Source organism: Lolium perenne, chromosome 1 (genome assembly GCF_019359855.2).
Source record: "Lolium perenne isolate Kyuss_39 chromosome 1, Kyuss_2.0, whole genome shotgun sequence".
Taxonomy (NCBI): Eukaryota; Viridiplantae; Streptophyta; class Magnoliopsida; order Poales; family Poaceae; genus Lolium; species Lolium perenne.
Window position 1 is genome coordinate 224,782,715 of NC_067244.2, and position 71,160 is coordinate 224,853,874.

Genomic DNA, 71,160 nt, shown 5'->3' on the forward strand with positions numbered 1-71,160 from the left:
GGAAATATTCTCGGAATTGGACGAAATCAACGCACAGGTTCCTATTTTGCCCGGAAGCATCCAGAACACACGAGAACCGCCAGAGGAGGGGCACAGGCCCACCAAACCATAGGCCGGCGCGGCCTAGGGGTGGCCCGCGCCCCCCTATAGTGTCGTCGCCTCGTTGACCTCCCGACGCCGCCTCTTCGCCTATTTAAGCCCCCTCGACCTAAAACCTCGAGACGAAAAAGCCACGGTACGAGAAACCTTCCAGAGCCGCCGCCATCGCGAAGCCAAGATCTGGGGGACAGGAGTCTCTGTTCCGGCACGCCGCCGGGACGGGGAAGTGCCCCCGGAAGGCTCCTCCATCGACACCACCGCCATCTTCATCAACGCAGCTGTCTCCCATGAGGAGGGAGTAGTTCTCCATCGAGGCTCGGGGCTGTACCGGTAGCTATGTGGTTCATCTCTCTCCTATGTACTTCAATACAATAATCTCATGAGCTGCCTTACATGATTGAGATTCATATGATGATGCTTGTAATCTAGATGTCGTTATGCTAGTCAAGTGAATTTTACTTATGTGATCTCCGGAGACTCCTTGTCCCACGTGTGTAAAGGTGACAGTGTGTGCACCGTGTGGGTCTCTTAGGCTATATTTCACAGAATACTTATTCGCTGTTATGAATGGCATAGTGAAGTGCTTATTTATATCTCTTTATGATTGCAATGTGTTTTGTATCACAATTTATCTGTGTGCTACTCTAGTGATGTTATTAAAGTAGTTTATTCCTCCTGCACGGTGTAATGTTGACAGTGTGTGCATCATGTAGTACTTGGCGTAGGCTATGATTGTGATCTCTTGTAGATTATGAAGTTAACTATTGCTATGATAGTATTGATGTGATCTATTCCTCCTTTCGTAGTGTGAAGGTGACAGTGTGCATGCTATGTTAGTACTTGGTTTAGTTATGTTGATCTGTTATGCACTCTAAGGTTATTTAAATATGAACATTGAATATTGTGGAGCTTGTTAACTCCGGCATTGAGGGTTCGTGTAATCCTACACAGTTAGTGGTGTTCATCATCTAACAAGAGGGTGTAGAGTCTAGCATCTATCTATTTATTCTGTTATGTGATCAATGTTGAGAGTGTACACTAGTGAAAGTATGATCCCTAGGCCTTGTTCCTAAATACTGCTATCGCTGCTTGTTTACTGTTTTACTGCATCTTTACTTACTGCAATATTACTACCATCATCTCGCACGCCAAAAGCACTTTTCTCAAGCGTTACTACTGCTCATATTCATTCATACCACTTGTATTTCACTATCTCTTCGCCGAACTAGTGCACCTATTAGGTGTGTTGGGGACACAAGAGACTTCTTGCTTTGTGGTTGCAGGGTTGCATGAGAGGGATATCTTTGACCTCTTCCTCCCTGAGTTCGATAAACCTTGGGTGATCCACTTAAGGGAAACTTGTTGCTGTTCTACAAACCTCTGCTCTTGGAGGCCCAACACTGTCTACAAGAATAGAAGCTCCCGTAGACATCAAGCAATTTTCTGGCGCCGTTGCCGGGGAGGAAAGGTAAAAGGTACTCACACTCCGGATCTCGGCTACTAAGCTATTTTCGCCGTTGTAAGTACTCGAAGCTATTTCCTTTAGATTCTGCAATTGCATCTTTTTGTTTCTTGTTTTACACTAGTTAGGCATAATGGACAACAATGAGCTTCTTATTCTATTTCCTGATTTAAGACATGGATGGTTTGATGCGAAAATTAAAAAAAACCTATGGAACATATTAGTATGAACGCTTTGAACACCATTGTTGCTAATGATATGGAAAATTCTAAGCTTGGGGAAGCTGGCTTTGATGAGCATGATATTTTTAGTCCCCCAAGCATTGAGGAGAAAATTTACTTTGACGATACTTTGCCTCCTATTTATGATGATTATAATGATATTGGTCTTTTAGTGCCGCCTACTATGGAGAGTAATTTTTATGATGATAATACTATGCCTCCTACACTTGATGAGAATAATAATGATAGCTACTTTGTTGAATTTGCTCCCACTACAACTAATAAAATTGATTATGCCTATGTGGAGAGTAATAATTTTATGCATGAGACTCATGATAATAATGCTTTATGTGATAGTTATATTGTTGAGTTTGCTCATGTTGCTACTGAAAGTTATTATGAGAGAGGAAAATATGGTTGTAGAAATTTCCATGTTACTAAAACATCTCTCTATGTGCTGAAATTTTTGAAGCTACACTTGTTTTATCTTTCTATGCTTGTTGCATTATGCTTCTTGAACTTGTTTATTTACAAGATTCCTTTTCATAGGAAGCATGTTAGGCTTAAATTTGTTTTGAATTTGCCTCTTGATGCTCTATTTTGCTTCAACTACTATTTCTTGCGAGTGCATCATCAAAACTGCTGAGCCCATCTTAATGGCTATAAAGAAAGAACTTCTTGGGAGATAACCCATGTGTTATTTTGCTACAGTACTTTGTTTTATATTTGTATCTTGGAAGTTGTTTACTACTGTAGCAACCTATCCTTATCTTAGTTTTGTGTTTTAATGTGCCAAGTAAAGTCGTTGATAGAAAAGTTCATACTAGATTTGGATTACTGCGCAGAAACAGATTTCTTTGCTGTCACGAATCTGGGCAAAATTCTCTGTAGGTAACTCAGAAAATTATGCCAATTTACGTGAGTGATCCTCAGATACGTACGCAACTTTCATTCAATTTGAGCATTTTCATTTGAGCAAGTATGGTGCCTCAATAAAATTCGTCTTTATGGACTGTTCTGTTTTGACAGATTCTGCCTTTTATTTCGCATTGCTTCTTTTGCTATGTGGGATGGATTTCTTTGTTCCATTGACTTCCAGTAGCTTTGAGAAATGTCCAGAAGTGTTAAGAATGATTATGTCACCTCTGAACATGTGAGTTTTTGATTATGCACTAACCCTCTAATGAGTTGTTTTGAGTTTGGTGTGGAGGAAGTTTTCAAGGGTCAAGAGAGGAGGATGATATACTACGATCAAGAAGCGTGAAAAGTCTAAGCTTGGGGATGCCCCGGTGGTTCATCCCTGCATATTTCAAGAAGACTCAAGCGTCTAAGCTTGGGGATGCCCAAGGCATCCTCTTCTTCATCGACAAAATTATCAGGTTCCTTCTCTTGAAACTATATTTTTATTCGGTCACATCTTATGTACTTTACTTGGAGCGTCTGTATGCTCTTGTTTCTGTTTTTGTTTGAATAAATGCTTGTGTGGGAGAGAGATACGCTCCGCTGGTTCGTATGAACACATGTGTTCTTAGCTTTTAATTTTCATGGCGAAGGTTGAAACTGCTTCGTTAATTGTTATATGGTTGGAAACGGAAAATGCTACATGTAGTAATTGGTGTGATGTCTTGAATAACTTGATACTTGGCAATTATTGTGCTCTTGTTTAAGCTCTTGCATCATATACTTTGCACCTATTAGTGAAGAAATACATAGAGCTTGTTAAAATTTGGATTGCATGAGTGGTTTCTCTAGAGTCTAGATATTTTCTAGTGAGGAGTTTGAACAACAAGGAAGACGGTGTAGCATCTTATAATGTTTTCAATATGTCTTTTATGTGAGTTTTGCTGCACCGGTTCATCCTTGTGTTTGTTTCAAATAACCTTGCTAGCCTAAGCCTTGTATCGAGAGGGATTACTTCTCATGCATCCAAAATACTTGAGCCAACCACTATGCCATTTGTGTCCACCATACCTACCTACTACATGGTATTTCTCCGCCGTTCCAAAGTAAATTGCTTGAGTGCTACTTTTAAACAATTCAAAATTTATCACCTCTGATTTGTGTCAATGTTTTATAGCTCATGAGGAAGTATGTGGTGTTTATCTTTCAATCTTGTTGGGCAACTTTCACCAATGGGCTAGTGGCTTCATCCGCTTATCCAATAATTTTGCAAAAAAGAGCTGGCAATGGGATTCCCAGTCCCAAATTAATTAACAAAAATAGACACTCCTCCATGGTATGTGATTGTTGGACGGCACCCGAAGGATTCGGTTAGCCATGGCTTGTGTGAGCAAAGGTTGGGAGGAGTGTCATCATAATAAAACTAAAATAAAAAGGCACTCCTTCATGGTATGAGATTGTTGGCAGGCACCCGAGGATTCGGTTAGCCATGGTTTGTGAAAGAAAGGTTGGAAGGAGTGCCACCCAAAAATAAAATAAAATGGGAGCCGCTCTTTGAAGGTTTGTCTGGCAAGGGGGTTAGAGTACCCGCTACCATTCGTTGACAACAACATACACCTCTCAAAACTTTATTTTTATGCTCTCTTTATGTTTTCAAAACCAAAGCTCTAGCACAAATATAGCAATCGATGCTTTCCTCTTTGAAGGACCATTCTTTTACTTTCATTGTTGAGTCAGTTCACCTATTTCTCTCCATCTCAAGAAGCAAACACTTGTGTGAACTGTGCGTTGATTCCTACATATTTGCATATTGCATTTGTTATATTGCTTTGCATTGACAATTATCCATGAGATATACATGTTACAAGTTGAAAGCAACCGCTGAAACTTAATCTTCCTTTATGTTGCTTCAATACCTTTACTTTGATTTATCGCTTTATGAGTTAACTCTTATGCAAGACTTATTGATGCTTGTCTTGAAGTACTACTCATGAAAAGTCTTTGCTTTATGATTCAGTTGTTTACTCATGTCATTACCATTGTCTTGGATTGCTGCATTCATTACATGTGTTTACAATAGTATGCTCAAGGTTATGATGGCATGTCACTCCATAAATTATCTTTGTTTATCGTTTACCTGCTCGGGACGAGCAGAAACTAAGCTTCGGGATGCTGATACGTCTCCGACGTATCGATAATTTCTTATGTTCCATGCCACATTATTGATAATATCTACATGTTTTATATACATTTTATGTCATATTCGTGCATTTTCTGGAACTAACCTATTAACAAGATGCCGAAGTGCCAGTTGCTGTCAAGTCATTTTTTTAGTTTCAGAAATCCTAGTAAGGAAATATTCTCGGAATTGGACGAAATCAACGCACAGGTTCCTATTTTGCCCGGAAGCATCCAGAACACACGAGAACCGCCAGAGGAGGGGCACAGGCCCACCAAATCATAGGCCGGCGCGGCCTAGGGGTGGCCCGCGCCCCCCTATAGTGTCGTCGCCTCGTTGACCTCCCGACGCCGCCTCTTCGCCTATTTAAGCCCCCTCGACCTAAAACCTCGAGACGAAAAAGCCATGGTACGAGAAACCTTCCAGAGCCGCCGCCATCGCGAAGCCAAGATCTGGGGGACAGGAGTCTCTGTTCCGGCACGCCGCCGGGACGGGGAAGTGCCCCCGGAAGGCTCCTCCATCGACACCACCGCCATCTTCATCAACGCTGCTGTCTCCCATGAGGAGGGAGTAGTTCTCCATCGAGGCTCGGGGCTGTACCGGTAGCTATGTGGTTCATCTCTCTCCTATGTACTTCAATACAATAATCTCATGAGCTGCCTTACATGATTGAGATTCATATGATGATGCTTGTAATCTAGATGTCGTTATGCTAGTCAAGTGAAATTTACTTATGTGATCTCCGGAGACTCCTTGTCCCACGTGTGTAAAGGTGACAGTGTGTGCACCGTGTGGGTCTCTTAGGCTATATTTCACAGAATACTTATTCGCTGTTATGAATGGCATAGTGAAGTGCTTATTTATATCTCTTTATGATTGCAATGTGTTTTGTATCATAATTTATCTGTGTGCTACTCTAGTGATGTTATTAAAGTAGTTTATTCCTCCTGCACGGTGTAATGGTGACAGTGTGTGCATCATGTAGTACTTGGCGTAGGCTATGATTGTGATCTCTTGTAGATTATGAAGTTAACTATTGCTGTGATAGTATTGATGTGATCTATTCCTCCTTTCGTAGTGTGAAGGTGACAGTGTGCATGCTATGTTAGTACTTGGTTTGGTTATGTTGATCTGTTATGCACTCTAAGGTTATTTAAATATGAACATTGAATATTGTGGAGCTTGTTAACTCCGGCATTGAGGGTTCGTGTAATCCTACACAGTTAGTGGTGTTCATCATCCAACAAGAGGGTGTAGAGTCTAGCATCTATCTATTTATTCTGTTATGTGATCAATGTTGAGAGTGTCCACTAGTGAAAGTATGATCCCTAGGCCTTGTTCCTAAATACTGCTATCGCTGCTTGTTTACTGTTTTACTGCATCTTTACTTCCTGCAATATTACTACCATCATCTCGCACGCCAAAGAAGCACTTTTCTCAAGCGCTCGTTACTACTGCTCATATTCATTCATACCACTTGTATTTCACTATCTCTTCGCCGAACTAGTGCACCTATTAGGTGTGTTGGGGACACAAGAGACTTCTTGCTTTGTGGTTGCAGGGTTGCATGAGAGGGATATCTTTGACCTCTTCCTCCCTGAGTTCGATAAACCTTGGGTGATCCACTTAAGGGAAACTTGCTGCTGTTCTATAAACCTCTGCTCTTGGAGGCCCAACACTGTCTACAGGAAAAGGAGGGGGCGTAGACATCAGCGGTGAAGATGGCGGTGGAGACGGCGGTGGAGATGACTCCGGGGGCAATTCCCCGTCCCGGCAGGGCGCCGGAACAGAGACTTCTGTCCCCCGAATTGGAGTTTCGTGATGGCGGCGGCTCTGGAAGGTTTTCTCTGGTTTCGTCGAACGTGGGCGAGGTTTTAGGTCAGGGACGACTAAATAGGCGAAGAGGCGGAGTCGGAGGGGCCACGGGGTTCCCACACAGTAGGGGGGCGCGCCCCCCCTTGGGCCGCGCCGCCCTGTGGGGTGGGGCCCCCTTGGCTCCCCTCTGGCCTTTCTCCGGTGCTCTGGAAGCTTCCGGGAATTTTAAGATCTTCGGTGTTGATTTCGTCCGATTCCGAAAATATTTCCTTACTAGGATTTCTGAAACCAAAAACAGAAAACAAAGAACTGGCCTTTCGGCATCTCGTCAATAGGTTAGTTCCGGAAAACGCATAAATATGACATATAATGTGTATAAAACATGTAGATATCATCAATAATGTGGCATGGAACATAAAAAATTATCGATACGTCGGAGACGTATCAATAGGGAACTGCGAACGCTGCCGGAAAGGAGCTCCATGTAGTTCTAGTAAACCGGTGAAGGCTGACGGACATAGTTCTTCTGAATAAAAGCAACCATTTGAAGAAATGGTTATGAAAACTTGCATTGGTATTAACTTTCTGGTCTAATGCTGTAGCTAGTGCATTAAACACCTCTTTCCTATAATGAACTTGTTGAGTACGCTCGTACTCATCCCACTCTTAAATCCCCTGCTTAGATATGGAGGCATCGAAGAAGTATCTACAGTGCAACTCGAAGGCCAAGGAGTCAATATCTACTTCAAGGGACAGGACCCTGTCAGAGGAGTCAAACACTACATCCAATAAGGTGAAAACCTAGATTAGCAATAGAAGGGAACTAACTTCCTAAACTTAGTTCCTATTTAGCTAGAATCTATTCATAGCCTCTGTAGCTAGTTAAATACTCTACAAATAGAGTTCGTGTTAGGAATAGACTACGAGTCGTTCTCCTGGAGTTATTTGCAATATTACCTCATTGTAAAGTAGGAGGCTGTGATGATCTTATGTAACAGAGTCTGTGTGTAATTCTATAGACATGCCTTGGACCCGCATATGTTTCTGTTGTACCACTCTGAGCGATATAATACTAGTGGAACGGTGTTTCATTGGTGTTATATCAGACTTGCATACTACACCATGCAGTGGTATGCCGGGCACCACAAACTTCCTCCGCGCCCATAAACCTAAGTATCGGTAGTTCTTGTTGTTGCGGCCGTTGTGGCTAATGTTAGTTTGAAGGCTTACGGTCGCTGACTCGAGATCCATATCCACACTTTCCCCCCAAATTCATCGTACACATCTCTAGTAGCAGTGGAGCCATACAAGATAGAGAAGTGAAAATAAAGTTTAGTAATTGTATGACTATATCCTCTAATTAAGCATATCAAGCTTATGCCTCGAGAATTGCATTTTCTAATAAATTAAGACTTGGAAAGAAAGAGAGTAGAGTTTTCTCCATCGGCCATGATAACAACGGTGCAATAGACAAGAAACACTCTAGAGGAGGGGAGTCATGGAGTTTCATGAACATGACAAACGATTTGGGGTCACGTTGTCTCATATGTAAGGCCACTTGTTCTCCCATATGTTTTTTTTTGCGGACAATATTGATTTGAGAGAAGGAAAAAGGAAGGAACAATGAGTCATTAGAGGTTATCGTTGGTGAAAATAACATAAGATGTTGACACGGTAGAAGAAAAAAAGAAAGGAAATGAACACGGAGGGAATGTCATGGAATGAGGAGTTGCCCATGTTCTTTTTGAAAAGGAATGCAATAAGGTATGAAGGTGGTACACTAGGTCCTCCATCGCCTCGCCTCGTTCAGAAAGAAAGGAGGTGGAGTCAAAAAAAAAAAGGGTAACAAGTTCGCATGCGACCTCGAGTCTGCAAATCCATCTCTCGTTTATGGTCCATGCCTTTTCAAAAGGTACTCACCTTTCTTGATCAACAAGTGAAAACTCAAAGGCAAAAAAGAGTTCGTATTTTTTTCAGGAAAAGAAAATAAACAAAAGGGCATGCGCTCACCGTGAACATTTCCCATGGGTTCCCGATCTGGGGCGCGCACCGCCTGACCTCACCCGTCCGACCGACCACGCGCAGGTCCACAAAGCGAGAGCACGGAAAACCTCACCTCACCTCACCTCACCAGTCATCTCCAGCCGACTTCCCACAGTACCTTTTTCAGTTTATTTTCCTCGCCGTCCGACGCGCACAGCAGCCAGCAGGGGAAACCAGGAAAGGAGGAAAGGGCGATCAGACCGTGCCAAAGGTCACCACAACACACCTCATCACCCATCCGTCGCCCTCTCCTCCCCATCTCGACTCATTTTTTTCCCTTCTCCACCTCTTCCTCGCTCTTGTTACAAGTCGCAATTCCCCAATCCAGACCATATTCCCCTCCCTCTCCCTCTCTCGCGTCTCGCCCCGTCGCCGCCCCGCGCCCAGCACACTCCTCGCTCCGCCGCCGCACGACACCGGCGGCGGCTGCGCCAGGTAAACACCTCCCGCGCCTCTCGGTCCTGCTTTAGATCAGGAGCCCCCCCTCCCCGCGCGCGCGCCCGTGCTCCCCCACACGGCCGTCGGCGGCTGGGCGGCGACGGGTAGGGCTAGGGCCCGGGCGGTTGCGTGTTGACTTGGCCCGGTCCGGCAGCTGGCTGATCCGATGTTGAGCTGGTTGGTTTCCGGGTGCTGTCAGCTCGGGCCTGCCGCTGAGTCGACAATTCCAGAAAATGGGTCTCGGTAGATCCCCTTGTGCCGCCTCCGTTGAACCGACCGGACTAGGGCTCGAGAATACGGCGAACTACTATAGCTGTGGAGTTCACAGACGGAAGCCTGTCTTAAACCAAAAGCAAGTAGAGGAGTAGAGGTCATCGGATTCTACAACTATTGTCGACAGCGGCGATTATTGAGAATTGGAAGGTTCTGTGTAGGTTGGGACTGTGATAGGCTATTTTTTCTCGGTTTTGTGCGTGCTCCGTAACTGTTTTGTCGGGAGGTACAGGAACTGATTCTAATGCCTACTTCCCCGGATAAAAAGAGTACTGCCTTTGTTACCATTGCGGTGCGCTGGATTCAGCTCACAAGCGCGATAATTGTCGAATTCAGATGGTGGTTATTGAGAATTGGAAGGTTCTGTATAGGTTGTACCGTGATAAGCTAGTTTTTGTCGGTTTTATGTGTGCTCCGTAACTGTTTTGTTGGGAGGCAGTTCTACTGCTTACTTCCCCAGATAAGAGTACTGGATTTTGTTAGAACTGCGGTGCGCTGGATTCAGCTCAGAAGCGCGATAGTTGTCGAATTCAGACGGTGATTATGCGCGATAGCCGTGCATGCTTGATAACTGTTTTGTCGGGAGGCAGTTCTACTGCCCACTTCCCCGGATAAGAGTACTACTGGTTTTTGTTAGCATTGCGGTGCGCTGGATTCAGCTCAGAAGCGATAACCCCGTTGTCGTTTGTGCATGCAGCCGCGGATAAGGTCGTCCGAAGTAGCTGAGGGTTTCGCTGATGGCTGGTGCCTCGGCGACCGATGACTCTTCTGCGAGCACCACCGGGATGAGGGATGACGACCGCAGCCTGTCCGGCGAGTCCTTGTCGGAGTGGCGCTCCTGCGACCAGGGCGACAGCGGAAGCCCTTCGACGTCCCCGCCCTTCTGGGACACTGATTACGATTTTGATGATCGCGGTGAGTCAGCGCACTTTGCATATATATAGCATGGTTTTAATTAGCATGCTGTTTTGTTGCGACATGGTCTTATTTGGATTGATGCCATGTCTTTTAAATTTGACATCATTGGCATGTTCGAATAGTCCAACACCAGCTGCTCAGCTGATACACTATATAACTCTTTTGTGCACCAAAATATCTTGTTCAGCTGTAAGGGTGCTGCGTGTGATCCATTTATCAGTCCCTTGTTTCATTTGGCAGACCCACTGTATGCAAGGTTGATTTGTGCTGGCTTTACTACCATAAAAACTGTGCTAAAAAAATGCCGGTTGGCCACTCAGACATGTATCTGATTCGCATTGTAGAGAGGTTTAAATCGTTTCAATATATGTCCTTAATGAAAAAGGAAGAAATGGTGATATGGTTAGATCGTAGTGTCTGATGATTCAAGGCATTTATCATTCATGATTAAAATCAGACCAAATGTATATTAGAGCGGTGCGTAGTGTATAAAGATTGAACTACTTTCCCAGTATATCCCTTGTGAAGAAAATAAAATGTGACCATGCTGTTATTTGTTTTTCTTATGATCATGTACCTACTCAATTGCACTCCAAGTGTTCACTTTCTATACAAAACTTTAACTACTAAAGAAATACCTTGTGATTAGAACTGAGCTAAGTACAGCTTAGTGAATTTAATGATTTTGGAGATAAGTACCACTTTCTATACAATTAAATTATTCCTTTACCTTCTCCTTTTGCCACTTCACAATGCTATTGATCGATCTCTTTTGGAGATACCCTTTTGTATATTTGGAAGCTCTACTTTCTGTGTGTTTGATCTCATCTCTCTCAACTACAATAACAGGCCCCAAACCTTCAGAATTATATGGTCGACATACTTGGAAGATTGAGAATTTTTCTAAGGAAAAGAAGAGAGAAATGAAAAGCGAGCCATTTGATGCTGGTGGTTACAAATGGTAAAGTGATTGTTGATTATTGTTAGGAACGCTGTTCAATTACTTGGACAACGATCTTGGTAAATGACCTACATTCAAATGTGACTTGGGATCTGAGGGGAGGAAATCCGCCAATCGCTCTACATGTTTTGATGAACATATAGCTTAGACTGTTTGAAAGTGTTTCACGGTTTACCTTGTGCGTGTTCTTTTTGCCCTGCGTGGAGACATAGCATTCAAGAGTTTGCGTCCTGTACGTGAGTTATGATGTAGACATTATTTAGTTTTCCTGTAGCTTGTCATTTGTTTCTTTCTCATGCTGGTATTTAGAAAATGTAATATGCAGAACATGTGTCTTAGTTTGTTTATTACTTTCCTTTTTGTTACTTTCTGCACCCTAACCCCATCCATGTTTGATTATAAAGCTTGCATATGAATGTTTTTCTGACGTGTTAACCCTTGTCCAAGAAGTGCAAGTTCTGAATATGAAATTTTGTTCCTCAAGTTGGAGCTAGGAGAGTGCCACATGATCATTTTCCCATGTGCCATTTTCAATTTTGTTTTGACATGTTTTGGTTTATTTTGTATTACAGTTATTTATGTTATGTGGGTGGTTGTGGGATTGGGGAGGGAGTAAGGACTGGAATTTCACTATCCTGATATCTCTGTTTTGATTATGCTGTTAGACTGTTGACACAGCTTGGTATACAGATGTTACTATTATCTCTTTGTGGCTACCAAGTTTTCCATTTTTTATCTTCAGAAAGCTTTGTATGTTCGCTGGGGCTTTATGAATAAATCTGAAAGCTTCCTGACTAATATTTCTGGTGTACAATTGTTCTTTTCTGTGTGCACGATTGCACGTCCACTGATTATGTTGCTGTTTCACAGGTACATACTTGTATACCCTCAAGGATGTGATGTCTCCAATCACTTGTCATTGTTTCTTTGCGTTGCTAATCATGACAAACTCCTCCCAGGTTTGATGTTGCCATGTTTGCTGCTATCTTGCACACATTTGAAATTACTTCCCTGACTCTAGTATGACTATTTCAGGATGGAGCCATTTTGCACAGTTCACTATAGCTGTAGGCAACATGGATCCTAAGAAAGTCAAATACTCAGGTGAGCTAAACTTGGTTTGTTCTTTTCCTAGGAAGCTATATGTGTTTCCTTGCCTTGTTCAGGTGTTAATGAAGTAGTTTTTGTAGATACTTTGCATAGGTTCTGGAAGAAGGAGCATGACTGGGGATGGAAAAAGTTTATGGAGTTGTCAAAGATTCAGGATGGTTTTCTTGTGGACGATGTTCTTGAAATAATTGCTCAAGTTCAAGTCATCAGGTAGTTAATCTGTCTATGTTCATGATCTATAGCTAATATGTTCATCATGGTGCTTCTGATTCATGCCTCAGAAGAAAACTGTAGATCTGTTCATTATTTCATTTGAGCATGTCTTCGCAAGAACAATATTGTTGAAACTGCTATTTTTTCTAATATATCGTTTCTTCCTATGACTCGTACTACTATTTCCATGGTGGGCGTGCAATGCATTTGTTTCAGTTTCTCATCTTTACTACTTTTATATAGCAGATAATTTGCCGCTGTAATTTTCTTTCGGTATTTATAGGTCGAATGTAAACTATCATGTAACATCAGACTGTCTGTATTTTCATATTCAAGGGAGAAAGTGGACAGACCATTTCGTTGCCTTGAACGCCCTTATCGCAGAGAATTGCTCCGTGTCTATACAACAAATATAGAACAAATTTACCGCCGTTTTATCGAGGAACGAAGAAATAAACTTACCAAGCTCATTGAGGACAAAATTAGATGGTCCAGGTGACCACATTATCTTTTCTAGTATATATCACAATAATTTTAAGTTGCTTGTTTGTTCCTATTATGTTTACAGTTTGAAATCTTTGTGGCCTTTCAGTTTTCGTGCATTCTGGTCAGCAATTGATCCAAGAACCAGGCAGCGTATGTCCAGGGAGAAGACTAGTACCATACTTAAAGTATTGGTGAAACATTTTTTTGTAGAGAAAGAGGTTACTTCAACATTAGTGATGGACTCTTTGTATACGGGTCTGAAGGCACTTGAATACCAAAGTATGACCATGAAAGCCAAAACAAATATAGCAGAATTGGATGAACTACCTGCACCCATGGTCCATGTTGATATTGACATATTTGTTTTGGCTGGTGATTTTATAACTTTACTTGAGAGAGCAGCCTTAGAACCCTTGCCTTGTCAGCCAGTATCTCCAAAGGATGACAAATGTTCCCAGAGCCGCATGAAGGTAGGCATAATGAGGTTTGATGTGTTGCAACATTTTTTCCAGTTCAGTAAGAGATATTCTTGTTGCTACTTGCTACTGTCTTAGCCATACCCATGAGGCCGTGCATATTGTTTGCTAATTCATTTTATAAAATCTGTCTTCTGGGATGTGATGTTGTAATAATAAATTTGGGACTGTACTCTGTTACAGAGTGGTGAAATAACTGCTGCACCTAATCATTTTGTAACTATTCTCATCTTCATAGGATGGTAGTTCTGGCGAGGTTAACAAAATCTCCATGGAGCGCGAAGAAAGACGCCTAACTGAGCTTGGGCGAAAGATACTTGAAACGTTTGTGCTATCTCACATATTTAGGTAACAATGGTTTTTTTTTTATGATCTTATTGCTTAAAGCTATAGCTAGTTTGTGCTATTGGTGAATATCAGAAGTTACTTGTGGCTCAAACTTTGTGGGCTGATTTATTGAAAGTCTTGAGCAGTTGTACATTTGAATAAAGCTAGTTAACCCTTGAACTGTCAAGATTTTTCTAAGAGATGAAAAACCTGGACACAGTGAACTTTGTGGAAATTAAAGCCGAGGATTAGTTTGTCTATCCTGAATGTTCAAGGCTTAAATTGGATCCAATTCCTAAGTACTAGAAAGTTACTTGACCGGTTAATCCCATATTAGGCTGTATCTTATGTACTTAATCTTGTGTCATGCTCATTAGCAACAAAAAACTTGATCTGGTAAAACATAAGTGCTGTTCTTGATTGCATGCAGCCAAACTATATTTCTAGTGATCAATTATCAAAATGAATGATTAGGTTAGGCACATGAACATGATACAACCAGATTGTCTGAAAAACAAACGAAAAAGGCGTCAATTGTATTTTGGGTACCATTCAGTGTCCAGAAAGATACTTATCTGTGTCTGGTGGAAGTATAAGATTGTGGCACAAGTTACTTCATTTTTTTCTTTTGTGTGGTTGTGCTCTATCGTACGTATTTGATGGAAGGTACTTTGACCATTTTATAATGAAGCAGGGGTCTCTAACTCTCTATGCTTATCTAGCTCAAAATAGACTAAATATTGATCTTTTCTAAAGTTTACAAATGAAAATTAGGGCATTTCTTCTATTTAAGATTAAAAAGAAAGTTATGGTAGATGAATCTTCAATTGTGGTTAACTGTTCTATAGTGTGATGATCAACTCTCTGTTGGGTCTGATTGTTACATTTTTCTTGTGTCAGTGGGATTGAAGTTGCCTACCAAGAAGCTGTTGCTTTGAAGAGGCAGGAAGAGCTAATTCGTGAGGAGGAAGCAGCGGGACTTCTTGAAAATGAGACTAAGGGAAAGCGCAATGGTGGTGTGAATGACAAGGACAAGCGTGCAAAGAAAAAACAGGTTACTTTCTTACGTCTTTTCTGGTTAGTTTCGTAGGTTGAATTGTATTGCCCTCCGTATGTATAGAAACGCCACAGTAGTAACCAACCCTAGCTAATATCTATAGTTTCTGGAGCAAGTTTCCCATCCAAGAATTATCGAACAAGTTTCCCATTGTGAGTTAGGATTTATATTTCTTCTTTGCAGTTCTTGATGCATGCCAAAACATCGTCTTGAGTTTGAGTTAAGCCTATATTTTACATTTTCATCGGTCACAACTTTTTATATCCTTCGGTCCTTCCCTGCTACCGCCAAGTGGTCATGGGTGATTTCGGATAGCAACTACCTGGAACTCGCTGCTGGGTGTTAAACTAAAAAGGGAAGCATGTGGTTTGTACCAAGAACTGGTTGGAAGCTTGGAACTCTTCTAGTTTTAACCTATGTTTTTGTGAGTTTCAGTTATGTACTTATGTTATGAGAACACTTAAAAACTTGGCTTGATTTCTTGTGATGAATTTGGCCCATAGTCCAGCTAAACTTGCTAAAGTTTCCCAAGCTTGAAAGAGCTGCTTAACCTATAGATGTATATGAGCTCATCCCATTTTAGTGAGGAGCCGTTTTCTTTCTACTTTATTATTATTCCATGGTTTTATGTCATGCTAGCTACCTAGCACCTAGCATTATTTTGGTGCGAAGATATCCTAGAACTAATGACAACAGATATTTTACATGATATTGAAGATACATTAAGTTTGGTGCATGTTTTTTGGTTTTCATACGTGTGCAGTATTTCTAGTGTGCTGCCCTTGGCTCTTAATGTCTCATTGTTAGGTTAATGCTTTCCTTGCTCTTGTATTTTCTTGTTTTTGCTTGTGTGATCTTAACTTGTTTCTTTTTCAGGCCAAACAGAAGAAGAACAATCGTAAGGTTAAAGACAAGGAAAGAGAGGAGAAATCAGACGCGAAAATTCTCGAAAGACTGAATGATGAAATCACAATTGATGACAGTGACGGCTTACCATCTAATCAGGCAGAAGAAGTGACAGCGAAGGTTGGCGATACCTTGGAAGAAGGTGGTGCTTCAGATGGTCCAGATCATTTGGACAGTTCTAGACCTATGAATGGAAAGAGAGGCTCCTCTATAGAGGCTAACTCAGTAGCATTTTCGGCTGATTCAACTGCTATGAATGGTACTCACAGCAAAGTAAGCAATTTGCCAGACAGCAGAAATCACTTGTCACCAAATAGGTAGGTGAAGACAATATGTTAAAAGATTTGCATTGTGTTTGTAAGATCGACACCTGACCTAACTGGATTTTTGTGCAGAGGAAAAAATCAGCGCAACAAGGGCGTAAGCATTATCAACTTTGCTGAAGAAGATGACTGCTTGCCCTCCTCCAGTGTTGCTGCCAGTTCAGATCGCAATAGTTCTGGCTGTGGTACTGCACCAAAATTGGACCGAGATACTGTTCTGCTCACCTTGAAAGATAGACTTCGTGAGCTGGGGCAGCGTCTGCACGAGGTGAAATTACTCTTCCACCTTTGTGGCATTTGCCTTTATAGTTTCAGTTGGCTGCATTTTCGAGTGTCTACATATGCAAGAATGTTGAAGGTCCAAATTATGAGATTTTTTTTTAAATGTTCGATAAAATAAATGCTCACTGTCCGGAGTAGTTGTCCTTCGTTACTCTTATGTATTCTATAATCTCTAAAGTTGATGGTTCGAAATTAATTTCAAAATCGTCAGTTATGCATTTTTATGCATATGGGGGTCCTGGTACAGTCTGGATAAATTCATGTGTTCAAATCTCAAAATCAACATTGTAAAGTTACACTTGTTTGACGATGTCCATTTATATGTGCTATGGGCCTATGGCTAATTGTTGGAACAGCTTTTAATTGCAAAAATGATTCTGATTTAGTTTTCTATCCCATATCCCCACCCCAGATGTAGGATGAGTAGTGTTTGCTTTTGTTTTTTCAGGAAGGGAAGATCCATATGTCAAGTGCATAAAATACATATGTATATTTACCGTAGTCACTTGCAGCAGATGAGTTGCTGGGGTCTTGTTTTCCTGCTTCAAAACAAGCTTCAACCAATTCATTTGTGTAACCTGTTTTTCTCTATGAATATTTCAGAAAAACATTGAGGGGAGAAAACTTTTCAAAGCTCATTTTGAAGCAATGGAGTCTCAAACAAAGACAAATGGGTCATCCTCCTCATCCAGTTCTTCAGAGAAGCCACCTGATGCCCTGAAGAGCCCAGAACATTCCCAGGAAGTTGCAAACGATGTAAAAGCTAATGGAACAGCTAATAAGGATGTCCCTGTGGCCAAATGTGTGCCAGAGGAAGCTGTTTCAAGCATGCCAGCCACCACGATTACAGAAGCTGTGCCTGGTAAGGTCCCTCCCAGAACAAAAGTTGACCCAGTTTCAAGCAAAGATCATGGATCGAACTTGACACAGCAAACAAATAGAGCACATCCGAATAGCTCAAAATCAACTCCAATTGATACAGATAAAGATGTTCCTCTTGCTTCAAGATCGCCTAAAGTCAATAGAGCTGCTACAGTTCCCCCCAAATCACCACCAACTGGTAAGGCTGCCCAAGTTCGCCCAAAATCTCCACCAACTAATAAAGCTACTCCAGTTCCTCCAAAATCTCCGCCAGCTCATAAAGCTACTCCAGTTCCTCCGAAATCTCTGCCGACTGATAAAACCTCTCCAGTTCCCCCAAAATCTCCACAGACTGATAAAGCTACTTCAGCTCGTACAAAATCCCCACCAGCTGCTAAAGCTTCTATGGTTACTCTGAAAACTCCAGCGGCTGATAAAGCTGGCCCGGTACCTTTAAAATCACCGTCGGCTGGTAAATCTTCTGTAGTGCCCCCCATACCACCATGTGCTAAAGATGCGTCCCTTCCTTCAAAGTCTGATAAACCCGTGCCAGCACCCCCAAGACTACCACAAGTTGATAAGGCTGCTCTGCTTCCCTCAGAATTGTCACAAACTTCGCGCAACGTTTATTCAGAAGCTCGAGAAGAGACTACTCCCGTAAAGGTCATTTCCACCACAGTTTCTGAGGCTGCTGTCACAACATCAAGGCCTTCAAGTGCCCCTGTATTCCCTACACCAAGAACGACTGCACCAGCTACCCCACAAGTTCAAGTTTCTGCATTGCTTCCACGCTCAATGAGTGAAGCGGCTGGAAGATCAGGAAATGATCCTTCCCCTTCTGCCCCAGCGTATGTTCCACAGACCTACCGTAACGCTATCATCGGCAAGCCTGGTCTGGGTACGAGCTCTTCAAATCTCTCATACCAGTCAGCTGCTCTCGGACAAGGTACTTCCCTTTCACAGCCGCTGTCAACATATGCATCAACTACATCAGTGATGATACCTCCTGCTGGGAGGAACGATCACCTGTCAGCTAGGCATGGGTTCAAGTCTGGGTTGGGGAATTCAGATGGACTTGACAGTTGGCAACCATGGAAAGGTGATAGCAATAGCAACAATCATCTCTGGAGAGATGAGTCCCCTTACCAGCGAACAACAAACGGTCATGCATATCAACAAACTTGGAAAGATGATGGGTATCAGCAAGCACGGAGTACTGAAACAGAAAAATTCAGCAGGTTTGGAGGATTGCAACCGTCAAGACAGACTCCTGTCAGTTTTGGAATGCAGCAGCCGCCAGTCGCTGATGAATATCAGCACCTGGACATCATTAATGATTTGCTCGACGAGGAACAGAGCAACAATGGCGGTATGCCGGAGCCTCTACGGCATGATTACCATGCCTTCGGCCTGCCATATACGCTAAGAGGCAACATGGCAGATTCAGGAATGACTTCCGTTAGCAGTCCTGGACGGTTAAACAGAGGCAACATGGCTGACTTGGATATGGCTTCTGTTGGCAGCCCCAGGCGGTTTAGTAGAGGAAACCTCGCAGATTCAGCAATGGCTTCTCTTAGTAGCCCTGGGCGGTATAGCAGAGGCAACCTGGCAGATTCCGAAATGGCTTCTGCTAGTAGTCCCGGTCGGTTTAACTCAACCGAGCGTTACTACGATGATGGATATACAAGGGGCTATGACATGAGCCCTCTCCAGGGGATGGCCAGGGATATGCAGTTCTCTTCGTTGGATACATACGCCACCAATGGTGGCCTATCCGACATGGGCACGTCGAAGCCATGGCTGTATGGGCACAGCCCTTCTTCCAGCCCATCGATGACTCTGGGATCAGTCAACACAAACGGCAATGGGTTTGCGCAACAACAACACCAGATAGGGGACTACAGTAACCTGGCAGGCGGGGTGAACGGAGGCTCCGCGTATCGCCGCCAGGCCAACGGACGCTGGTGATAGCGTGCCTGTATACAGTCTTACAGTCAAAAAGAATAATGCTTGTTGTAACAGATGCTGGTGCCGGGCCCTGAGCTTCTGCAATGGCATGTAATTTTAAAAATATTTAGCTTTTAAAAGGGGAAAGAAAGGGATACAGTTTACATTCTGTAAAGTGCTTGCCGCGTCTAGGTTTGCTTTCAGAGAGTTTCGAGTCAGAGTGGTCGTCTGACTGAATGAATCACTAGACGCTGTTCTAACGTTCGTCGTCTGTGTGTGTGTGGTCGCTGTCTTTCAGAGAGTTTCGAGTCAGAGTGGTCGTCTGAATGAATTCATCACTAGACGCTGTTCTAACGTTCGTCGTCTGTATTCTAAAAAAAAAACGTTCGTTGTCTGTATGCGTGTGGTCGCCGGCTACGCTGGCAGTGCCACGGTTGACATGCCGTTGATTTCGCCTCAGAGTCATCTGAAATATTAGGGCATATATAACAAGGGCGACACAAACGGATGTCAGGAACCAGGTAGTGACCGGGTTTACGCCTTGGATGCGTCGCGGCGGACGAGCCAAGTGAGCGTCTGCTTTTAAACAGGCCTGACTGGCAGCGAGCCATATGGCTGTATCGATCACATCGCTTTCGTGGCCGTCGCTTTGGTGGTCTTCACTTCTGCGTTGCAGCCGTCGTCATCAATGGCGTCGCTTCCTCTTCCACCCTAGGACTGGCAGCTAGGTTTCTGCGCCGCTATCAATGATATCGTGTCCCACGCGCACCTGGTCTTTAAAAATGGACCGACATCGTCCCTGTCATTGCCCACACCACCGACACCGCCTGCTTTTTCAACGGGCCTGCCTGACAGCGAGCCATAGGGTTGTACCGATCGCATCGCTTCCGCGGTCGTCGCTCCAGCAGTCTTCGCTTCTGCGTCTGCGCCACAACCTTTGCCATCAATGGCGTCGCTTCCTCTTCCACACCAGGACTAGCAGGCGGCAGCTAGGTTTCTGCGCCGCCATCAATGACATCGTTTCTCGCGCGTGCCTGGCCTTTAAAAGTCGACCGACATCGTCCCTACCATCGCCCACACCATCGACACCTTCGCTCCCACCCGCACCACCGCATCACCATTGGGAAGAAGAAGAAGGACTTCAAGGCGTCTGATAGCGGCATTAAGAAGGAGGCATGATCGAACAGGTTACCGCTTCCCGTCAACGTGGCACGGCTCATGCACGCCAACTGCACGCCGTGCCACCGCTGGCGGGACGTGCACCTGCCTGGTGGCGGCTGGCGGCTCAGCCACCTCCGGGTGCCTGTCCCGCCCGTGCCTCTGCGCGAGCTAGAGAGGAGCGCCGAGGTCCGCGCGGACGGTGGTACATGCTGCCGGACCTCCGCGCTGATCCCGCCTTTACCGTCAACTCCAATAGCTTGCACAGCTGTCGCGGGTCCAAGGAGGATCCGAGGAGGGCGGCGGGATTCCTCGGCGACCGGGACTTCCCATTTGAGCGTCCACCGCCGCCTCATCGTCGAACACGGCAACTGTCGACGAACGCCTCCACGGAAGGACGACGAGGACGAGGACTACGACGCGCTGGCCTACCACAACTAGGAGGCCAAGGACAACTCAGACGACTTTGTCGCCTGCACCTTTCACGAATGGCAGGCGGCCAAGGCGGAGGGCCGCGAGTTCAACCTCCCGCCGACGATGACCGACGATGAGATAGCGAAGCTCGGCGTCCTCGTGTCGCAGGTGGACCGACCGGTGCAGCCTCCGCTACCCCGGTACTCCACCGACATCATGCCGCCGGCATCACGGAGGAAGAGGCCCTTCAACGGGCACTCCAGAACTCAGCCCCGCAACTGCCGCCTCCACCTCCACCACCGGCGTTCAATCCGTGGGCTACTCCACCTCCACCACCATTGCCGTGGGCTGCTCCACCTCCACCTCCATCGCCGGCTGCACCGGCGTATGTTCCGCCCGTTGCCAACTGGCCGTGGCCGATACTAGATTTCGTCGTGCTCGACGGCGACGAGGAGTAGGTGAATGCGTCGTGTTAGTTTATATTTTTTATTTTCCTTTCTCCACTATGTAAATTATGTTTTATGTTGAAAACGGCAAAACAAAAAAAATGCGTCGTGTCGGTGGGACACCCGGCGCAAACGAACGCGTGGTCGATTTTGACCATTTAAACCGATCCAAATGGACAAACGTGAACATTTTGGACGTCCCTAAATTCCCTTAGGCTGGTGCCAACGCGGGCGCTAGGAGGGGCGCTACCGCCCGCGACGGGGCGAGAGGGAGGCGAGAGCGGGGCGAGACGGTAGCGTCGGGCGGTGGCGCGGGCGCCCGGCGTTAGGGCCCGCCTATAGCCCGCGTTGGAGGCGAGAGCGGAGCGAGAGGGAGGCGATAGCGGTGCTAGTGGGGGCGGTAGGGAGGCGGTAGGGAGGCGGTAGGGAGGAGAGAGAAGTGAGAGCTGACACTATAGCCCGTGCACTGGCATCGTGGGGTGAGAGTGAGGTGAGAGTGGGGTGAGAGTGAGGAAAAAGCTGACGTGGCAAGGCTATAGTGAGATGATGCATTGGCACCAGCCTTAGGAGTAAGGGCGCACGGGTGGCCGCCTAGTCTGACCAATTTAGTCCAACCTGTGCAAAGTCGTTGGCATTGTGCGTCATCCCCTGCCAACAAAAGCTGGCCCTGGCCGGCATGAGAGCATCTCCACCGGTACTTGGAGCCGTCGTAGCATTGGGAGTGGCTGCCCACATCGGCTCCAAAAAAATATATTCAATGTCACATACGAATAGCAATTCAAAGTTCCGTACGTAGGAAAAATCAAAGTCCCAAATAAAAAGGGCAGCGCTCAGCGTCGGTCGGCTGACGTGGCCTGCTGAAATCGGTCGTTCTCCGCGCCGTTGGATCAAGATCCGACGTCCGAAATTTACCGCGGTGCGAGATTTGCATTTTACCCCCTGTTTTTCTGAAACTTAACCCGCGGTCCTTATACTAAGTATTACAACAAAATATCTCACTTCGCTTACAAAAAATATGTACTATTACAACAAAAAAATTACAAAAAATATAAATAAAATAGTATTATAAAAAAATGGTTAAACAACAATAGTTTTGCTATAGGTTGATTTACAACAAAAATTGACAACAATTACAATAAAAAATCAAAAGCTATAACAACAAAAAACATGTGTTCGTGGCTGTGAAAAATTGATTAAAAATAACACATTTTATATATATTAAATTACAACAAAAATCACCAGCTATTTTTACCAAAAATTATTAGCGATTACAACAAAATAATTTATAGCAAACGTCCAGGTGAACATTACAACATCTCTGACATGCTTTCTCTATAACTTTTATATGCATTTGTTACAAAACTAACGAACATATACAACATCTCTACGAAAAAAGTGTCCATGACTAAAACAATTACACCAAAAATCACAAATAATTACAATAAAAAAGTCATCCGTTTACAACGTATCAAGAAACACACATTTTCGTAACATATCACTTAGAAAAATCTTACAAAATATGTCGTGTGAGTTTACAACAAATTTTTTATCTAATTGTTACAAATCTGGAAACAATACTGTACATTTCTTAAAAAAAGAGCAACACTCCAGTTTGGGCCGAAACCAGGCCCATAAAGGGCCGCGCGGAGCGAGGGACGACGACCGATCGCTGGCGAGCGATCGGTCGCCGGATCTGAAGCGTTTTCCAAATAAAAAGCAAGTTGGTGGCCACCACTTCCGGACACTACATCGCCATTAAAATCCGGCTACCAAAACAACATGAGACACGCATAGAGTCATAGAGATCAAATGGATGGTGGTGGCATCTCAATTACCTCTGGTTCCCTGTCTCTGTCGGCTTCTCCATCACCGGGTGGTGTTTGTGTTGGCGTCACCGAGGCCGCCGATGCTTGGGCAACAATAATCTCCTTGCCGATGCGATCACGATATATCGTGTACCACGCCTTTGCCAACTCATCCATGCCAGACAAGTTCACCGTCAAGATCATTGCTTCTCCTTCATGTTTGCCTATTCAACGTTCGAAGCCTCATTCTTTGCCTTGATAATGGTGGCATGGGCTTCCAATTTGATGGCTTCAACCTTTTATTTATCAAGTTTCAACTTTATATCTTGCTTTTGCAACATCACCTTCCACCTTGCATCGCTCCTTTCGTCTCCCTCTTTTGTGTTGGATGTGACCTCGACCATCATCTTGTTGATGTATGCTTCAACCATGGCCAATGATGACACAAAATTTCTCTCGGCCTTCGCCTTTTTGTTGCCGGTTGGGGCCCAACCGAAGCCGCAGAGGAGTGGACCGGTCCATGTCCATCAACGACGGTTTTACCATCGTTGAGAGATAGCTGGATGTCATCCCATATCTTGCAACCTGGACCAATGAAGACGAAGTCCTTATCCTTGTATTCTTGCTTGTACATCTCGAGCACATCAAACTACTAAAGCAAACAACACATACATCAATACACAAAATCAGTATAATGAATTGGCCAAACTTCAGGAACCTACATATAGTCTCTTGCAAATTCTTGCCACTCGGATGCCTCAACGTACTTGATGGTCTCAAGATGACCATGGAATTCGCTGCAAGCCTCTTTTATGGCACCCCACCTATGCGATATGGCCGACTCGTTACAAATCATGTCTATCATTGCATACTCTCCGAAGCGCTTCCATTTATTGATTTGGTCGAAGATCCTCTTATAGTATTTCTCGAAAGTTCAGTTGCCACCGTGGGGTCATGGCTCACCGTCTTCCATGCTTCGGACACTTGTCCTCCATCGACTTTCAATTTATACCTTGACTTCCATTCCTCTTCTTCTTGTTAGTGGCAGCACCGGTCTCAACATCAACCACATCGAGGTTCTCCACCTCTTTGTCCTCCTCCTCATCTTCGGGGACGTTCTTTGCGTGGCCATGGCCACGACCATTGACGACGTTGCTTAATATTTTGGCGCCCATGGTCTATGCACATAAATGCAAATGATCAATGTTTGATGAATTATGCACATTCAAAATGACATACTAGTAGTGAACTCACACCTCGTCGGTGTCGTAGCGCACACGCGACACATGCTCCAACATGTGGCATGCGTCCACGTCGTTACCATTGAACATGCTGCGGGTAAGGCCAATGTTGTCTTTCACGTAGCGGGCGTCCACACATGCACCGCCTAACGGAAGTGGTCCCTGTCGCAAGTTAGGCAAGCTGGAGTACGAGTGGTTGAGGTCGAGGCCGATGCCCTTGCCTCGCGGCACTTTGACCGATGAGAGGACGGTGTTGGGATTGGTGGGCGCCTCGCTGTCACCAATCTCGGGGGAGGAGAACCGAGTTTGCTCACGTGGTCAATTGTGACGTACCTGCATCGAGCTAGCTCTTCCTCCCAAGTGGTGTCCGTTGCCTCCTCCGGCTTCTCCGTCACCCTCTTTCTTGCGTGGCTAGTCCCTCTCCCTCTCCTTCGAAGGCATCCCAGTGATGGCGTGCGCAAGTGGAGGAATGGAATGGATGGGGGAAAGTGGTGGGAAAGAAGGAAATAAAGGTAGGGTTTTGATTGTGTGGCTCCCATGGGCGTAATCCAACGTGGCCGCAGGTGACGGCACCCCCACCCAGTCCTCGTGGGTCGAGACCGGCGTGCGAGTGAGGAGTATTTCATCAGGGCTCCGAAAACACCGGCATAGATAGGGTTGCCGATGTACCATCATTTTATAGCCGATACCCTAGTAGATCTATTGAAGACGCTATTGATGCCGCCGGTGGAGATGGTGGCATGCTGAGTTGCTGCCGTCATCCACGCCGCACCAGGTTCCAAAGCCGAGCCGGCTGCGAGAGCGACCATCCGCGCGAGTCATCAATCAGGGCGTGCGTGCATCGTTGACGGGAACGCCGCTTGTGCCGAGAAGATCGGAAGACGTCGCCGCGTACGTATACATACCATACCAGCACGCACGCACGCACATGGCCCTTCTACAAAAGAATCTGGCCTGGCCGGTGGGGCGCAAAGTCAAAACTGCGCGCGATCGCTCATTACGGCCACCGGCCGTTGGCACGCCACCACCAACCACCACCACCGAGGTCGCTCGCCGTACGCACGCCGTCGCGAGGCCGCGACCGGAACCCACATCCATATACAGCCAGGCCAGGCCCCCTTCCTCCGCCGCGGGGTGGAACTGGGGGAATGCCTCTCTTCCTCGCCTGATTTATCGTCTTGCTTGCCCCCACGCGAATCCCGCGGCGCCGTCCGTCCCCATCGCCGCCGCCGGCCCCGCCCCGCCCGCCAATTCCGTTGGGAGCCACGGCACGCCACTGCCCCGGCCCCGTCCCCCCGGGGCTCCCAAATTTCCAACCCGCCCCGACGACTCGGCTGAGACGTGTCCGCATATACAAATCCACGCCGCATCGCGCCCTCCTCCTCATCCTCATTGCCTGGGTGGAGTGGAGGACCTGTGCACTGTGCAGGCGCAGCGTCGCCTTGACCGCGGGGGCCGTCCGACAGACGCGAGCTGCCGGGGTCCGACGGAGCGGCATGAGGGACGACGGGCCCGCGGCGGCGCTGGTGCCGCGGCTGCTGGTGTCCAGCGCCAGCCGCGTCCAGGAGCTCGAGAGGTTCTCCCATTACGTCGGTACGTGCGCTCTTCTCCTCCCAATCCCCTCGCCGCCCCCTGCCCTTGCTTACTTCCCGCCGGGTGCTGCTGCTCTTCGTTACTTCGCCGCGAGCATCAATCAACCGTTGGGAGCGGCTCAGCCATTCCCGGTTCGTGGATAAATCGGGCAGACACTCTTCGTGCTCTGCCGTGCTGCTTGCGTGCTTGCTCATAGTCCTAGCCACTGAATCGCGTGATCCAATCCATCAGGATAACCTGCGCCACATTTTCTTCAGTTCCTATACACTGTTTGCGCGCTCGCCCCGATCCCCATCCAAGAAATACGGACGCAGCTCGGGAACCCCAGCGCCACAAGCATCACCATTTCTTAATTATCCCGACCCCTGGCGGAGATTTAAGACTAGCCCCAATGGGAGTATCATAAGTAGTATCATGCATGCCATGTTGGCAAAAATCTGATGTGTCACATCAATTAATGAGGTGAGAGATGATAGTAGTATCATGATATGATACCGTATCATGACACATAAACCTAGAAAACTTCATGACAAATACATCATGTACACACATTTGCATTGAGATTCTACAAAACATTAAATATGACATAAGTATGATACCATATTATGATACTATGCATTGTAGATGTGGTATCATAAACTAGTATCATGTGCATGATACTAGTGTATGATACTTCCCATTGTGACTAGTCTAACTAGACCCAACTTGCGCATCCAACAGACTTCTTTTTTACTTCAATAGATAACGTTCCTGCTGCATGCGCATCACTATCATTCCCCCCTGTCTTACAATTTAATAGAAACACACATCGCTATCAGGATCCAATACCATGCCATGCTCCTTCGTTTTGGACCCAAGCTGTTTCCCCTCCACCTTCCTTCGTTCCTGCATTTGCCCGTGTATGCACTCCCATGACCAAATTATTGGTCTTTTCTCCAGCGAGGCAAATCGGGTTCGACCACGCCAGCGAGTGCCCCCACCTCTGCACGCTGGCGTATGACTACCTGCGCAAGAACAAGGGCTACGAGGAGAACATATTCGCCTTCTTCCAGAACACCGCCGACCCTGAATCACTCATCGTCAAGTTCATCGAGGAGCTCGACAAGTGTATTCTGGGTTACTTTTCGTTCCACTGGAAATGTTCCACCTACATGATTACCCAGGTAAAAAAACGGAGTTTGAATGAAATCCACCACCTTCTGTTTTTTCCTCCTTGCCAATCTTCTTCCACTGATATCTTGTATATTTATTGATACAGTGTCATCTCCACAGGTTCTCACAGTGGAAGGTGCACCTAAAAGAAAGCTCAGGAACATGGTGCTGGAGGCCACTAGGTATGTATATTTACTATCCACTCTTAAGCTACGTCACGCCTCTTAGTCAATGCCATTGGCTATTCTTTGCTCTGTTTTGCACCGGTTGGTTCTAGGTCTGGCTTACATCATCTCCTCAGTATACTCTAGTGGATCTACTTACGTACTTGGTATGTCAATCTGGTTTAACTAGTTTAACCTTTAAGTATTTATCATTGCCTTATTCACCACATTCTTTCTATTTTCTCCTATCTGACCAAGCGGTAGATTAGTTAACCTGAATCTAGATCAACTTCAGACTTTCCTCAGCATGGGTATGTAGCAGAAACCGAGTCACCAGCGATGAGATGCAGATGATACCCATGTGCGAAAGGCTTTAATTTACTCCTGGAACCACATGTTGATTCGTCATGGGACTTTCCTGGAAATGTTCTCCATGACTGAGCCCATTCCTTTTGTGGTTGGATTTATTATTTTAAATCATGTAAGCAATTCATTTGCAGCCAGTGGGATTCAATAATTTCAGTGTGAACCTATCATTTCTAAAGCGATATCCGTTCTGGTCGGCAAAACATAGTTGAATTCATACATTAAAATCGTAAAAAAAAAAAGTAAAAGTACAAGAACTATATGCTTAAGATTGCTCTTGGATGTAGCAGATATCTCCCTATCTTCCTAAACAGAGGAGTTTAGATTGAGAATATGCTTACAACTTCGATCCGAGACATTGTTTTCTATTTTAACAGAACATAAAACTGTAACCTGCTTCAATCACAGAGGATATATGAAAGTAATAATCTATGTTTCTGTGACACCAAAACTGAAGTCTATTATCTTATTCTCCCATAAACACAGGAATCAGAGATTTGAGAGGGTCACAAAAAACTTAAAGGTTACCAGGCTATTCTCCACACTGGTGGAGGAGCTCAAGGCCATAGGACTATCTTCACATGATCAGGCGCAATGCAGTGACGTGATGGTCCCTGCAGCACATTGTGATCGCAGCCCAGTCCTACTCCTGATGGGTGGTGGAATGGGAGCTGGCAAGAGTACTGTACTTAAAGATATACTCAAGGAGTAAGTTTTTCAATTTTTTGGTTATTGCTCATTGCAATTCTTCTATTGCAATATGTACACGTTGTGACACACAAAATGCAGAATAAATATGAGAACAGTTACATATACGATGCCTCTGGCTATAAGCTGATCCTGTGCTATACATCTATTATTTGCAGATCATTTTGGTCTGGAGCAGCAGCTAATGCAGTGGTGGTGGAGGCAGATGCATTCAAGGAAACTGATGTTATATATCGAGCCATTAGCTCAAGAGGCCACCACAACGACATGCTGCAGACGGCAGAGCTGGTACTTGTTACTGTGTTCTCTATGTACACATATTATTTAGAAAACAGCCTAAGCAAGTGAGACGGTGTATACCTGTTAGTTGACTGATAAAAAGGAAGTAATGAAAAACTGAATTAGCAGATGAATCAGTATACACTTTCTTATATTATGATTCACAACCTTGATACAGGTGCACCAGTCATCGATGGATGCGGCTTCTTCGCTCCTGGTGACTGCCCTCAACGAAGGGAGGGATGTGATCATGGATGGCACACTATCTTGGGAGCCATTCTTTGAGCAAACAGTAGCCATGGCAAGGACTGTGCACCGGCAGCGGTACCGCATGGGCGTCGGCTACAAGGTTACTGAAGACGGGACAATCACCGAGGATTACTGGGAGCCAGTTCAGAATTGCAGTACTGACGAAGAGAGCGAGATGAGATCAAGGAAGCCTTACCGCATCGAGCTCGTCGGTGTAGTCTGTGATGCCTATCTGGCAGTTGTCAGGGGAATCAGGTGAATCTCATAACTTAACGCATGCCAAAACTAGCGTCTACGTCACTAAATTTCCACTCATTTACTCCTATTTCTGTTTCATACAAATGTCCTCACAATTTGGCACTAGCTGAACTATATACTAGTTAGTTTCCTGTACTGAACATCTCACCCAAAAAAGCATTAATCTGCAAGATATCTGCTCATACTTGAATGCAAACACAACACTATCTGAAAAGTTGGCATTGGCAGGAGAGCGGTGATCACCGGGAGAGCAGTGAGGGTGAAGTCCCAGCTGCAGTCGCACAAGAGATTCGCCACGGCGTTCCACGGGTACTGCGGCGTGGTTGACAACGCGAGGCTCTACAGCACCAACTCCATGGGTGCTCCGAAGGTGAGCAGCCTGAACTCTGAAGTCGATAATGGACTCCTCGTCGCCCTATCAGACTTGTTAAGAAACATATGGTGTTGTTGAAACGCAGTTGATAGGGTGGAAGGACGGCGAGAGCAACCTGCTGGTGGACCCGGACGAGATCGGCACCTTGGAGAGGGCGATCGGCCTGAACGACGAGGCCAACTCAGTCGATGAGCTCTACCTTGACGGAGAGCCATCACCCTCGGCGTGGCAGGACCTCGTGGCGTCACCGTCCAGGGCGTCCATGCAGCGTGAGCTCAAGGCCGCGGTGCAGGCGAGCGAGGCACGCTTCCATGCCGCGTCATAGTAGCCGTTGGCTGGCCGTCTGTGCCTGCCGCTGTGACGCACCGGTACAAACTTTTGAGCCGTACTGGTGCCTGTGGCGTTTTTCTTTCTTTTCTTCTTTCTTTTTCCACGATCTTTGGTTGATGTGGCTTATTAACGCTGGTGGGTGGTGCTAGATGGCTCATGGAAAAGGCCGTTGTTGTCGATCGATCATTGTGTTTCTGTATCAACTGAATCTGGCGTCCTTTTGCACCCACCCGTCCGTGCAATTTTGTTTAACGGCGTGCTTCGATAATCTTCGATTAGAGCACAAGCTCGGTGCACGATGTTCTTTAGCAGGAACACTACAGAAACACAATGATATGCCTTAATCGTGAGGTCTGGTTTTTAATGTTGTGCTATAATTAATCACTCTGTAGTTTTGTGAAATTGGTCATTAAGTCTTCGTGTGATAGTGTATGCATTACATGATGTAAGATTTTCACTTCGGCCTAAGAGAACGAGGCAACAAAATGACAAGATGAGGTGCCCTGGGCAGTGGGCACCCTCATCTATATTGTACATAGTATGTAGGTCTAGTTGAATTGGAGAACTTGTGTGGTGCCCATCCTGTATGAATGGAAATCAAAAGCGAAGTATCTAATCTAAAATGTTCATTCCGTTTTATCTTTCTGCATCATTTGGTTACTGTTGTGCCAAATCTGCAGCATTTCCTCTTGTGTATCGTGCGAACCTCTGATACTTATGGCCATGTCGTCCGTTGGTTTTCCTTTGGGAGATACAAGATGCAAGTGTTGTACCTGATGCCTCACCTTCATAGTTGCTTCTTCCAAGAGTCGAGTTGCTTGGAGTCGTTTGACTCTGCAGGATTTCCTAACATGAATCTGTGATGTTCAAGGTGGCAATGCTAGAATATATAAGGTGTCTGGAATTTTGCATCCGGAAAGTCCATGAAACTTTTAAAAACCCAGGGGTTTCTATTATGTAACATTACAACCAAATGAAAGAAAACTTCATGGAAAATCCCCAAAATCAATGTAAAACATGTAGGGAACCTCACATATCATGTAAATATCATGGAATAAACACCAAAATTCATGAATACATTTTACATGTATCACCAAGGCAGGACGACTAACCTTGGTTAGGTCGGTTCTAACGATCATCCCTGTCCATCAACTGGTGGTGTTGGGATTCTCCAAGAAATACCGAAAAATGTGGAGAAGATCTTGCGGGGTTTCCTCTGGGCTAGCAGGAAGGAAGCCTACCACGGTCACTTCCTTGCCAACTGGCGGAAGGTGTGTCACACCCTCGAACTCTGAGGGCTGGGAATCCCTGATCTTTCGAGGGCGACAATTAGCCTCTGCGCCCAATGATTGTGGTGGATGCGCACATATCACAACAAGTCATGGAACAGTTTGGACATGCAGTTCTCTTGGGATGAGCAGACCGTGTTTGTCGCATCTGCAAAGATGGTACTTTGCAACGAAACCTCTGTGTTGTGCTCTTCTGGGAAGACATGTGGTTGGACGGAAAGTTCATTTCCGAGATAGCGCTTGAGATCTCTAATCTGGTCTCGGGAATTCAGAAGAGGTGAACGGTTTGGGAGGCTATCCTTGAGATGTGTTGGATTTCAAACATGCGCGGAGCTCTTGGCAACCTCGCCTTCTGGTAGTACATACAAGCTGGTTTGTTCGTGGTGTTCAGCTCAAGGCTATTTCACACATGTTAGTTTGGCGATGGATGGCAAATGACGTCTACTCATCTTCTTCGTCGATGATACACACTTCGTTGCGATTTGTTACATATGTGCATCATTTTGGTTGTGTAAGTATGATCAAACTGTTATGTGTATATGATACAGAGAAATTGTACCGATGTTACATGCATGTTTCTATAATGTTGGATGACTTAGGCGAAATTGTTGGATATAGAGGAATGTTACAAAACAATTTTTTTTTCAAAAATGTTACATACGCATAGTAGAATGTTACATTCGGGATTATTTTTGTACTATTGACGGGTTTTTTGCACCATAATTTCGCGACTTGACAGACTATACTAAAAAATTGTTGGGTACAAATATTACATACGACGCGTGGAAATCATTCACTTAAGTGCATCCGACGGTTCAGAAGGGGGCTGATGATTTGCCCAGCTACAGCCGGCTGTAGCCTTTATATTGCTATATATAGGCAATCTTTTTTTTGAACATTATATATTAGACAAGCAAGCCGCCTCATTAAAAACCTTTGATACGTCTCCAACGTATCTATAATTTCTGATGTTCCATGCTTGTTTTATGACAATACCTACATGTTTTGTTCACACTTTATGATGATTTTATGCGTTTTCCGGAACTAACCTATTGACGAGATGCCGAAGTGCCGCCTCGTTTTCTGCTGTTTTTGGTTTCAGAAATCCTAGTAAGGAAATATTCTCGGAATTGGACGAAATCAACGCCCATCATCTTATAATTCCACGAAGCTTCCAGAACACCGGAGAGGCACCAGAGGAGAGCCACAGGCCCACCACACAGGTGGCCGGCGCGGCCCGGGGGGGCGCGCCCCCTGTTGTCTGGTGGCCCCAGACCCCCTCCGACTCCGATTCTCCGCCTATTTAAGCCGTCCTGATCTAAAAACTTCGGAGGAATAAGCCACGGTACGAGAAACCTTCCAGAGCCGCCGCCATCGCGAAGCCAAGATCTGGGGGACAGGAGTCTCTGTTCCGGCACGCTGCCGGGACGGGGAAGTGCCCCCGGAAGGCATCTCCATCGACACCACCGCCATCTTCATCACCGCTGCTGTCTCCCATGAGGAGGGAGTAGTTCTCCATCGAGGCTAAGGGCTGTACCTGTAGCTATGTGGTTAATCTCTCTCCCATGTACTTCAATACAATGATCTCATGAGCTGCCTTACATGATTGAGATTCATATGAGCTTTGTATCACTATTAATCTATGTGCTACTCTAGTGATGTTATTAAAGTACTCTATTCCTACTCCATGATGTAATGGTGACAATGCGTGCATCATGTAGTACTTGGAGTAGTTTATGATTGTGATCTCTTGTAGATTATGAAGTTAACTATTACTATGATGGTATTGATGTGATCTATTCCTCCGTTCATAGCTTGAACGTGACAGTGTGCATGCTATGTTAGTACTTGGTATAATTGCGTTGGTCTATCATGCACTCTAAGGTTATTTAAATATGAACATCGAATGTTGTGGAGCTTGTTAACTCCGGCATTGAGGTGCTCTTGTAGCCCTACACAATTAGTGGTGTTCATCATCCAACAATAGAGTGTAGAGTGGTTTTATTATGTGATCAATGTTGAGAGTGTCCACTAGTGAAAGTATGATCCCTGGGCCTTGTTTCTGAATAGAAAAGCTACACCACAAAGATTCCTATCTCCCACATCAACTGCACGCCAGCAAGTATTTTCTGGCGCCGTTGTCACTGTTTGTTTACTGTTCCACTGCATATTTGCTTGCTGCCATATTTTATTCAGATTGCTATTACCACTCATATTCATCCATATTACTTGTATTTCACTATCGATCTCTTCACCGAACTAGTGCACCTATACATCTGACAAGTGTATTGGGTGTGTTGGGGACACAAGAGACTTCTTGTATTGTGATCGCAGGGTTGCTTGAGAGGGATACCTTTGACCTCTTCCTCCCTGAGTTCGATAAACCTTGGGTGATCCACTTAAGGGAAAACTTGCTGCTGTTCTACAAACCTCTGCTCTTGGAGGCCCAACACTGTCTACAGGAAAAGAAGCGTGAGTAGACATCAAGCTATTTTCTGGCGCCGTTGCCGGGGAGGAAAGGTAAAAGGCATTCACACTCCGGTACCAGGTAACTAAGTTATTTTCTGACGCCGTTGTGAGTGCTCGAAGCTATTTCCTTTAGATCCTGCAATTGCATCTTTTTGTTTCTTGTTCACTAGTTAGGCATAATGGAAAATAACAGTGAGCTTTTTAATCTATTTCCTGAGTTAAGACATGGATTGTTTGATGCGAAAATTAAAAAACCTATGGAATCTTATTTGCATGCTGGTAGCAATGATATTAGTATGAACGCTTTAAACACCATTGTTGCTAATGATATAGAAAGTTCTAAGCTTGGGGAAGCTGGTTTTGATGAGCATGATATTTTTAGTCCCCCAAGCATGGAGGAGAAAATTTTCTTTGATGATACTTTGCCTCCCATTTATGATGATTATAATGATAGTGGTCTTTTGGTGCCACCTACTATGGAGAGTAAATTTTATTATGATTATACTATGCCTCCTACACTTGATGAGAATAATAATGATAGCTACTTTGTTGAATTTGCTCCCACTATTACTAATAAAATTGATTATGTTTATGTGGAGAGTAATAATTTTATGCATGAGACTCATGATAAGAATGCTTTATGTGATAGTTATATTGTTGAGTTTGTTCATGATGCTACTGAAAATCTTTATGAGAGAGGAAAATATGGCTGTAAAAATTTTCATGTTACTAAAACACCTCTCTATATGCTGAAAATTTTGAAGTTGCGCTTGTCTAGTCTTTCTATGCTTGTTCCATTATGCTTCATGAATTTGTTTATCTACAAGATTCCTATGCATAGGAAGTGGGTTAGACTTAAATGTGTTTTGAATTTACTTTTTGATGCTCTCTTTTGCTTCAATTCTTATTTCTTGGGAGGGCATCATTGAAATTACTGAGCCCATTTTAATGGCTATAAAGAAAGCACTTCTTGGGAGATAATCCATGTTTTTATTTTGCTACAGCAATTTTGTTTTATATTTGAGTCTTGGAAGTTGTTACTACTGTAGCAACCTCTCCTTATCTTTATTTTATTGCATTGTTGTGCCAAGTGAAGTCTCTAATAGAAGGTTGATACTAGATTTGGATTTCTGCGCAGAAACAGATTTCTTGCTGTCACGAATTTGGGCGGGGTTCTCTGTAGGTAACTCAGAAAAATCTGCCAATTTACGTGCGTGATCCTCAGATATGTACGCAACTTTCATTCAATTTGAGCATTTTCATCTGAGCAAGTCTGTTGCCTCTAAAAAAATCGTCTTTACGGATTGTTCTGTTTTGACAGATTCTGCCTTTTATTTCGCATTGCCGGTTTTGCTATGTTTGATGGATTTCTTTATTCCATTAACTTTCAGTAGCTTTGGAAAATGTTCAGAAGTGTTAAGAATGATTGTGTCACCTCTGAACATGTGAATTTTTGATTATGCACTAACCCTCTAATGAGTTTGTTTTGAGTTTGGTGTGGAGGAAGTTTTCAAGGGTCAAGAGAGGAGGATGATATATGATTAAGAAGAGTGAAAAGTCTAAGCTTGGGGATGCCCCCGTGGTTCATCCTGGCATATTTCAAGAAGACTCAAGCGTCTAAGCTTGGGGATGCCCAAGGCATCCCCTTCTTCATCAACAATTTATCAGGTTTCTTCTATTGAAACTATATTTTTATTCCGGCACATCTTATGTACTTTACTTGGAGCGTCTGTGTGCTTTTATTTTCGTTTTGTTATTTTCATTCTCTGAATAAATTCATGCTTGTGTGGGAGAGAGACACGCTCCGCTGGTTCATATGAATACATGTGTTCTTAGCTTTACTTTTAATGTTCATGGCGAAGGTTGAAACTGCTTCGTTAATTGTTATATGGTTGGAAACAGAAAATGCTACATGTGGTAATTGGTGTAATGTCTTGAATAACTTGATACTTGGCAATTGTTGTGCTCATATAGATCATGTTTAAGCTCTTGCATCATATACTTTGCACCTATTAGTGAAGAAATACATAGAGCTTGCTAAAATTTGGTCTGCATGATTGGTCTCTCTAGAGTCTAGATATTTTCTGGTAAGGTGTTTGAACAACAAGGAAGACAATGTAGAGTCTTATAATGCTTGCAATATGTTCTTATGTAAGTTTTGCTGTACTAGTTCATACTTGTGTTTGCTTCAAACAACCTTGCTAGCCTAAGCCTTGTATTGAGAGGGATTACTTCTCATGCATCCAAAATCCTTGAGCCAAAAACTATGCCATTTGTGTCCACCATACCTACCTACTACATGGTATTTCTCTACCATTCCAAAGTAAATTGCTTGAGTGCTACCTTTAAAATTCCATTCTTTGTCTTTGCAATATATAGCTCATGGGAAAAATAGCCTAAAAACTATTGTGGTATTGAATATGTACTTATGTATCTTATTTCTTATTAAGTTGCTTGTTGTGCGATAACCATGTTCCTGGGGACGCCATCAACTATCTTTGTTGAATATCATGTGAGTTGCTATGCATGTTCGTCTTGTGTGAAGTAAGGGTGATTTATCATGAGTTGAATGGTTTGAGCATGCATATTGTTAGAGAAGAACATTGGGCCGCTAACTAAAGCCATGATCCATGGTGGAAGTTTCAGTTTTGGACAACAATCCTCAATCTCTTATGAGAATATTATTTGTTGTTGAATGCTTACGCATTAAAGAGGAGTCCATTATCTGTTGTCTATGTTGTCCCGGTATGGATGTCTAAGTTGAGAATAATCAAAAGCGAGAAATCCAATGCGAGCTTTCTCCTTAGACCTTTGTACAGGCGGCATAGAGGTACCCCTTTGTGATACTTGGTTAAAACATATGTATTGCAGTGATAATCCAGGTAATCCGAGCTAATTAGGACAAGGTGCGGGCACTATTGGTATACTATGCATGAGGCTTGCAACTTGTAGGATATCTTATACATAATACATATACTTTATTACTACCGTTGACAAAATTGTTTCTTGTTTTCAAAATAAAAGCTCTAGCACAAATATAGCAATCAATGCTTCCCTCTTCGAAGGGCCTTTCTTCTACTTTTATGTTGAGTCACTTCACCTACTTTTTCTATCTTAGAAGCAAACACTTGTGTTAACTGTGCATTGATTCTTACATACTTGCTTATTGCACTTATTATATTACTTTATGTTGACATTATCCATGAGATAAACATGTTACAAGTTGAAAGCAACCGCTGAAACTTAAATCTTCCTTTGTGTTGCTTCAATACCTTTACTTTGAATTTATTGCTTTATGAGTTAACTCTTATGCAAGACTTATTGATGCTTGTCTTGAAAGTACTATTCATGAAAAGTCTTTGCTATATGATTCAGTTGTTTAATCATTATCTTTATCATTGCTTTGAATCACTTCATTCATCTCATATGCTTTACAATAGTATGATTAAGGTCATGTTGGTAGCATGTCACTTCAGAAATTATCTTTGTTATCGTTTACCTACTCGAGGACGAGTAGGAACTAAGCTTGGGGATGCTGATATGTCTCCAACGTATCTATAATTTCTGATGTTCCATGCTTGTTTTATGATAATACCTACATGTTTTGTTCACACTTTATGATGATTTTATGCGTTTTCTGGAACTAACCTATTGACGAGATGCCGAAGTGCCAGTTCCTGTTTTCTGCTGTTTTTGGTTTCAGAAATCCTAGTAAGGAAATATTCTCGGAATTGGACGAAATCAACGCCCATCATCTTATAATTCCACGAAGCTTCCAGAACACCGGAGAGGCACCAGAGGAGAGCCACAGGCCCACCACACAGGTGGCCGGCGCGGCCCACGGGGGGCGCCCCCTGTTGTCTGGTGGCCCCAGACCCCCTCCGACTCCGATTCTCCGCCTATTTAAGCCGTCCTGACCTAAAAACTTCGGAGGAATAAGCCACGGTACGAGAAACCTTCCAGAGCCGCCGCCATCGCGAAGCCAAGATCTGGGGGACAGGAGTCTCTGTTCCGGCACGCTGCCGGGATGGGGAAGTGCCCCCGGAAGGCATCTCCATCGACAGCACCGCCATCTTCATCACCGCTGCTGTCTCCCATGAGGAGGGAGTAATTCTCCATCGAGGCTAAGGGCTGTACCGGTAGCTATGTGGTTAATCTCTCTCCCATGTACTTCAATACAATGATCTCATGAGCTGCATTACATGATTGAGATTCATATGAGCTTTGTATCACTATTAATCTATGTGCTACTCTAGTGATGTTATTAAAGTACACTAGTCCTCCTCCATGATGTAATGGTGACAGTGCGTGCATCATGTAGTACTTGGCGTAGTTTATGATTGTGATCTCTTGTAGATTATGAAGTTAACTATTACTATGATGGTATTGATGTGATCTATTCCTCCTTTCATAGCTTGAAGGTGACAGTGTGCATGCTATGTTAGTACTTGGTATAATTGCGTTGGTCTATCATGCACTCTAAGGTTATTTAAATATGAACATCGAATGTTGTGGAGCTTGTTAACTCCGGCATTGAGGTGCTCTTGTAGCCCTACACAATTAGTGGTGTTCATCATCCAACAATAGAGTGTAGAGTGGTTTTATTATGTGATCAATGTTGAGAGTGTCCACTAGTGAAAGTATGATCCCTGGGCCTTGTTTCCAAATAGAAAAGCTACACCACAAAGATTCCTATCTCCCACATCAACTGCACGCTGATACGTCTCCGACGTATCGATAATTTCTTATGTTCCATGCCACATTATTGATGTTATCTACATGTTTTATGCACACTTTATGTCATATTCGTGCATTTTCTGGAACTAACCTATTAACAAGGTGCCGAAGTGCCAGTTCCTGTTTTCTGCTGTTTTTGGTTTCAGAAATCCTAGTAACGAAATATTCTCGGAATTGGACGAAATCAACGCCCAGGTTCCTATTTTGCCCGGAAGCATCCAGAACACCCGAGAGCCGCCAGAGGGAAGCCCTGGAGGCCCCACACTACACCCTGGCGCGGCCAGAGGGGGGGCCGCGCCGCCCTATGGTGTGGTGGCCCCAGGCCCCCTCCGAGGCTGCCCTTCCGCCTATTTAAAGCCTCCGTCGCGAAAACCCTATCACGTTCGACGAAACCCACAGAAACCTTCCAGAGCCGCCGCCATCGCGAAGCCAAGATCTGGGGGACAGAAGTCTCTGTTCCGGCACGCCGCCGGAACGGGGAAGTGCCCCCGGAAGGCTTCTCCATCGACACCGCTGCCATCTCCACCGCCATCTTCATCACCGCTGCTGCTCCCATGAGGAGGGAGTAGTTCTCCATCGAGGCTCGGGGCTGTACCGGTAGCTATGTGGTTCATCTCTCTCCTATGTACTTCAATACAATAATCTCATGAGCTGCCTTACATGATTGAGATTCATATGATGATGCTTGTAATCTAGATGTCATTATGCTAGTCAAGTGAATTTTACTTATGTGATCTCCGGAGACTCCTTGTCCCACGTGTGTAAAGGTGACAGTGTGTGCACCGTGTGGGTCTCTTAGGCTATATTTCACAGAATACTTATTCACTGTTATGAATGGCATAGTGAAGTGCTTATTTATATCTCTTTATGATTGCAATGTGTTTTGTATCACAATTTATCTATGTGCTACTCTAGTGATGTTATTAAAGTAGTTTTATTCCTCCTGCACGGTGTAATGGTGACAGTGTGTGCATCCGTGTTAGTACTTGGCGTAGGCTATGATTATGATCTCTTGTAGATTACAAAGTTAACTATTGCTATGATAGTATTGAGATGATCTATTCCTCCTTTCTTAGCATGAAGGTGACAGTGTGCATGCTATGTTAGTACTTGGTTTAGTCGAATTGATCTTTCATGCACTCTAAGGTTATTTAAATATGAACATTGAATTGTGGAGCTTGTTAACTCTGGCATTGAGGATTCGTGTAATCCTACGCAATGTGTTCATCATCCAACAAGAGTGTAGAGTATGCATTTATCTATTCTGTTATGTGATCAAAGTTGAGAGTGTCCACTAGTGAAAGTCTAATCCCTAGGCCTTGTTCCTAAATACTGCTATCGCTGCTTGTTTACTGTTTTACTGTGTTACTACTGCTGCGTTACTACTGCTTGTTTACTGTCCTGGGCAAAGCACTTTTCTGGTGCCATTGCCATTGCTCATATATATTCATACCACCTGTATTTCACTATCTCTTCGCCGAACTAGTACACCTGTTAGGTGTGTTGGAGACACAAGAGACTTCTTGCTTTGTGGTTACAGGGTTGCATGAGAGGGATATCTTTGACCTCTTCCTCCCTGAGTTCGATAAACCTTGGGTGATCCACTTAAGGGAAAACTTGCTGCTGTCCTACAAACCTCTGCTCTTGGAGGCCCAACACTGTCTACAGGAAAAGGAGGGGGCGTAGACATCAAGCTATTTTCTGGAGCCATTGCCGGGGACGAATCAAGACACTTCATCAAGCCCGTCAACCGCCATTAAACCTCCCACGTCAACTACGCGCCAGTTGTGGACAGCACACGCCAGCAAGTATTTTCTGGCGCCGTTGTCACTGTTTGTTTACTGTTCCACTGCATGTTTGCTTGCTGCCATATTTTATTCAGATTGCTATTACCATTCATATTCATCCATATTAATTGTATTTCACTGTCTCTTCGCTATTTCACTGCATGTTGTAAGTACTCGAAGCTATTTCCTTTAGATCCTGCAATTGCATCTTTTTGTTTCTTGTTTACACTAGTTTGGCATAATGGACAAGAATGAGCTTCTTATTCTATTTCCTGATTTAAAACATGGATTGTTTGATGCGAAAATTAAAAAACCTATGGAATCTTATTTGCATGCTGGTAGTAATATTAGTATGAACGCTTTGAACACCATTGTTGATAATAATATAGAAAGTTCTAAGCTTGGGGAAGCTGGTTTTCATGATCTTTTTAGTCCCCCAAGCATTGAGGAGAAAATTTTCTTTGATGATACTTTGCCTCCTATTTATGATGATTATAATGATAGTGGTATTTTGGTACAACCTACTATGGAGAGTAAATTTTGTTGTGATTATACTATGCCTCCTACACTTGATGAGAATAATAATGATAGCTACTTTGTTGAATTTGCTCCCGCTATTACTAATAAAATTGATTATGCTTATGTGGAGAGTAATTATTTTATGCATGAGACTCATGATAAGAATGCTTTATGTGATAGTTATATTGTTGAGTTTGCTCATGATGCTACTGAAATTTATTATGAGAGAGGAAAATATGGTTGTAGAAATTTTCATGTTACTAAAACACCTCTCTATGTGCTGAAATTTTTGAAGCTACACTTGTTTTATCTTCTTATGCTTGTTACTTTGCTCTTCATGAACTTGTTTATTTACAAGATTCCTCTGCATAGGAAGCATGTTAGGCTTAAATGTGTTTTGAATTTGCCTCTTGATGCTCTCTTTTGCTTCAAATACTATTTCTTGCGAGTGCATCATCAAAACCGCTGAGCCCATCTTAATGGCTATAAAGAAAAGAACTTCTTGGGAGATAACCCATGTGTTATTTCGCTACAGTACTTTGTTTTATATTTGTGTCTTGGAAGTTATTTACTACTGTAGCAACCTCTCCTTATCTTAGTTTTGTGTTTTGTTGTGCCAAGTAAAGTCATTGATAGTAAGGTTCATACTAGATTTGGATTACTGCGCAGAAACTGTTTTCTTGCTGTCACGAATCTGGGCCTAATTCTCTGTAGGTAGCTCAGAAAATTAAGCCAATTTACGTGCGTGATCCTCAGATATGTACGCAACTTTCATTCAATTTGGGCATTTTCATTTGAGCAAGTCTGGTGCCATTTTAAAATTCGTCTTTACGAACTGTTCTGTTTTGACAGATTCTGCCTTTTATTTCGCATTGCCTCTTTTGCTATGTTGGATGAATTTCTTTGATCCATTAATGTCCAGTAGCTTTATGCAATGTCCAGAAGTGTTAAGAATGAGTGTGTTACCTCTGAACATGTTAATTTTTATTGTGCACTAACCCTCTTATGAGTTGTTTCGAGTTTGGTGTGGAGGAAGTTTTCAAGGATCAAGAGAGGAGTATGATGCAATATGATCAAGGAGAGTGAAAGCTCTAAGCTTGGGGATGCCCCGGTGGTTCACCCCTGCATATATCAAGAAGACTCAAGCGTCTAAGCTTGGGGATGCCCAAGGCATCCCCTTCTTCATCGACAACATTATCAGGTTCCTCCCCTGAAACTATATTTTTATTCCGTCACATCTTATGTGCTTTTCTTGGAGCGTCGGTTTGTTTTTGTTTTTGTTTTGTTTGAATAAAATGGATCCTAGCATTCACTTTGTTGGAGAGAGACACGCTCCGCTGTAGCATATGGACAAGTATATCCTTAGGCTTTACTCATAGTATTCATGACGAAGTTTCTTCTTCGTTGATTGTTATATGGTTGGAATTGGAAAATGATACATGTAGTAATTGCTATAATGTCTTGGATAATGTGATACTTGGCAATTGTTGTGCTCATGTTTAAGCTCTTGCATCATATGCTTTGCACCCATTAATGAAGAAATACATAGAGCATGCTTAAATTTGGTTTGCATATTTGGTCTCTCTAAGGTCTAGATAATTTCTAGTATTGAGTTTTGAACAATAATGACGACGGTGTAGATTCTTATAATGTTTACAATATGTCTTTTATGTGAGTTTTGCTGCACCGGTTCATCCTTGTGTTTGTTTCAAATAACCTTGCTAGCCTAAACCTTGTATCGAGAGGGAATACTTCTCATGCATCCAAAATACTTGAGCCAACCACTATGCCATTTGTGTCCACCATACCTACCTACTACATGGTATTTCTCCGCCATTCCAAAGTAAATTGCTTGAGTGCTACCTTTAAAATTCCATCATTCACCTTTACAATATATAGCTCATGGGACAAATAGCTTAAAAACTATTGTGGTATTGAATATGTACTTATGCACTTTATCTCTTATTAAGTTGCTTGTTGTGCGATAACCATGTTCCTGGGGACGCCATCAACTATTCTTTGTTGAATATCATGTGAGTTGCTATGCATGTTCGTCTTGTCTGAAGTAAGAGAGATCTACCACCTTATGGTTAAGCATGCATATTGTTAGAGAAGAACATTGGGCCGCTAACTAAAGCCATGATCCATGGTGGAAGTTTCAGTTTTGGACAATATCCTCAATCTCATATGAGAAAATTAATTGTTGTTACATGCTTATGCATAAAAGAGGAGTCCATTATCTGTTGTCTATGTTGTCCCGGTATGGATGTCTAAGTTGAGAATAATCAATAGCGAGAAATCCAATGCGAGCTTTCTCCTTAGACCTTTGTACAAAGGCATAGAGGTACCCCTTTGTGACACTTGGTTAAAACATGTGCATTGCGATGATCCGGTAGTCCAAGCTAATTAGGACAAGGTGCGGGCACTATTAGTATACTATGCATGAGGCTTGCAACTTGTAAGATATAATTTACATGATACATATGCTTTATTACTACCGTTGACAAAATTGTTTCATGTTTTCAAAATCAAAGCTCTAGCACAAATATAGCAATCGATGCTTTTCCTCTATGGAGGACCATTCTTTTACTTTCATTGTTGAGTCAGTTCACCTATTTCTCTCCACCTCAAGAAGCAAACACTTGTGTGAACTGTGCATTGATTCCTACATACTTGCATATTGCACTTATTATATTACTCTATGTTGACAATATCCATGAGATATACATGTTATAAGTTGAAAGCAACCGCTGAAACTTAATCTTCCTTTGTGTTGCTTCAATACCTTTACTTTGAATTATTGCTTTATGAGTTAACTCTTATGCAAGACTTATTGATGTTTGTCTTGAAGTACTATTCATGAAAAGTCTTTGCTATATGATTCATTTGTTTACTCATGTCATTACCATTGTCTTGGATTGCTGCATTCATTACATGTGTTTACAATAGTATGATCAAGGTTATGATGGCATGTCACTCCAGAAATTATCTTTGTTATTGTTTTACCTGCTCGGGACGAGCAGAACTAAGCTTGGGGATACTGATACGTCTCCGACGTATCGATAATTTCTTATGTTCCATGCCACATTATTGATGTTATCTACATGTTTTATGCACACTTTATGTCATATTCGTGCATTTTCTGGAACTAACCTATTAACAAGGTGCCGAAGTGCCAGTTCCTGTTTTCTGCTGTTTTTGGTTTCAGAAATCCTAGTAACGAAATATTCTCGAAATTGGACGAAATCAACGCCCAGGTTCCTATTTTGCCCGGAAGCATCCAGAACACCCGAGAGCCGCCAGAGGGAATCCCTGGAGGCCCCACACTACACCCTGGCGCGGCTAGAGGGGGGCCGCGCCGCCCTATGGTGTGGTGGTCCCAGGCCCCCTCCGAGGCTGCCCTTCCGCCTATTTAAAGCCTCCGTCGCGAAAACCCTATCACGTTCGACGAAACCCACAGAAACCTTCCAGAGCCGCCGCCATCGCGAAGCCAAGATCTGGGGGACAGGAGTCTCTGTTCTGGCACGCCGCCGAAACGGGGAAGTGCCCCCGGAAAGCTTCTCCATCGACACCGCTGCCATCTCCACCGCCATCTTCATCACCGCTGCTGCTCCCATGAGGAGGGAGTAGTTCTCCATCGAGGCTCGGGGCTGTACCGGTAGCTATGTGGTTCATCTCTCTCCTATGTACTTCAATACAATAATCTCATGAGCTGCCTTACATGATTGAGATTCATATGATGATGCTTGTAATCTAGATGTCATTATGCTAGTCAAGTGAATTTTACTTATGTGATCTCCGGAGACTCCTTGTCCCACGTGTGTAAAGGTGACAGTGTGTGCACCGTGTGGGTCTCTTAGGCTATATTTCACAGAATACTTATTCACTGTTATGAATGGCATAGTGAAGTGCTTATTTATATCTCTTTATGATTGCAATGTGTTTTGTATCACAATTTATCTATGTGCTACTCTAGTGATGTTATTAAAGTAGTTTTATTCCTCCTGCACGGTGTAATGGTGACAGTGTGTGCATCCGTGTTAGTACTTGGCGTAGGCTATGATTATGATCTCTTGTAGATTACAAAGTTAACTATTGCTATGATAGTATTGAGATGATCTATTCCTCCTTTCTTAGCATGAAGGTGACAGTGTGCATGCTATGTTAGTACTTGGTTTAGTCGAATTGATCTTTCATGCACTCTAAGGTTATTTAAATATGAACATTGAATTGTGGAGCTTGTTAACTCTGGCATTGAGGATTCGTGTAATCCTACGCAATGTGTTCATCATCCAACAAGAGTGTAGAGTATGCATTTATCTATTCTGTTATGTGATCAAAGTTGAGAGTGTCCACTAGTGAAAGTCTAATCCCTAGGCCTTGTTCCTAAATACTGCTATCGCTGCTTGTTTACTGTTTTACTGTGTTACTACTGCTGCGTTACTACTGCTTGTTTACTGTCCTGGGCAAAGCACTTTTCTGGTGCCATTGCCATTGCTCATATATATTCATACCACCTGTATTTCACTATCTCTTCGCCGAACTAGTACACCTATTAGGTGTGTTGGAGACACAAGAGACTTCTTGCTTTGTGGTTGCAGGGTTGCATGAGAGGGATATCTTTGACCTCTTCCTCCCTGAGTTCGATAAACCTTGGGTGATCCACTTAAGGGAAAACTTGCTGCTGTCCTACAAACCTCTGCTCTTGGAGGCCCAACACTGTCTTCAGGAAAAGGAGGGGGCGTAGACATCAAGCTATTTTCTGGCGCCGTTGCCGGGGACGAATCAAGACACTTCATCAAGCCCGTCAACCGCCATTAAACCTCCCACGTCAACTACGCGCCAGTTGTGGACAGCACACGCCAGCAAGTATTTTCTGGCGCCGTTGTCACTGTTTGTTTACTGTTCCACTGCATGTTTGCTTGCTGCCATATTTTATTCAGATTGCTATTACCACTCATATTCATCCATATTAATTGTATTTCACTGTCTCTTCGCCGAACTAGTGCACCTATACATCTGACAAGTGTATTGGGTGTGTTGGGGACACAAGAGACTTCTTGTATTGTGATCGCAGGGTTGCTTGAGAGGGATACCTTTGACCTCTTCCTCCCCGAGTTCGATAAACCTTGGGTGATCCACTTAAGGGAAAACTTGCTGCTGTTCTACAAACCTCTGCTCTTGGAGGCCCAACACTGTCTACAGGAAAAGAAGCGTGAGTAGACATCAAGCTTTCAGTCCCCTTCGGTACCCTGGAAGGAAAAGAGTGCGTCAAGAACTTGCTGTCCCCAATCAAAGTATGGTTACATCATCCACCAGCTGTGGATACAAGAAAAAAGGCGGGATCTCAAGCCAAAAGTTACAATTTGGATCATCTGTCAACCTAGCTAATTGATGTGCCGCTTTATTTTCTTCCCTTGAGCAGTGAGATATAGATGCTTCATTGAAGCCAACCATCATGGTCTTGCACTCATCCAAGTAAGCCACGCCAACAATCCTATTCTCCATAGGGAAATTATAATAATTGACCACCTCTAGACAATTTGTCTCAACAATCATAATGCGTTCAGCGAGTCGTAATCCATCCCTTACCGCTTGAGCCTCTGCAGTAGGAACGTCAATGACCCCTTCAATTTCTACTCTGCATGCCGCCAGGAACTGACCTTGAGAGTCTCTGATAATACACCCCGTTGAGGCCCTTCTCGTTGCCAGATCCACTGCCGCATCTGTGTTCAATTTAAGTTTACCTCCCGGGGTTTTAGTCCAGCCTTTTTTAATCATCCCATTCTTATTTGTTCTTGCTTGGTTACAGTTTGCCACCATTGCCTTTATAGATAGCGCCATTCAGCTGGGAGATGGCGCTGCTCCTTTGTGCTTTAGTTCTCTGCGACGCCACCAGATGAACCAGGCCGCTATGGCGATCACTTCTTTCCTCTGTAATCCTCCAAATTGATTAGTATCTGGTTGCTTGGATCGAAGTAGCATCTCCAGGATGAGACTACCACATCGGTCCTCCTCAACTGTTTCTTGAATACTATTCCACATACCCAAAGCCTCCCAAATTTCCTTTGCTCGATCACACTTGAACAGTAAATGAGCAATATCTTCCGCTCCCCAGTCACATACAGGGCATTGTCACCTAGGTGTCTATTTGCTAAAACGCACATACACGGTATAATTCCATGTAGAGCTCTCCAAGTAAATATTTTCACCTTTGCAGGTACTGCTAACTTCCAACAGATATCCCAGACTGGATTTATCTCAGAATTTCCGGATTCATCTCTTCTCCTCACTCTACTTCCATATTGGTGCAGCCATTCCATATGTTATGCTGATTTTACCGAAAACATGCCATTCTTTGTACCTTGCCATGCTATAGAATCCTCATCCGCCAGTGGCGACAGAGGAATAGACTGAATTCTCATCACATCAATTGGATAGAAGATGTCATGCAACAGTTGCTCGTCCCAGGATCCCGTACCTGGGTCTATAAGATCTTCCACTTTGTCAAGGATAACACCGTTTTGCCTAGATAGCACTCTTCCATTTGGGCTGTTTGGCAACCATGGATTTTGCCATATGTTAATATTTGAGCCAATACCTACTCTCCATATACAACCCCTCTTAAAAGTATTCATGCCCGCCATCAGACTCTGCCAGGTGAAGGATGCACCTTTTTTTGAACTCAGCGTGCAATAGATCACCTGAAGGGTAATATTTTGCTCGTAGTATTTGAGCACATAATGAATCAGGGGCCTCTACTAGTCTCCAAATCTGCTTGGCTAACATAGCCAAATTAAAACAATGTAGGTCACGAAAGCCCATACCCCCTTGTTTCTTCGGCGTACACATTTTCCACCATGAGTACAGTACATCGCCTTCTTCCCATCCTTTTCACCCCACCAGTATCGAGCAATAGCAGCTGCAATGGCCTTGCAAATTCCTTTTGGCAATTTAAAAACAGACATAGCATAAGATGGAATTGCTTGAGCCACTGCCTTCAGTAGTATCTCTTTCCCACCCATTGAGAGGTTTTTCATATTCCATCCACTGATGATCTTGAAAACCCGGTCCACCAGATGTTGGAAACAATCCGAACGATCAACTCCTACATGTGATGTAAGACCAAGATATTTTTCTGTTAAAGCCTCCGCCTCAATGTGCAGGGCTGTGCATACAGCCAACTTATTCTCTTCTCTTGTATTGGGGCTAAAATAAATACTTGACTTTGGGTCGCTCACCAATTGTCCAGAACTGGCACAATACAAGTCTAACACCCTCCGAACAGCCGCAACATTAGGCGCATCCGCCTTCATTAGAATCAGTGAATCATCGACAAATAAAAGGTGAGATACCGACGGTGCCCCGCGACACACTCTGACTCCTTTAATGCCACCGCTCTCTTCTTCATGTGTTAACAAGCTTGAGAGACCCTCAGCACAAAGCAGAAATAGATACGGCGAGAGTGGGTCTCCCTGCCGCAACCCCCTTGTCGGAGTAAAGACCTCCGTCTCATCCGAATTAAACCAAACACGATATTGGACTGTGGTCACACAAGACATAATCAGGTTCGTCCATTGCTCCACAAATCCCCAACATGTTCATCATATCTCCCAGAAAACCCCACTCGACTCTTTCATATGCTTTATGCATATCTAGCTTCACAGCACAATAGCCATTATTCCTTTCTCTTCTTCCCTTCAGAGCATGCACACACTCATAAGCTACCAGGACATTGTCAGTAATCAACCGACCCGGGACAAAGGCGCTCTGACTTATACTGATAATTTCAGGCAGGATAATTTTCAGCCTATTGGCGAGCACCTTCGAGATTATCTTATATAGCACGTTACATAAATTGATTGGTCTGAACTGGGTAATCATCTCCGGGCTCTCCACTTTCGGAATAAGAATAAAGGCCAATTTTTTTTTTGAAAAAGATAGCATGCATTCCATCCGTCCCTGTTGCTTTGAAATCTCCTATTGCAAAAAGAGCCTTCTTCATTTCTTCCTACGAGAAAGGAGCAACTAGTCTTTCATTCATCTCATTAGTTACTCGGGGTTTTACCCTTTCAATAAAATTCGGGTCAGTATCTCCGACCTCCGAAGAGAATAACTGTGAGAAATAGTCATGGATGATCGGTTTGATCATTGCGTCTCCTTCTCTCCACACACCAGTATCATATCTTAGCTTGACAATTAAGTTCTTCTTCTTTCTAGCCTTTGCATAGTTGTGAAAAAATGTCGAGTTGCGATCGCCATGAGACAACCAGTTAACTCTGCTGCGTTGCATCTTGTAGATCTCCTCTTGCTCAAGGATCCTTTCTATTTCCTCCGTTAATTCCTCCTGCCTTCTTGAATTTTCCTCTGTCAAATCCCCTTTAAGAACCTCCTCTAGTTTTCTCGCCAAAGCCCTTAACCTTGCTCTTGGTTTTTTTAAGACCGTAGCATCCCAGGCGTGTAAAGCTTTCTGGAATGAGGCAACTGCTTTGGCAACGTCGCCACCATTCTTTACTAAGCTTGCTTCCCATGCAGTCTGTACTACCTCGCCGACGCCCTCCTCCTTCAACCATTTACCCTCAAACCTTTTCCTTCTCTCTTTCCTTGACATCGCAGTAACTTTGTAATACTCAGTGTCTAGTAGGATCGGTCGGTGATCCGATCTTAGCCCCTCCTGATTGGACAGGCATGCATAAGGGAATAGCTGAGCCCATGTCTCATTACCGCATGCACGGTCGAGTCGCTCTCGCATACCCGATGCACGTCTACTCCTCTTTCTTCTCCACGTGAATGTATCGCCAATGTAGCCCAGGTCCTCCAATCCACAATCTGAAAGGGCGTTCCGAAAAGCTTGCATATATTGCATGGGTCTCGGATTGCCCCCCCCTCCTTTTCATGGCTATATAGGATCTCGTTCCAGTCTCCAATGACTAGCCATCTCATCTCTATCATCCCATGAAGCTCCCTCAGCCGTTCCTAGGTTTTGTATTTGTTTTCCAAAGACGGCTCACCGTAAATGTCTGTTAGTCTCCATCTGGTCTCATCATCATCGCCATCTACTAGGACATCTATGTAATTGGTATGAATGTTGATCTCTTGTAGCTTCACCTCATTCTTCGAAAGCATGACCAGGCCGCCACTTCGGCCATCGCTCCCAACAACTATGAGCTCTTCCATGTATGTTTGTGCTCGTAGACGTTCTGCTCCCTCTTTATTCAGATGAGTTTCCGAAAGAAACATCACCTGGGGGCTGTTTCGCTCCTGAATTTCTCGGAGCGCCCGAACTGCCGCAACACTCCCCAAGCCACGGCAGTTCAAAGATAGGATTCTCATTGGGACTGGCGGCACTCCTCGAGGGAGCCCGCCAAATTTCCCGATTGATTATTGTTCTCAGCTCCACCCTTTTTTGCTTTCTTATTTCCTTCACTATCAACCGACGAGGAGCTGTTCTCATCGGTCTCTTCTCGTATACCAACATCTGTTGGGTTAACCACCACTAGTTGACCATCAATCACTACAGCCTCAGGATCTTTGTCGAAGTTAAGTCTCTTCCGACCATTTAAACTCTGATCTCTCAGGACAATATCTCTATTTTTTATTGGGCTTGTACCAGTATCCTTTAGCTCATCAGTATCCTCCTCCTCAACCTCCTGGGACATTCCCCTTCCTGCACCCCTGCCAAGACCTCCTCGTCCCGTCCTTCCTCCACCACGATTTCTATTAAAAGAACTACCAAGGTTGGTATGAGGCAGGTTATCAGCATATAGCCACTCCTTAAACTTCAAATCTCTTTCTTCATATACTCCCCTGCCACACTCTTTATACCCATGGCCAAGCCGTCCACATGCTTGGCAGAAGAACGCCAGTTTTTCATAACGAACTATAAACAGCTGCCTCTGATTATTTCTAATAAGCGACACCACACGGGATAGAGGATTTCATACATCATATTTCACCCTTAATCTGACATAATTCCCTCTTATTCCATCAGTTTTAACCGCAATCACTTGCAAACCAGCAGGCTCCACTAGTTGGGTAATAATTTTCAGCTTACAGAACCCCTCTGGTAGAGCATGGATTTGAATCCAAACTGCCATGAATGCCAGCTCTATACCTTCAGCTCTTGAGAAGCCATCATATGGCTCAATCAACACTGCCCAGTTGCGAAATAGCCAAGGGCCATACTCCACAATACGCTCCCAATCTCTGCCTGTATGGTAAATAGATTTTCACCAATTGATCTGAATTTTACAGATTGTGCTGTATTCCATGCTGCCCTCATTTCACCGAAGAACGCAGCATGGCTGAACGCCTTATCAGTATGCACTTTTGCAACCGCCATCCACTGGACACTCTCCTGGATTTCCCGATCGTCTTCATCCACGATCAAGTCATTGAACTCATCATCTTGCAGATCTAGTTGTTCCAACATCACATCAATACTAACCGGATCCTTACCCTTCATCCTTGAGCTATCTCCACTTGTCGCCGATCTTGCATCCATCGCTGATGCCTTCCGATCTGAAGAAGCACCGCCTGATCCGTCGGAACCCTCAAAACCCCGCCCCAGAGCCACCGAACCAAGGCCGGGTAGGAGAACTAGTCTCCCCCTTAATCAGCCCGAGCGCAGTAGTGTCCGGGAGGGATTCAGATTCTGGCGGAGACGATTGAGCGGGGTCGGATTGGAACTCGCCGGCGGGATCGCCACCAGGAGGATAGAACCCTAGGACTCCAGGGGAAAAAGGCTTCAGTCTATAATATAGGCAATCTTTAAAAGAGTGGAGGGGACACAAATTCTAATTTCAAAACATAGTCCAACAGTACTTTAGCGAAGGACTCCATCTTCTATATCGGTCTTCCAAAAAAAAAAACTTATAATTCCCCGACCTACTTGCTATGTAGCATCCCCCAACATTTCCCACCTGCCACCTTCTCCAAAACCCCACCGCCGCCGCTTCCGTTGCTGCCAAGGACGCCGAAACCCTACCGCCTCTCCTCCGGCCGCCCTCCCCTCCCCCAACCAGCAGCAGCCATGGTGAGCCGAGCCGCGGCCAACTCGCGGCCTCGCGCCCCCAAACCCCTCCTGCATTCCCCTATCACCGAGCTAATCCATGCGCTTCTTCGTGGCACTGCAGGCGGGCATCGGTGCGGAGACAGCGGTAGCCGCTGCCGGGAAGCCGGAGAGGAGGACGTTCCGCAAGTTCACCTACCGCGGCGTGGACCTCGAAGCTCTCCTCGACATGTCCACCGACGACCTCGTCCAGCTCCTCCACGCCCGCGGCCGCAGAAAGTATGTAGAGCCCGGCGGCGCGCGCGCGTGCATCTAGCTAGATCGAGCGAGATCGCTTGAATGGAAGGGAAGAAGTGATAAAAGTTACTTGCTTTTCTGATTGCTGTAGGTACAAGAGGGGGCTGAGCAGGAAGGCCTTGGCGCTCATGGTGAAGCTGCGCAAGGCGGTAACTTTTAGTGCAACTCTGCTCCTGGGTTTTCTGAATTTACTGCACTTTGTAACCGCCGTTGTGGTCAGCACTTGTGCCAGCACGCCACAATAGTAGATGATTTCTAGACGAGCTTTGACTGGATGCGATTTTTAACTTGGCAATCATCATGTGTGTATGAAGTAGTATAATTAGGAGTTGTCTGACCAAAAAAGATTGTTTTTTTTTGGTATATCTACTTCACCCAGTACATGGTTTGATGGATTACTCGTTCTATCCTGGTCATTGTAGTGTCCAATAGATTCATTTCGTGACTGTTTTGGATATTATTGATGAGGTAAGTAGGAAAAAAAATACTTGAGTTTGTCCTTCTCCCTGTAGGTTTAATTGTGCCATGTACTGTTTGCAGCATTAAGAATTTAAGTCTTTTCGTTAAATGTACTGTTTGCGGCACAAGGATGCTTAAATTGGCTCTAAAAAAGGATGGTTAAATTGAGATTTTCTTGGTAAACTATTGACATTTCTATTGCTAATAAACTCAACTCTATTGTGAAGTTGGGTAAGGCATGAGCTTCAATCTTAATTTTCTGATGCTTTGGCAGCATACCCTGGTTCTGGTTTGTAGAATTCAGAGGGTTCATGCAATGTGTTTGGATAACTATAGCAGATATGTCGTTGCTTTTAGTGGTCTGAGATGCCAACAGCCAACTGATACTGCAACCCATTGAATGTATTGATTTGTGCCATTGGAGGGGTATTGCTCGCAAGCTTTTGTGGAACATGCTAAGATGCTGACTTTTCTGTTTGAAATAGGCTGAAGTATATTTTCATTACGCTACAGAAAAGAAAGATCGTCTAGGCCATGTCCTACAATTTTTTGTTCAGTTATCAACTTCCAGATCTTAAGTTTTTGATCTGGTACTTTTGATGTTGGAGAAATCATCTTTAGGCCACCATGGAGCACTCTGATAGTAGATCTGTATAGTGAGTAGTGCTAACAGTCTGGGTGCTCTGTTTTGCATCTTTCAGAGTCCACTGACATATACATATATTCCTTATAATCTAATTACTGTGAGACACATCTATTTTCTTAATGTGGGTAGAAAGAAAAGAAAATCATAAACTAGAACTGTATGATATAATTTTTTTGAGTACTCGTTATTTGATTGGAATTGACTGATGTGATCTGGATAAAGTGGTAGAATTGTGTGTGCTTAAATTTATGGGAATACTTTGGTCCGTAGCAGGTTTTCGTGTTTTCATCGTCTCTAAGTTATTTGTGTGACATCCAGCTTCAAAAATATACATAATTTAATGTTGTTTTGAACCATTAACTTTGTTGTACTGAAAATTTGTTTGAGATTATAGCATCTGAAGCTCATACTTTGTTTTCTGAAAATGTACAGAAAAGGGAGGCACCTGCTGGTGAGAAGCCAAAAGCTGTGAGGACTCATCTGCGCAACATAATCATCGTGCCAGAGATGATAGGCAGCATAATTTCAGTGTACAATGGGAAATTCGTCATCCAGATTGAGATCAAGCCTGAGATGATCGGCCACTACCTCGGCGAGTTCTCCTTTACCTACAAGCCAGTCAAGCACGGAAGGCCCGGTATCGGCGCCACCCACTCCTCAAGGTTCATTCCTCTCAAGTGAAGGATCCTGCGGCACCGCCCACGCCGAAGCTTTTCCTGGATTTGTGATCATCTGTTTTGTCCGAGGTCGAATTTCTAGTATGTCTAATGTAGTGGAAGAAGTATGTGGTGAAAATTCTAGTACGTATGACTATTGGAACTATTGAGACAAATTTAACGCAAAGTATCTGTTATTTTTGGCTGTAGCTGATGCCCATTTCGTTTGCCTTGCTGCATCCTCTGGTTATTTTCCTGAGATGTGTTGAACCTGAAGCCAACCAATGCAACTTGGTGGGGTTTGCCTGGCTGGAGCCTCGTTTCACCGTGCAAACCTCTGGTTATTGTGCCAGTAGGAACCTGCATGTGGTGTCTGTCCAGGTGGCAAGTGCCGATTGGGCACATGAGGATAGAACATATAAGGCGCCAGGGCTGGACAGCCAAACAATCTGCACCTACACATTAGGTAAGCAATCTTCAGCAGCTGCATCTCCATCCAGAGCTCAGGTCTACAATGGCAACGATCAGCGCCGCCGCGGCCACCGTCGCCGTCACCGGCAGGCCGTCGCTGGGCCTAGGTAAGTAATCTTGTCATGAAAAAAATCTACAAATTGCTGCCATCTGCAGCATGCTCAATTGTTAACGCTGAGACGCTGTTGCTAAACTGCAGGGCTGCCCCAGCTGAAGGTGACCAGGGCCGAGAGGCTGAGGTGCGCTTACTCCAAGGACGGCAAGGAGGCGATTCCGGCCGTCATCAAGGGCGGCGTGCCGCTGCTCGGCGCGGCCACCGCCATGGCCACGGCTGCGGCGCCGGCGATGGCGCTGGTGGACGAGCGGATGTCGACCGAGGGCACCGGGCTGAGCTTAGGTCTCAGCAACAACCTGCTGGGGTGGATCCTGCTCGGCGTCTTCGGCCTCATCTGGTCCCTCTACACCGTCTACTCCTCCACCCTCGACGACGACGACGAGTCCGGCGGCCTCTCGCTCTGAACTCTCAACCACCACGCCACCACCGTCTTCTTCTTCTGCATGCCTGCGAATGACATTGTTTAACTCAAGATTCAAGAAGCAGCAGTCAGCTATGAGCTTATGACAGTGTCAAATTGTTGCGAATGTTATGATCGTTTTTTCTCAGCGAGTTCCAGTTCCAGTATGAAGAAAGTTCAGTTGTGTTAATCTATGTAATCCAGCTGTTAGTAATCGATCTGGGCCTCTGGGGGTCCTAATTAAGAGCCAAAAGCAGCACACCTAAGCATTCAGTTTATTGTGTCTAAATGCTTAAATCTCTCATCCAGCTGTCCAAGGAGTTTTACTGAATGATATAAGCTGCACAAATCTCTTAATGCAAAATATGCAATGCACGTATACAGAATTTAGCAGGATGATCTATTTTTTTCCAGAGTATTATTTGACAGGATAATCAAGTAGCAAGAATCATATTAAACTAACGGTTGTTTCACCTTAACATCACAAAGGGGTGATGGCGCAGTTGGCTAGCGCGTAGGTCTCATAGCTATTGCGAGTGATCCTGAGGTCGAGAGTTCGAGCCTCTCTCACCCCAAACAAATGATTTGTAATGATGAAATGCTCAGTGACAACTTGGGTCGTCACATAAACACCTAAATCATCAGGTAAAATTGAGCAACTCTGAACTTAATCATGTTTTTTGTTATTTATGTTCAAGGGAGTGCTTTTCATACCTCATCGGGGCTTTGCTTTTCCTCCACGAAATCCTGATTCAAATTCGAGTTCCGCGTTTCAATTTTTGGTGGTCCTTATCGATCTGTAGCTGACTACCGACGAACCTCATTTGAGCTCCTTCATCAGGTGAAATTGAGCATCTGAACTTCATCATCTTTTTTTATTCATGTTCAAAGGAGTGCTTTTCATACTCTCAATCGGAGCTTTGTTTTTCCTCGACAAATTCCAAAACCCTGCTTCAAAATCGACTTCCCGGTTTCAGTTTTTGGTGGTATTGTTCTGGTCTATAGCTGACTTACTTCCGAACTACATTTGAGCTCCTTCATGTTTCTGTTGATCGATGTGGTGCTCCCTGTGTGCTCTTCCTGTAAGAACATTGATTTCCCCGGTGAGCTAATGCTGCACTGGCACTATGCAATACCGTAAGTACGGACAGTTACCGGCACACGTGATCTGATTCTGTGTTCGAGGAATGCATCATCCTATATTCTCACTTGCAGATGTCACATGAGTAGCTATTAGCTAGGCAGGCTCCCTTTGCTAAGTCTATGTTAGCCGAAAACTTAGATAGAGCTCGATCGATCTGTTATTTTTTTCGATAAAGATCGATCTGTTATTTATTTATTTTAACTTGTCGATCGATCTGTTGTTTAGACTACAGAAAGGTAATCACAGGGTTTGCTTCGCTGCAGTATCACAAAAGCCTTGGGAACGCTCCTGTGACACCCCAGGTCATCACAATCCATCTAAAATTCTTCTTCAGATAGGTCCACGTGAAGATCCGACGCTTACGCTTGATAGGGAAACCAGTTTTGTACGCTCGCAGTCAGTTTTTTCGGCAATTGAGGCTTTCACGGGACAACTAGGGAGTGAGTGACAGGCATTTGCTTCGATGTGGTAACACAACGACGAGGTTGCTCAGTTGGCTTTGCGCTCCCCTTAGGTCGAGGGTTCGATTCTTCTCTCACGACCACTAGTGATGAAACTGCTCTTTGACAACTTGGGTCGTCATATATATCCACCTGAAATCATCAGGTGAAATTGAGCATATCTGAACCTGGTCATTTCTTTTTTTGCTCGTAGTACTGCTGCACTCTCCTCTGTCCTCGACGTATACCCAGCTTCCTTCAGTCCGTCGCCTCTCGGCCGGACAGGTCGATGCCATGCCACCTGCGGGAATGGCGGCGACAAGGCTTTCCTGAACTCACGCCTGTCTCCGCTGTCTTGTAGTCTGATTCTAGTACATCTAGCAACGCAGTGCAAACGGATCTGTTATCTCTGTGTGATGGCTCCAGCTATAATGCACATTTCGTTTGTCCTTCATCATCCTTTTGCTGCTACCAACAACAGCCTTTGCCATACCATTCGATCCTCGGGTACCTGTGGCCTACAACCCTGTGATTGGTCTATTGGATCTTGTTTCTCGAGTAAAACAGGATGTTGTTTCCTAGCTTCTTCGTCCAAGATCAAAATTGGCTGGACCGCTTCGAATTATGTGGTTATGTAAATATGTCTCCGGCGGTTGTGTATATGCCTAGCTACCGTGCATGCAAAAGGATTTGTTACCTCTCTGTGCCTCCAGGCTCCAGCCAAAACGCACATTTCATTTGTCGTTCTTCATTTTTCGTCGCTATCAAGCTACAGCCCTGCTTGCAAACTTCTCATTCATGTGGCTTTGTCTGTTGGATTTCCTGGTTGGCAGCGAACACCTGCTTGCGCTCGTCTCCCGTAGTCCCGTTGTGGAACTCCAAAAGAATCTGTGATGTCAGGGTGGCAAGTGCAGCCTATGATCAAGGACTACATATAACGTTCCTTAGTAGCCAAACTCGCACAGAGTAGAGCACTTGTCCCGCCGAGTACACCACACATCAGACTCATCAGCGAATGGCTACGTTCAGCGCCACCACCGTCGTCATTGCCACCGCCTCCAGAACGCCGCCGCGGGCTCAACTGAGGGTGGCAAGGGCCGAGGCGTTCAGGTGCACGTACTCCAAGGAAGGCCTGAAGGCGTGTTCGGCCATGAATCTGTCTCCGGCCGTCCTCAAGGGCATGGGGCTAAGATGGTCGTGGAGGCCATGGGGACCGGAGCTGGTCGAGGAGCGGCTGGACGCGGAGAAGGAGGACACGAGGCTCGGGCGGTCATCCTCTGCAGAGCTGGCTCAGCTGAGAGCGGCCAGGAACGAGACGCTGAGGCGTGGGCATGGCTACTCCAAGGAAAACAGGAAGGCGTTGTCGGCTCTGAATCTGTCTCCGGCGGTCCTCAAGGGCATGGGGTTACGATGGTCGTGGAGGCCATGGGGATCGGAGCTGGTCGAAGAGCGGATGGACACGGGAGGAGGAGGGCACGATGCTCGGGCGGTTGTCAACGGCTCTGAACCCGGAGTGGATCCTGGCGTGTGTGCTGGGCCATCTTCTTCGACCACGAAACGATGACCACAAGTCCGGAGGCCTCACACACGAGAAGGATATGCATTATTACTACCATTAATCTATCACACACACGGATGGATATTCCTGAGTTCATGTAATCACTTGAATACTGCACAAGACAGGCAACAGTTAGCTATGTCTGTTAGTGACTCAGTGTTAAGTTTAAGGTTATTTAAGTGCCCAATGTAAATTATATATTTAATTAAGTTTTTTTGAAACAAGGAAAAAGATTTGTTACTTTCATTAACTAAGGAGAAAGTTTTTAGAACAAATGCCTTGTCGACCCCAAGGACTTCACATAAAACATTACTCTCCTAGGATTAAATTACTCAAGAATTCCGCGCCGGCGATGCTACACATTTTGGCATCGTCCTTGACACTACAGGAAAACGATGTTGTGCCGACGGCCTGTAGCTATGCCGACAACCAAAGGTCGGGGCCGTTGGCGTAGTTCACAGGCGCCGAGGGCCACCGAACGGCTGTCGACGTAGAAACATTGTCGGCATAGCTCCTGTTATGCCGAGGGTCACCGTCGGTTCAGGCCTGCCACGTGGTTGTGCGATCCCAAGCGGAACGGTCGATGACGCCACCGAGCTACGCTGACGGTATAACCGTCGGCATAGCCCCTGCCATGAAGGGCGTTAGAGCCATGACATGTCAGAGCTATGCCAGCGGTTATATCGTCGGCATAGCTGTATCATTTTTCCCCGCCCACTTTTGCCTCCATAATTTATGTTTCCCACGTACAGACGCAACGTCAAAGTGGCATAGCCTCAATTCTATTTTTTCCCTAGGTTTGACTCCATATTTTTTCTATGGTTTAGTTTTTTGCTTCTAGAGTTTTGCGTAATGTTGTTTGCATCCATGATCCTTTATGTGTTGTTTCTTGTGCAGTTTTATCTTGAGCACAGAAGGGAATCTTGAGATATGGTTGATCTAGCACACAACATTTTATGTGACCCTAGTAGCTAGAAAATTCCATTGATCAACTAATATTGGAGGTCGGTCAAAGGGGCAGATCTGCGGGGCTACCGGATTAAGGTTCCGTTTACCGGAGAGAATATAGAGGTAAGATAGACTAATTATTAGTACTACATGTTTGTATGACCTGACACAAAAGAAGATAAAATTCCATGGGCCAAACTATCATTGGAGGCCGGTCAAAACGGGTAGATCTGTGGGGCTCCCAGATTAGGGTTTTGTCTACCAAAGGTAATATTGAGGTCAGATGGGCTAACTGTTGGTACTACATGTTCCTATGAACCGAACACAACATAGAGGAATAGAAAAGTCCAAGGGTCAAATTTCATTGGAGGCTGGTCAAAGCGGGTAGATCTTCGGGGCTCCTAGATTATGGTTTCGTCTATGGAAGGGAATATTGAGGCAAGATATGATAATTGTTGGTACTACATGTTCCTATGACCTAACACAACACAGAGGATGAGAAAATTCAATGGGTCAACCGCGAGATTAAGTCGACAAAATGGATATTCTGAACCAACTAGACTTACACCATGATTTCAATACTCTTTGCAACAATGTTGGTTTCCTTCACTTTGTTTTTCAGGAGGCTTCCACCTATCGTCGCTTGACACTCGAGTTCCTTAGCACCTTGAAGCATACTGTGGGGAAGTACCACAACTCAGAGAAGAATCAACCCGGAGTCGACCGAATATCATTATGTTTGATGAACCATGAGTATGAACTGACTCTAGATGAGTGATGCAACTACTTTGGCATTGGGAATAGCACTACCGACAACCGTTATGCTTGCTTTACTTTGAATCCATCACACTCCCTCAGGGGAATACTATTGAATGCCCTGCTATTCGCTCTTTGTACTATGTTACTGCTAACACCTTGCAGGCACGCGGTGATTTCACAAGACCCAATGAACAGGACATGATGATCCTCGCAAAGGTTGCGTTCCCGAACAGCAACATCCGTCCAAATTTGGACGCATTGTCTACCTGAACCACCAAGCACTTGAAGCTCGGGCGCCATATGTGGACGGGGAGTCGTCACCATCTTGGCAAGAGGACTTAACATCAATGTAAGTAATTTACGAGCATTGGAAGGCCCTCGCCTCCTTGGTTTTACTACTCCAAATGCATGTTGTATGGTTAGAAAAATAAATGGTAGATATTACATCAACATACCGGGAGATGGTCACTTGATCGCTCCCCCTTGCCTAATGGTCTATTCCCTATCGAGGATGGGTATTTGCATTATGATGCACAGGTTGAGGCAAGTATACCATAACAACAAAATGAACCACAAGGAGAATAGGAAGTTGAACAAGAACATGTAGGACCAGAATAGGAGCAGCAACCACTCGATGACTTCACCACCTATCAGGACATGTACGCGCTTGAAGAAAGCATTGAGAACATGAGCAACCTCTCCATCAGCCTTCGAGACTCCACCAACGATCTCACTTCCCAGTTCACTCATTGGAGCAGCCAATGGAACTTTGGGAACTATCCTCCACCGCCACAATGATCTCAACAAGAGGGCTTGCAAAAGCCGCGAGGGTGGCGGTACATTCGATCCGGATTATGGATTGTAGTATTATAAGCTTTTTTTCTAGAAGACCTAGGTTTAATCGAACTTTGGGAAACACTGCTAAATGGATTTAAGAAAACTTCTACATGACTTGCTATTTAGTTTTATCTTACGTTTACCGGACCTTTCCAGTTTACCTTGTTTGGTGTTGTATTCGATGGATGGAAATTAAAGAGGCTAGGGTCAAGGATTCTCATGTAGCTATGCATACATATGGGATTAAGATAGAAATGAAGCACAATATTGTGTAGCAAATAAAATAGTGATAAGAGATTTATGAGTAGCACATCCGTAAATACTATTGTTCCTAAAACCAGAGGTGAAAATAGCCTCTTGATCCCCACAACCGTTGTCCCCACAACCACGAGTTACAACCGTTATTAAGTAAAACAGACCAAAGCATTAAGATAGATGATATTACTGTTTATCCCAATCGAATCACTAAGCATTTACCGTTACTTTCCCCTTTGTGTCACTGAGGTTTCGAGATAGCAAGCCGTTCTCCACTCATCTCACCTCTTCCCTTGATCGATCCTGAGACACTCGGGTACCTACAAATCCTCGGATTGAGGCAAAGAGACAAAGATACAAGATAATAAAGCTCATATTCAATCTCTACACAAGACTCTCATATGATAAGATGCACATAAACGCTACGAGGATTTACCTCAACCCGCAGCCTGTGAGGACTACTTACGCATAATAACAAGATCAAATATAGAAATCATGTTGTAAATACTTGGATTGCAATTAAATATTCTTACAATGGTCGCAAATTTTCAAGGAGATCTCTATTACAAGGCGATGGCTATGACTATGGAGGGGATTGGAGAGGAGATGGATGAACTATGGTGGTGGATCTCCTTCGATGAGTTGCAGATGGATTTGTTGGATGGCGGCTCTGTTTGGCGATGAATGGCTCTCTTTCTGGAATGGATCCCTTCACGAAAGTTATACGGTTTGACCTCAGGGGTCCTCTGGCGCTTGTACGGGCGGACAATGCGGGCGGGTGCTTGTGACGGTAAAGCACACGTCCGTTGGGAACCCCAAGAGGAAGGTATGATGCGTACAACAGCAAGTTTTCCCTCAGTAAGAAACCAAGGTTATCGAACCAGTAGGAGATGAAGGCCACGTGAAGGTTGTTGGTGAAGGAGTGTAGTGCGGCGCAACACCAGGGATTCCGGCGCCAACGTGGAACCTGCACAACACAATCAAAATACTTTGCCCCAACTTAACAGTGAGGTTGTCAATCTCACTGGCTTGCTGTAAACAAACGATTAAACGTATGGTGTGGAGAATGATGTTTGTTTGCAAAGAACAACAGAGAACAATGATTGCAGTAGGTTGTATTTCAGATGTAAAAGAATGGACCGGGGTCCAAAGTTCACTAGTGGTGTCTCTCCAATAAGATAAATAGCATGTTGGGTGCACAAATTACAGTTGGACAATTGACAAATAGAGATGCATATACATATCATGATGACTACTATGAGATTTACTTAGGGCATTACGACAAAGAACATAGACCGCTATCCAGCATGCATCTATGCCTAAAAAGTCCACCTTCGGGTTAGCATCCGCACCCCTTCTAGTATTAAGTTGCAAACAACAGACAATTGCATTAAGTACTGTGCGTAATGTAATCAACACAAATATCCTTAGACAAAGCATTGATGTTTTATCCCTAGTGGCAACAGCACATCCATAACCTTAGAACTTTCTGTCACTGTCCCAGATTCAATGGAGGCATGAACCCACTATCGAGCATAAATACTCCCTCTTGGAGTCACAAGTATCAACTTGGCCAGAGCCTCTACTAGCAACGGAGAGCATGCAAGAACATAAATAACATATATGATAGATTGATAATCAACTTGACATAGTATTCAATATTCATCGGATCCCAACAAACACAACATGAAGGATTACAAATAGACGATCTTGATCATGATAGGCAGCTCACAAGATCAAACATGATTGCACAATGAGGAGAAGACGACCATCTAGCTACTGCTATGGACCCATAGTCCAGGGGTGAACTACTCACACATCGATCCGGAGGCGATCATGGCGATGAAGAGACCTCCGGGAGATGATTCCCCTCTCCGGTAGGGTGCCGGAGGCGATCTCCTGAATCCCCCGAGATGGGATTGGCGGCGGCGTCTCAGTAACTTTTCTCGTATCGTGGCTCTCGGTACTAGGTTTTCGCGACGGAGAGAATAAATAGGCGAAGGGACAGAGTCGGGGGGCACCCGAGGGGCCCACCCCATAGGCCGGCGCGTCCAGGGGCCCCACCGCGCCGCCTTGTGGGGTGGCCGCCTCGTGGCCCCTCTTCGTCTCCTCTTCGGTGTTCTGGAAGGCTCCGTGGAAAATAAGACCGTGGGCTTTTGTTTCGTCCGATTCCGAGAATATTTCCTGTGTAGGATTTCTGAAACCAAAAACAGCAGAAAACAGGAATTGGCGCTTCGGCATCTTGTTAATAGGTTAGTGCCGGAAAATGCATCAAAACGATGTAAAGTGTATATAAAACATGTGAGTATTGTCATATAACTAGCATGGAACATAAGAAATTATAGATACGTTTGAGACGTATCAAGCATCCCCAAGCTTAGTTCCTACTCGCCCTCGAGTAGGTAAACGATAACAAGGATAATTTCTGAAGTGACATGCTACTATCATAATCTTGATCAATACTATTGTAAAGCATATGAAATGAATGAAGTGATTCGAAGCAATGGTCTAGATGATAACTAAACAACTGAATCATATAGCAAAGACTTTTCATGAATAGTACTTTCAAGATAAGCATCAATAAGTCTTGCATAAGAGTTAACTCATAAAGCAATAGATTCTTAATAGAAGGTTTTGAAGCAACACAAAGGATGATTAAAGTTTCAGCAATTGCTTTCAACTTGTAACATGTATATCTCATGGATAGTTGTCAACATAAAGCAATATAACAAGTGCAATAAGTAAACATGTAAGAATCAGTGCACACAGTTGACACAAGTGTTTGCTTCTAAGATAGAAAGAAGTAGGTAAACTGACTCAACATAAAGTAAAAGAAAGGCCCTTCGCAGAGGAAAGCATGGATTACTCATGTGCTAGAGCTTTTTATTTTGAAAACATGGAAACAATTTTGTCAACGGTAGTAATAATTCATATGTGTTATGCATAAAACCTCCTATAAGTTGCAAGCCTCATGCATCGAATACCAATAGTGCCCACACCTTGTCCTAATTAGCTCGGACTTCCATGGATTATCATTGCATTACTTATGTTTCAACCAAGTGTCACAAATGGGTACCTCTATGCCACCTGTACAAAGGTCCAAGGAGATAGATCGCATTTGATTTCTCAGTTTTGATAGATCTCAACTTGAGGACATCCATACCGGGACAATATAGAAAACAGATAATGGACTCCTCTTTAATGCTTTAAGCATTCAATAACAGTTAATATTCTCATAAGAGATGTGAGGATTAATGTCCAAACTGAAACTTCCACCATGATACATGGCTTTGGTTGGCGGCCCAATGTTCTTCTCTAACAATATGCATACTCAAACCATTTAATCATGAGAAATCTCCCTTACTTCAGACAAGACGAACATGCATAGCAACTTACATGATGTTCAACAAAGTAAAAAAGTTGATGGCGTCCCCAGAAACATGGTTACCGCTCAACAAGCAACTTGTAAGAACTAAGATACATAAGCGACATATTCATTACCACAATAGTTTTTAGGCTACTTTCCCATGAGCTATATATTGCAAAGACAAGGAATGAAATTTTAAAGGTAGCACGCAAGCAATTTACTTTGGAATGGCAGAAAAATACCACATATAGGTAGTTATGGTGAACACAAATGGTATGAGTTTTGGCTCAAGATTTTGGATGCACGAGAAGCATTCCCTCTCAGTACAAGGCTTTGGCTAGCAAGGTTGTTTGAAGCAAACACAAGTATGAACCGGTACAGCAAAACTTACGTAAGAACATATTGCAAGCATTATAAGACTCTACACTGTCTTCCTTGTTGCTCAAACACTTTTACCAGAAAATATCTAGACTTTTTAGAGAGACCAATCATGCAAACCAAATTTTAACAAGCTCTACAGTACTTATCCACTAATAGGTTTAAACTACATGATGCAAAAGCTTAAACATGATCTATTTGAGAGCTCAAAACAATTTCCAAGTATCAAATTATTTAAGATAATATACCATCTACCACATGAAGCATTTTCTGTTTCCAACCAAATAGCCATCAACGAAGCGGCTTTCGACTTCGCCATGAACATTAAAGTAAAGCTAAGAACACCAGTGTTCATATGAAAAAGCGAAGTGTGTCTTTCTCCAACACGAGGAATGCTAGGATCCGATTTTATTCAATCATAAACAAAAATGAAAACAAACAGACGCTCCAAGTAAAGAACATAAGATGTGACGGAATAAAAATATAGTTTCACTAGAGGTGACCTGATAAGTTGTTGATGAAGAAGGGGATGCCTTGGGCATCCCCTAGCTTAGATGCTTGAGTCTTCTTGAAATATGCAGGGATGAACCACGGGGGCATCCCTAAGCTTAGACTTTTCACTCTTCTTGATCATATCATATCATCCTCCTCTCTTGACCCTTGAAAACTTCCTCCACACCAGACTCAAAACAATCTCATTAGAGGGTTAGTGCATAATCAAAAATTCACATGTTCAGAGAGGACACAATTATTCTTAACACTTCTGGACATTACCCAAGGCTACTGAAAGTTAATGGAACAAAGAAATCCACTCAACACAGTAAAAGAGGCAATGCGAAATAAAAGGCAGAATCTGTCAAAACAGAACAGTCCGTAAAGACGAATTTTTTCGAGGCACTTAACAGGCTCAGATGAAAAGGCTCAAATTGAACGAAAGTTGCGTACATATCTGTGGATCACGCATGAATTATTTCAGCATTTTACGAGTTTCCTTCAGAGAGATCTACTCAAATTCGTGACAGGTAAAAATCTGTTTCTGCGCAGGAATCCAAATCTAGTATCAACTTTACTATCAAAGACTTTACTTGGCACAACAACATGATAAGGAGAGGTTGCTACAGTAATAACAACTTCCAAGACACAACAAAACAGTAGTAAAATAAAAACATCATGGGTTATCTCCCAAGAAGTGCTTTTCTTTAACGCCTTTCAGCTAGGCGCAGAAAGTGCAAATTCAAGTATTATCAAGAGAAGAAGCATCAACAGAGGAGTTTGGAGTTTTCTCAACTATGCATTGTATCTTATCTATGTAAGAAACTCCTCTTTCATTACTATTAGGCTTACTATCCTCCACAAACAAATTTTCAGGAACAATCCAAGCAAAATTCTTTTCTAGTGCCTCATGCATTCCTATGAGTTTATTAGGTATTGGTATTTTAATCTCCCCCTCACAATTGGTTTTATTAGTATATTTTAGCCTATCATTTTCCATCTTTTCAAGGGTATTTGCAAAATTGGTAAAACACTCAAGCATCTTATGTTTAATAAAGACTTTCCTAGCTTCTCTAGCTACATCTCCAAATTCTCTAAGAAGGGTTTCTAAACCAAAATCTTTCTTTTCTCCTTCTTCCATATCACAGAGTGTAAGGAACATACGTTGCATTATAGGATTAAGATTAACAAATCTAGCTTCCAACATGTGCACTAAAGAGGCAGTAGCAATTTCATAATTAGGAGCAAGTTCCATCAAGGATCTATCTTCAAAATCTTTAACCGTACTAACATGAGTGAAAAATTCTTCTATATTATCTCTTCCAATGATGGACCCATGCCCTACCGATATATCTTTCAGAGTAAACTTAGGGAAAAGCATGATTAAATAAACACAGGTAAACTAATAAAGTAAATGCAAGTAACTAATTTTTTTTGTGTTTTTGATATAAAGAAAGCAAACAAAACAGAAAATAAAATAAAGTAAGCAAGACAATAAACAAAGTAAAGAGATTGGATATGAGAAACTCCCCTTGCAGCGTGTCTTGATCTCCCCGGCAACGGCGCCAGAAAAAGAGCTGCTTGTGACGGTAAAGCACACGTCCGTTGGGAACCCCAAGAGGAAGGTATGATGCGTACAACAGCAAGTTTTCCCTCATTAAGAAACCAAGGTTATCGAACCAGTAGGAGATGAAGGCCACGTGAAGGTTGTTGGTGAAGGAGTGTAGTGCGGCGCAACACCAGGGATTCCGGCGCCAACGTGGAACCTGCACAACACAATCAAAATACTTTGCCCCAACTTAACAGTTAGGTTGTCAATCTCACTGGCTTGCTGTAAACAAAGGATTAAACGTATGGTGTGGAGAATGATGTTTGTTTGCAAAGAACAACAGAGAACAATGATTGCAGTAGGTTGTATTTCAGATGTAAAAGAATGGACCGGGGTCCAAAGTTTACTAGTGGTGTCTCTCCAATAAGATAAATAGCATGTTGGGTGAACAAATTACAGTTGGGCAATTGACAAATAGAGATGCATATACATATCATGATGACTACTATGAGATTTACTTAGGGCATTACAACAAAGAACATAGACCGCTATCCAGCATGCATCTATGCCTAAAAAGTCCACCTTCGGGTTAGCATCCGCACCCCTTTCAGTATTAAGTTGCAAACAATAGACAATTGCATTAAGTACTGTGCGTAATGTAATCAACACAAATATCCTTAGACAAAGCATTGATGTTTTATCCCTAGTGGCAACAGCACATCCATAACCTTAGAACTTTCTGTCACTGTCCCAGATTCAATGGAGGCATGAACCCACTATCGAGCATAAATACTCCCCCTTGGAGTCACAAGTATCAACTTGGCCAGAGCCTCTACTAGCAACGGAGAGCATGCAAGAACATAAACAACACATATATGATAGATCGATAATCAACTTGACATAGTATTCCATATTCATCGGATCCCAACAAACGCAACATGTAGCATTACAAATAGATGATCTTGATCATGATAGGCAGCTCACAAGATCTAAACATGATAGCACAAGAGGAGAAGTGCCAACACCCGGATTTTTAAGTCCAGATGCCTATTATGCCATACATCGCAATCCCAGGAATATTGTTGTTGCGAGACATAATAGTTGAATATCATAGAGTCATCATTTATTACAACACATAATCGTCTTACAAAGGTAGATCACATGATCCAATATTACAATAGTAGTTGATCTATTGATCAACGAACATCACAAATAGCGGAAGAGAAGTAGTAGTGGCTATCTAATCCACAGGCCAACGCTTGACGTCAGGAGCGGTCCTAGTTGTCGTAGACGTCCTGCTGTCCATCTTCCTCGTACTGCTGTTCTCCTTCAAAGTCTGGCCATTTGAATAGCCAGGGACAAAGCCATGAGTACTTTTAAAGTACTCGCAAACTAATACTAAGGTAAGTACTTATCAATTTTAGTAAGGGGGTGCTAAGCTCTAAGTTTATTTGCATAAAGCCAATTTTAGTTCACAAACATTTAGTAAAAAGCCTCTTCATTTGCTAACTAACTCAAGTGGGAACATTAGTGTCATTCCCACAACTCTGTTGTGATTCAAGTCAAATTCACCATTCACCTTTCAAGTTCAAAACACAAGTCACATGTCACATTTTTGAAAATGATCTGATGACGGAACAGTATGGCCTTTCCAACCGTCCATAACCGTGGACACGGCTATTCGAATAGTTCTACACTCTGCAAAGGTCGTACACTTGTGCCACAACATTTGCAATAATCCGTCAGGGTTAACTAGCCCTGATTTATCACACTCCGTGTGCGGACTACCAACCATAACCTTTCACTTACATACTCTAGTATAGGTACCTCTCCCCATGAGCTTGGCCTCCCAGTGAAGACAAACGGTCAGCCTGGGAACTGCACAGGGCTTGGGCCGGACATTCACCTCATTTCACGTCATATCACATCACTTCTTTTGTTGTAGAGGCAGCTTTCGGCATAACCCCGATGACGCTTGTTTAGAGGGAACCCATACTAAAGCACATAAATTTCTAGTTAAGCCCTTACCCATGTTGGGTATTGTGGGGGTACTTTCAAATTGGAATGGTATCGCATCCGAACCCAACCATCAGTTTTTATGAAATTCACTAAGTCATTCACCAGTCATATTCACCTTCAAAATCTTTCAATAGAATGACTCATCATTCCAAGGTTTTCAAAGTCATTACATTTCACATGTTCCCATCTAGAGTAGTCAATTTTATTTGTTAGCACTAGCAACTAGTCATGAGGGGTGCTAACTAGCTTGTCTTGCTCTAGGCTAACTTTGATGCTCTTGTGCTACTCTACATATAAACCAAGTGAATCATGAATCAAAAAGTAAACTTTGATAAACCAAAGTCAAAAGCTTGTAAGGTAAAAACTTGGGATAGGATCATTAAGCATAAATTAAATGGGGATGAGGCCTTGCTCTTGTAGAGATTTGCCTTAGGGTAGCTTGCAAGAATATTAGCTTGCCTTGGTTGGTGAGGTGATCAAAGTTTTCTTCTCCTTCCTCTTGGTAGAATACCTCCTCCTCTTGATAGTCTCCGGTACTAGCGTCTATAAACGAATACGAGGATACAATCACCAAACAACACTTAAGTAGACTTAATTTGCCTTAATGGCTCACACAAATGATCTAGTATTAATACTTAACATTTATCCAAAATTATGCTAGGGTTTCCTTACTTAGTATTAGGAAAATAATTTCCTCTCATTGAAAAGCTGATTAGGGTTTCTCTTTGGTTTGGGAGAAATAATTTCCTCTCATTGAATCTTGTTTAAGATTTAATCTCCTCAAATAACCATGTATGATCACACTTATTATTTGAGAAAAAGGATTTAAATGAGATTCATCATCTCATGTGATTTAAATAACCATTGTGATTTAAATTCCACAGGTGAGCAAGTATGAGACCATGCACTAGAGGTCATCACATTACTTCATAACACTTGGGAAGGTGATTTAAATGAGATGCTACACCTCATAGATTTAAATTCCTAAAATTTGAAATAGTTGAAATGGGCTAGTATTGACTACATAGCCAATATTTTGTTTCTAGACCATGATCATGTACAGAACCCATATCATATTTTTACATATTAAATTATAGTTTGTGAAATGTGAATTATGAGAGGTGGAATCACCTCAAAATTCAATATGGTTGATTTTCTAGATTTATTTGAATACTGAAAAGTCTCTGACTTGTCATTTTAGCTATTCAAATTCTACACAAGCTATGAGGTTGAAACCAGTGGGGTTAGTTAGATCCTTTCATAAGCTTTCCAGAACATTTTGAATCACTAAATTTGGATTGGTAGATTTGAAACTATTTAGAATCTAGCAAAGACCAGTATTGAATTTAAACCACAAAAGAAATAAACGAATTTGAAATCTGGGCTTTAGGCGGGAAAGGGAATGGGCCAAAACGAGGGAAACGAACTGGGCCAGCCCAGCTAGCGCTGCGGGCCAACTGACAGTGGGTCCCAGGCATCAGTCTCTCATTAACACCGAAACGGTACCTGCGAACTGGAGCCGTAGGATTAGATGGATATCGGACGGTGGAGGGTGGTCGTCGTCGTCGTCGAGAGGTGGCTGCTGGCACGACGGAGGTAGGGGGTCGGCGGTGAGCTGGGACTCCGGCGAGGGTCGGCGACGAGGCACGGCGGCATTGTCGACGACGCTGAGCTCAACGGTAGTCGCGGCAGGGCTTGGGGTGGCCTAAATCGAGGGATTGTTCTGCGGCGGACTCCGGCGATCGACGTCTCAATTGGAGCGGTGTGGGGCTTAATCAGGGTGGAGCCGGGGTTGAGGAGGTCGAGGAGAAGGAGGGGAGCAGAAATGGTGTGGAGGATGCAGTGCGGGAGGGGCGCTATTTATAGCTGCGCAAGTGCGGCGAGGGTGACGTGGAGGGTCGTCGACGGCAAGGGCTCTCCAGGGCGCGAAGGGGCAAGGCGATAGGGGCGCGAGGTAGGCGACGGCTAGGCAACGCTCAACGTGTAGCTGGTGCAGAGAAAGGAGGAGGGGACGGCTCGGGTTGCTTCCGCGTCTGCGGCGGGTACTAGCGGCAATGGCGCGGATCATTGCGACGGCGACAGGTCCTCCGCGAGCTAGCGAGCGTGTCTAAGGGGTAGAGGACATGATGGCGACGCTCGATGCAGAAGTAGGCGTGCAGGGCTGGGCTGAGGCGACGGCACACGCGCGTGCTCTGGCGCGTCCAGGACGGTGTCCGTGCGCGCTCACCGTGTGACTGGCATCGTTCTGGCGTGTCTGGGCGTGCGGCGTTCTGGCCAAGGGCGTGCGTTTCTTCGGTCAGGGCTGGTACGAGCATGGTCAGGGAAGTGTGGGCGTGCTTGTTGACATAGTGCTCGAGAGAGGGGAGGGCCAGGGAGATCGAGTGCTTGTGTGTGGGCATGGTACACGGCATGGTGATGTCTACGGGTGCTTCTATTCTTGTAGACAGTGTTGGGCCTCCAAGAGCAGAGGTTTGTAGAACAGCAGCAAGTTTCCCTTAAGTGGATCACCCAAGGTTTATCGAACTCAGGGAGGAAGAGGTCAAAGATATCCCTCTCATGCAACCCTGCAACCACAAAGCAAGAAGTCTCTTGTGTCCCCAACACACCTAATAGGTGCACTAGTTCGGCGAAGAGATAGTGAAATACAGGTGGTATGAATAAGTATGAGCAGTAGTAACGGCACCAGAAAAGTGCTTGCTGGCGTGCAGTTGATGGTAGTAATATT

The 71,160-nt window shown here is 44.0% G+C and overlaps 4 protein-coding genes and 1 non-coding gene across 7 annotated transcripts; all 5 read left to right on the plus strand.

Annotated features, from left to right (window-relative positions):
• The first annotated feature begins 8,970 nt into the window (after positions 1–8,970).
• LOC127327252 (uncharacterized) lies at positions 8,971–19,466 on the plus strand. 2 transcript variants are annotated; one of them, XM_051354029.2, is made up of 13 exons: positions 8,971–9,154; positions 10,128–10,345; positions 11,198–11,309; positions 12,180–12,268; positions 12,345–12,413; positions 12,500–12,629; positions 12,945–13,127; positions 13,225–13,588; positions 13,833–13,942; positions 14,822–14,975; positions 15,855–16,201; positions 16,280–16,475; positions 17,093–19,466. In XM_051354029.2, exons 2-13 carry the CDS (start codon positions 10,168–10,170, stop codon positions 19,316–19,318), a joined length of 4,158 nt encoding a protein of 1,385 aa, XP_051209989.1. In that variant the 5' UTR covers positions 8,971–9,154; positions 10,128–10,167; the 3' UTR covers positions 19,319–19,466. The 2 variants fall into 2 exon arrangements, with proteins under 2 accessions (XP_051209989.1, XP_051209990.1); XM_051354030.2 differs by having other exon boundaries at positions 8,972–9,154; positions 12,969–13,127.
• A 5,879-nt stretch (positions 19,467–25,345) lies between these two features.
• On the plus strand, positions 25,346–30,014 carry LOC127327251 (calmodulin calcium-dependent NAD kinase). 2 transcript variants are annotated; one of them, XM_051354026.2, is made up of 8 exons: positions 25,346–25,954; positions 26,894–27,117; positions 27,227–27,288; positions 28,123–28,344; positions 28,503–28,632; positions 28,802–29,127; positions 29,359–29,500; positions 29,589–30,014. In XM_051354026.2, the coding sequence occupies exons 1-8, from the start codon at positions 25,858–25,860 to the stop codon at positions 29,826–29,828; spliced, it is 1,443 nt and encodes a 480-aa protein (XP_051209986.1). In that variant the 5' UTR covers positions 25,346–25,857; the 3' UTR covers positions 29,829–30,014. The 2 variants fall into 2 exon arrangements, with proteins under 2 accessions (XP_051209986.1, XP_051209987.1); XM_051354027.2 differs by lacking the exon at positions 25,346–25,954 and having other exon boundaries at positions 26,959–27,117; positions 27,213–27,288.
• Positions 30,015–51,522: 21,508 nt separating this feature from the next.
• Positions 51,523–53,912, plus strand: LOC127327248 (small ribosomal subunit protein uS19-like). The gene is made up of 4 exons (XM_051354024.2): positions 51,523–51,669; positions 51,770–51,924; positions 52,034–52,091; positions 53,480–53,912. Exons 1-4 carry the CDS (start codon positions 51,667–51,669, stop codon positions 53,726–53,728), a joined length of 465 nt encoding a protein of 154 aa, XP_051209984.1. The 5' UTR covers positions 51,523–51,666; the 3' UTR covers positions 53,729–53,912.
• A 211-nt stretch (positions 53,913–54,123) lies between these two features.
• Positions 54,124–54,962, plus strand: LOC127327250 (photosystem II reaction center W protein, chloroplastic). The gene is made up of 2 exons (XM_051354025.2): positions 54,124–54,281; positions 54,374–54,962. Exons 1-2 carry the CDS (start codon positions 54,218–54,220, stop codon positions 54,691–54,693), a joined length of 384 nt encoding a protein of 127 aa, XP_051209985.1. The 5' UTR covers positions 54,124–54,217; the 3' UTR covers positions 54,694–54,962.
• Positions 54,963–55,177: 215 nt separating this feature from the next.
• On the plus strand, positions 55,178–55,264 carry TRNAM-CAU (transfer RNA methionine (anticodon CAU)). The gene is given in 2 exon segments: positions 55,178–55,215; positions 55,229–55,264. It is a non-coding gene; the product is annotated as a tRNA-Met (tRNA).
• The last annotated feature ends 15,896 nt before the right edge of the window (positions 55,265–71,160 follow it).

Excerpts from the sequence above, each read along its gene's own strand:
- LOC127327252 (XM_051354029.2), top strand. The coding sequence starts at position 10,168 with ATGGCTGGTGCCTCGGCGACCGATGACTCTTCTGCGAGCACCACCGGG. Across the intron at positions 10,346-11,197 it reads TTACGATTTTGATGATCGCG|GCCCCAAACCTTCAGAATTA; the intron begins GTGAGTCAGCGC and ends CTACAATAACAG. Across the intron at positions 12,269-12,344 it reads TCATGACAAACTCCTCCCAG|GATGGAGCCATTTTGCACAG; the intron begins GTTTGATGTTGC and ends TGACTATTTCAG.
- LOC127327251 (XM_051354026.2), top strand. The coding sequence starts at position 25,858 with ATGAGGGACGACGGGCCCGCGGCGGCGCTGGTGCCGCGGCTGCTGGTG. Across the intron at positions 25,955-26,893 it reads GAGGTTCTCCCATTACGTCG|CGAGGCAAATCGGGTTCGAC; the intron begins GTACGTGCGCTC and ends TCTTTTCTCCAG. Across the intron at positions 27,289-28,122 it reads ATGGTGCTGGAGGCCACTAG|GAATCAGAGATTTGAGAGGG; the intron begins GTATGTATATTT and ends CCATAAACACAG.
- LOC127327248 (XM_051354024.2), top strand. Across the intron at positions 51,925-52,033 it reads CACGCCCGCGGCCGCAGAAA|GTACAAGAGGGGGCTGAGCA; the intron begins GTATGTAGAGCC and ends TGATTGCTGTAG. Across the intron at positions 52,092-53,479 it reads TGGTGAAGCTGCGCAAGGCG|AAAAGGGAGGCACCTGCTGG; the intron begins GTAACTTTTAGT and ends GAAAATGTACAG.
- LOC127327250 (XM_051354025.2), top strand. The coding sequence starts at position 54,218 with ATGGCAACGATCAGCGCCGCCGCGGCCACCGTCGCCGTCACCGGCAGG. Across the intron at positions 54,282-54,373 it reads CAGGCCGTCGCTGGGCCTAG|GGCTGCCCCAGCTGAAGGTG; the intron begins GTAAGTAATCTT and ends GCTAAACTGCAG.